This window comes from Tachyglossus aculeatus, chromosome 2, assembly GCF_015852505.1.
Source record: "Tachyglossus aculeatus isolate mTacAcu1 chromosome 2, mTacAcu1.pri, whole genome shotgun sequence".
Lineage (NCBI taxonomy): Eukaryota > Metazoa > Chordata > Mammalia > Monotremata > Tachyglossidae > Tachyglossus > Tachyglossus aculeatus.
In genome coordinates, this window is record NC_052067.1 from 47326574 (window position 1) to 47398662 (window position 72089).

At 50.2% G+C, this 72089-nt stretch overlaps 1 protein-coding gene and 2 long non-coding RNA genes across 3 annotated transcripts; all 3 read right to left on the bottom strand.

The window, feature by feature from the left end:
• Window positions 1-7795: 7795 nt before the first annotated feature.
• On the bottom strand, window positions 7796-9167 carry LOC119921667. Its single transcript, XR_005448573.1, has 3 exons — window positions 9106-9167; window positions 7977-8080; window positions 7796-7862 (listed from the first exon to the last, which is right to left on the bottom strand). It is a non-coding gene; the product is annotated as an uncharacterized LOC119921667 (long non-coding RNA).
• A 9278-nt stretch (window positions 9168-18445) lies between these two features.
• Window positions 18446-24146, bottom strand: LOC119941501. Its single transcript, XM_038761975.1, has 8 exons — window positions 24123-24146; window positions 23982-24008; window positions 22382-22405; window positions 21506-21601; window positions 21254-21446; window positions 20106-20209; window positions 19854-19991; window positions 18446-18625 (listed from the first exon to the last, which is right to left on the bottom strand). The coding sequence occupies exons 1-8, from the start codon at window positions 24144-24146 to the stop codon at window positions 18446-18448; spliced, it is 786 nt and encodes a 261-aa protein (XP_038617903.1).
• A 2385-nt stretch (window positions 24147-26531) lies between these two features.
• LOC119921021 lies at window positions 26532-28262 on the bottom strand. Its single transcript, XR_005448454.1, has 3 exons — window positions 28154-28262; window positions 26779-26873; window positions 26532-26660 (listed from the first exon to the last, which is right to left on the bottom strand). It is a non-coding gene; the product is annotated as an uncharacterized LOC119921021 (long non-coding RNA).
• Between the last annotated feature and the right edge of the window lie 43827 nt (window positions 28263-72089).

Genomic DNA, 72089 nt, shown 5'->3' on the forward strand with positions numbered 1-72089 from the left:
TAATCAATCTCCCCCCCTCCTTCAGTCTTATTGAAGGCACATCTCCTCCAAGAGGCCTTCCCTGACTAAGCCCTCTTTCCTCTTCTTCCACTCCCTTCTGGGTAAAACTGACTTGCTCCCTTTGGTTCTTCCCCCCTCCCAACCTGATAGCATTTATGTATATATCTGTAATTTGTTATTTATTTATTTATATTAATGTCTGTCTCCCCCCCCCCCGCCCGTAGGCTATAAGCTCCTTGTGGGAAGGGACTATATTTATTGTTGTACTCTCCTAAGCATTTAGTACAGTGCTGTGCACACAGTAAGAGCCCAATAAATCAATATATACAATCGAGCGAATAAGTGGCAGATCTGGGATTAGAACCCAGATCCTCTGACTCCTAGCTGCTTCCCAATGCCTTCCATTGTGCCCCTCTACCTAAAGAGGATTGGAAAGTAGAGTTGCCTAGTGAAAAGAGTCCTGGCTTGAGAGTCAGAGGATGTGGGTTCTAATCCCACATCCTCCGTGTACCTGCTATGTGACCATGGTTAAGTCACTTCACTTCTCTGGGTCTCAGTTTCTTCAACTGCAGAATGGGTATTCAGTATGTGTTCTCCCTCTTACTTGGAGTGTGAGCTTCATGAGGAACTCATGTGGGACCTGATTATCTTGTAATTACCCCAGAGTTTTATACATTGCTTGACACACAGTAAGCACTTAAATACTGCTATTATTAGTATTGTTACTATTATCATTACCACATCTCCTCCTATCCTCATAGCCTCCTTCTCCTCCTCGCCCAGGAAGGCTTTTTTGACTAATTCCCAACACCCTAAGTCATAGAATTTCCAGTAGCTCCTTTAGCATTTAAGTATGGTGCCCTAACTCCTGCATATAGGTATATACCCATTAATAGACTGGTGGTATATAATAAACTACTTCTCTTTCTCATTTTTTCACTGGCCATCTCTTGCTTCTGCTCCTCCTGTAATTGAATGAATCATTTGTGTCTCCCCTGTGACAACATGGTGCTCTTCTGTGCTGAATTGTACTTTCCAAGCACTTAGTACAGTGCCCTGCACAAAGTAAGCACTTAGTAAGTACAATTGAATGAATGAATCAAATCGTAATCAAATCACTCTGTCATTTAAATGCTTATCGTGAACCAAGCACTGTCCTGAGCAGTGGGGAAGAGACGAAATAAATAGGTCGGCCACAGTCCCTGGCTTGGCTGCTGTGTGACCTTGGACAATTAATGTAATTTCTCTGTCCCTCGGTAACATCATCTGTAAAATGGGGATGAAGATTGTGAGTCCCAGGTGGGACATGGACTGTGTACAACTTGATTACCTTGTTTCTATGTCACTTAGTACAGTCCCTAGCATGTATTAAAATGCTTAACAAATGCCATAAAAAAAGAGAACATGTACCGAATCCCCATTTTACAGTTGAAGAAACTGAGGCGCAGAGCAGCACTTCACCCAAGCTCACACAGCAAGCAAGTGGTGGAGGCAAGATTGGAACCCAGTTCATCTGACTCCCAGATCAGTGCTCTCTCCATTAGGTGAAATGGCTTTGAGCTATCTCTAACAGGAATGTCCTGTCCTCCAAAGAAACCTCGGCTTTCTGAGCCCAGGGGGACAGAACCAGGCCTCAGAGTCCTGGCTCCAGTGTTAGAATCTTAAAAAGACTTGGATTTCACAAGCTGGATCAGAGCTCACAACAGTGAGGTGCTGTGGCCAAATTTTTAGCCCTCACTCCATGGGTAACCTTTAAAATTTTGCTTTTCCTTTACTGTTAATGAGGCTAATTAACAACAGCTGAAATCAATTAAGACTGACAAGCTTAGGGCTAATTAAGAATGATGGGAAGGATGCCTCTTCTCTTTTCTTCTCTGAGAGTTGCCAGTTAAGGCTGAAAGGACCCCAAATGGCAAGTTGCTGACCTTTGAGTGCTGGGATAGATACCATTATAAAAATAATAATTATTATTATTATTAAGAGAACTAGCAGACATTCCCTGGCCACAACGAGCTTAGAGTCTAGAGGCTATCCCTTGATTTTACATTTCCTTCCTCACAGTTTCCACCCGTTATCAGAGACATCTTTTAGCGACATCTCTGAGTTATGAGAAGCTTCGTGGCATTGATTTACAATACAGGGTTAACTCTTTATTTTCCAATGTCAGGTTTACACCATGTTATAATATTCTATTTTTGACTTGGTTTTCTTTGCATTTCCAGGGTCTCTGTACCTTCCTAGAAGACACTTTCATCCAAAATTGGCCTGGTTTTTTCAGAGTTAAATCTTTAACCACTTTGACCATAACCAGTCAGCTGTCACTGCTCAGATCTTAGGTGCCTCCTGAGTGCTTTTCATTTGAAGGAACGTGGAAGATGACGTGATGACCCTGAGATGGGGTTTGGCACGTACTTCCCAAGCACTTAGTACAGAGCTCGGCACACAGTAAGCGCTCAGTAAGTATGAATGAATGAAGGCTGAACATTGCTGTTTAGACTGCTAATAATAATAACAACTGTGGTATTTATTAAGAGCTTCCTGTATGCCAAGCACTGTTCTAAGCTCTGGGGTAGGTATAAGGTAATGAGGCTGGACCCAGAGGCTGTCCCACGTGAAGCTCACAGTCTTAATCCCCATTTTACAGATGAGGTAACAGACCCAGAGAAGTGGGGTGACTTACCCTAGGTCACACAGCAGACATGTGGTACCTCAGTCCTTCCTCTGCACCCTAAAACTGGAAACCTGTTCTATGGTAAGTCCCGAGGGGCCTTGTGTGGCATGTCCCAACCCCAAGACATTCTGGGAGGGGAGGCCGGAGAACCCCAAGGCAGACCTGCCGGGTGGCCTCGGGCAAGTCACAGGCCCACAGACAAGATGGCCAGTGGAACGGCCATTTGTCCGATCTGACCCCTCACCTAATCCGATTCTCTGCCGACCCGGCCAGTGTCTTACGGGTCAGGACCGAACGCCTTCCTGTCCACCATTTTTATTTTCCGTGCACAGCCTCCCTCAGCTCCTTTACTCCAGCTACAGTTGTTCCATGGAGCAGAAGCAGCGCTCATGCTCCCAGGGACCGGAGAGGGGAATGCCACTGGAGAAATGCCCCAATATAAAGGTGGACTTCCAAGAAGCAGCGTAGCCTTGTGGAAAGAACCCTGGCCTGGGAGTCAAAGGATCTGAGTTCCAGTCCTGGCTCCGCCAAATGCCCGCTGCGTGACCTTGAGCAAGTCACTCCACTTCTCTGGGCCTCAGTTCTCCTACTTAGACTGTGAGCCCCACACGGGACAGGGACTGTGCCTGACCTAATTCACTTGTATCTATCCCAGCACTTAGAACAGTGTTGAACACATAGTAAGCACTTAACAAATAGCATAAAAAAGTGTTCCGTGAGACATGTGACACCCTGGGCAGTGGTACTTAATACAGTGCTTGGCATATAGTAAGCGCTTCAAAAATACCATTATTATTATTGGTTGTTACAAGATCTGCAAGGGCCATCAGTGGTCACCCGGGTGGCCAGCCTTTAAGCTGACTCACCCTTCCTTCCTTTCTTCTCCACCCCTTCCCTGCCTTTTCTCTACACTCTCCCAGGCTCCTGGGTGAAGAGCCCCCGCGCCCACCCCCACCCCCGAAACTTGGCCTCCTCTACCTACTTCTTACACCAACAGTCCTTCCCTGGAAGCCGAAAGGGACAGAAGCAAGGAGGAGTGAAGCAGTGTGGCCTATGGGAAAGGGCCCGTGCCTGGGAGGCAGAAGACCTGGGTTCCAAGCCTTACTCTGCCACCCACCTGCTGTGCGACCCTGGACAAGTAACTTCACTTCTCTGGGCCTCAGTAACTTCATCTGTAAAATGGGGGATCAAGAGTCCCCCCTACTCCTTCACTTTACCCCTCCTCTCCCTAGAGAAATCCTTATCACAAGTTTCTGGGCGGGTAAGGCCGCTTTCTTCAAAGCCAGGGAGATCCCCCATTTCTGTACACAAGGCGGTCCGATTCGAATGCTAGTCCTCAGCGGCCGACGCTCCCGTCACGCTACACTGTCCGTGAAACTCATTCCCTGATCCTCGGTCCGTCACTCGACACGGACACCCGTCTCATGCTCGAGTCCCCAGATTTCTTTTTCTGAAACGATGACAAAGTCAAGAGGAAACTCGGCTGCCTTTCTCCTCACCCGGAAACCTTACCCTTGTCCTCCCTGGAAGCGACTGTCAGACCCAGAAAAGTCCCTTCAAAAGAGACCGGGGATGTACAGAGGGACCCTGGAGACAGGACTGTGAGCGCCCAGAGATGAGCCCCATCTATAGAATTAAGGGCCCCGGGGCTCCTCAGACCCACAATCAAGCCAAACAGAGCCAGTTCCCTGCACAGAGCCCCAGTCCCCAGATCCAGAACCAGATTCTGACTCGGCAGTGGCTTCTTCTGCCTCAACAGTGGCCGCCTCTGTCTCCACGCTCTCTGTCTCAAACCCAACTCTACCTCACCGCCTCAAAACACTCTCTTTCTCTCTCACACACACACAAAAAAAGTTTACAAGGCCAAACACCTTCCCTTGTATTCTGCTGTTCTCTCCGTCACATGTTGATGAGACTTTTAGCCACGGAGATTCCAAACGGTCTCTGTATTTCATCCGCATCCACACAAGAGATGACCACACCGAGTAGATCGTTCCAGGTACTTCCCCCTGTGGGCACAAATGATGGTGTGATTATGATAGTCAAGGCAATAAGCGTGACACTCCAGTAGTGCCAGGAATCCTGATTTCTGAGGACAACAGCTCACTGTTATTCCTCCTCACCTGCCAGGAGATTTTGGAAGTCTTCCTAAACTCCCGATTCTTCCCGACTGTTCCGTGACATGACCGTGGGAGTGGAGTAGATGGTACACTGGTGTAGCTGAAAAGGGAATAGATTAAAAATAATAATAATAATAAACCACATTTTTTTACCCTTCAGTTTTTCTAAAGCATAGCAGATTCCTTCTCCTATCCACCCCCCGACAACAATAACCCGATTGCTGCAAATACATAAAAGGACAACCCAAGACCCCTAGCTTCTCCATTCTTCTCTCCCTCTGCCCATCCATCACCTCTCACCCAGTCCCAAGAGGGCCCACATCCCCAAAACCAGACCTCTTCAGGGCCCATGCTGACCCAACGTGGGTGGGGGTTCAAACCCAAAGCATCCCTTCCCATCCCCATTTTCTAGTCAACACACTGAAAAATCTAGGAGACCACAACAGGAATCCAGGTCCATCTGATGTGTTGACACACACAGACTCTCTGTCTCTCTCACACACATTCTCCTCATCTCCCTCGCCCTGCTTCTTTCCGTTTGTCCGTCAAACCCCTCCTACTCCCCCGGAAAGAGCCCGTTAGAGATCGGCATAGAGCCGACCTTCAGGAGCCACTCACGGTCCGGGCGATTCCCAGGAAGAGACCCTAGACTAGACTCCACCCTACTCCTTCACTTTACCCCTCTCTCCCTAGAGAAATCCTTATTGCAAGTTTCTGGGCGGGTAAGGCTGCTTTCTCCAAAGCCAGGGAGATCCCCCATTTCTGTACACAAGGTGGTCCGATTCGAATGCTAGTCCTCACCGGCCGACGCTCCCGTCACGCTACACTGTCCGTGAAACTCATTCCCTGACCCTCGGTCCGCCACTCGACACGGACACCCGTCTCACACTCGAGTCCTCAGATTTCTTTTTCTGAAATGATGACAAAGTCGACCGGGAACTCGCCCGCCTTTCTCCTCACCCGGCACCTTCCCCTTGTCCTTCCTGGAAGTGACTGTCAGACCCAGAAAAGTCCCTTCAAAAGAGACTGAGGATGTACAGAGTGACCCTGGAGACAGGACTGTGAGCACCCAGAGATGAGCCCCATCTACAGAATTAAGGGCCCTGGGGCTCCTCAGACACACAGTCCAGCCAAACAGAACCAGTTCCCTGCACAGAGCCCCAGCCCCCAGATTCAGAACCAGATCCTGAATCGACAGTGGCCTCCTCTGCCTCCATGCTCTCTGTCCCAAACCCAACTCTACCTCACCACCTCAAAACACTCTCTTTCTCTCTCTCACACACACACACACACACACACAAAAGAAGTTTACAAGGCCAAACACCTTCCCTTGTATTCTGCTGTTCTCTCCGTCACATGTTGATGAGACTTGTAGCCACGGAGATTCCAAACGGTCTCTGTATTTCATCCGCATCCGCACAAGAGATGACCACACCGAGTAGATCGTTCCAGGTACTTCCCCCTGTGGGCACAAATGATGGTGTGATTATGATAGTCAAGGCAATAAGCGTGACACTCCAGGAGTGCCGGGAATCCTGATTTCTGAGGACGACAGCTCACAGTTATTCCTCCTCACCTGCCAGGAGATTTTGGAAGTCATCCTAAACTCCTGATTCGTCCCGACTGTGTTCCGTGACATGACCGTGGGAATGGAGTAGATGGTACACTGGTGTAGCTGAAAAAGGAATAGATTTTTTTTTAAAAAAAGAAATAAACCACATTTTTTCCCTTCAGTTTTTCTACAGCATAGCTGATTCCTTCCCCTACCCACCCCCCGAAAAACAATAACCTGATTGCTGCAAATACATAAAAGGACAACCCAAGACCCCCTAGCTTCTCCATTCTTCTCTCCCCCTGCCCATCCATCACCTCACACCCAGTCCCAAGAAGGCCCGCATCCCAACAAGGAGACCTCTTCCGGGCCTGTGCCAACCTAACGTGGGTGGGGGTCAAACCCGAAGTACCCCTTCCCATCCCTGTTTTCTAGTCAACACACTGAAAAATCTGGGAGACCACAACAGGAATCCAGGTCCATCTGAGGTGTTCACACACACACACACACACACACACACACACACACTCCTCACCTCCCTTGCTCCACTTCTTTCCGTTTGTCCGTCGAACCCATCCTACTCTACCAGAAAGAGCCCCTTAGAGATCGGCATAGAGCCAACCTTCGGGAGCCGCTCACGGTCCGGGCTATTCCCGGGAAGAGACCATAGACTAGACTCCACCCTACTCCTTCACTTTACCCCTCTCTCCCTAGAGAAATCCTTATCACAAGTTTCTGGGCGGGTGAGGCTGCTTTCTCCAAAGCCAGGGAGATCCCCCATTTCCCTACAGAAGGCGGTCCAATTCGAATGCTAGTGCTCGGCAGCCGACGCTCCCGACGTCACGCCAGACTGTGAAACTCATTCCCTGACCCTTGCTCCGTCGCTCATCATGTATACCCGTCTCACGCTCGAGTTCCCAGATTTCTTTTTCCAAAACGATGACAAAGTCGACCGGGAACTCGCCCACCTTTCTCCTCACCCGGCACCTTGCCCTTGTCCTCCCTGGGAGCGACTGTCAGACCCAGAAAAGTCCCTTCAAAAGAGACCGAGGATGTACAGAGTGACCCTGAAGACAGGACTGTGAGCACCCAGAGATGAGCCCCATCTATAGAATTAAGGGCCCTGGGGCGCCTCAGACCCACAGTCAAGCCAAACAGAGCCAGTTCCCTGCACAGAGCCCCAGTCCCCAGATCCAGAACCAGATTCTGACTCGGCAGTGGCTTCTTCTGCCTCCACAGTGGCCTCCTCTGTCTTCACGCTCTCTGTCCCAAACCCAACTCTACCTCACCGTCTCAAAGCACTTTCTCTCTCACACACACACACACACACACACACACACAAAAAAAAAAAAAAACCAAACTCATCAACAAGGCCAAACACCTTCCCTTGTATTCTGTGGTTCTCCCCATCACATGTTGATGAGCCCTGTAGCCATGGAGGCTCCAAACAGTCTCTGTATTTCATCTGCATCAGCAAAAGAGGGGACCACACCAAATAGATCGTTCCAGGGACTTCCTCCTATTGGCACAAATGATGAGGTGATTAAGAGAGTCGAACCAATGAGAATGACAGTCCAACAGTTCCAGAAATCTGGGTTTCTGATGACAACAGCTCACTGCTATTCCTCCTCACCTGCCTGGGGATTTTGGAAGTCACCCTAGACTCCCAATTCTTCCCGACTGTGTTCTGTGACGGGACCATGGGAGTGGAGAAGAGCTGATGGTTCACTGGTGTAGCTGAAAAGGAAATACATAAAAAAAATTAATTTTTTGACTTCAGTTTTTCTACAGCATAGCTGATTCCGCCCCTATCCCCCCACCACACACACACACACACACACACACTCTCTCACCTGATTGCTGCAAATACATAAAAGGACAACTCAAGACCCCTGAGCTTCTCCATTCTTCTCTCCCCCTGCCCATCCATCGTCTCACACCCATTCCCAAGAAGGCCCGCATCCCAACAACGAGACATCTTCTGGGCCCATGCCGACCCAACGTGGGTGGGGGTCAAACCCGAAGCACCCCTTCCCATCCCTGTTTTCAAATTAAACACGCTGAAAAAAACCTGGGAAACCACAACAGGAAGCCAGGTCCACCTGAGGTGTACAGACACACACACACACACACACTCTCTCTCTCTCTCTCTCTCTCTCTCTCTCCCTCATTCTCCTCATCTCCCTCCCTCTGCTTCTTTGCGTTTATCCATCGACCCCCTCCGTCTCCCCTGGAAAGAACTCATTAGACATCGGCAGAGAGCTGACCTTCCGGAGCCACTCACGGCCCGGGCGATTCCAGGGAAAAGACCGGACGCTAGACGCCACCCTACTCCTTCACTTGACCCCTTTTTCCCCAGAAAATGCCTAATCGCTACATTCTGGGGTAGCCTTCTCCTCCCTGGAAGTGACTGTCAGACCCAGAAAAGTCTCTTCAAAAGAGACTGAGGATGTACAGAGTGACCCTGGAGACAGGACTGTGAGCACCCAGAGATGAGCCCCATCTATAGACCTAAGGGCCCTGGGGCTCCTCAGACCCACAGTCAGGCCAAACAGAGCCAGTTCCCTGCACAGAGCCCCAGCCCCCAGGATACAGAACCAGATTCTGAATCGACAGTGGCCTCCTCTGCCTCCTTGCTCTCTGTCCCAAACCCAACTCTTCCTCACCACCTCAAAACACTCTCTCGCTCTCTCTCTCTCTCTCTCACACACACACACACACACACACACACACACACACACAGAATGAACAAAGCCAAACACCTTCCCTTGGATTCTGTGGTTCTGCCCATCACATGTTGATGATCCTTGTAGCCATGGAGACTTCAAACGGTTTCTGTCTTGCATCCACATTGGCACAAGAGCTGACCACACTGAGTAGCTTGTTCCAGGTCCTTCCCCATGTGGGCACAAATGATGGTGTGATTATGATAGTCAAGCCAATAAGTGTGACACTCTAGGAGTGCCAGGAATCCTGACTTCTGAGGACAACAGCTCCCTGTTATTCCTCCTCACCTGCCAGATTTTGGAAGTCATCCTAAACTCCCAATTCTTCCTGACTGTGTTCCGTGACATGACCGTGGGAGTGGAGTAGATGGCACACTGGTGTAGCTGAAAAGGGAATAGACTTAAAAATAAGTAAACCACATTTTTTTACCCTTCAGTTTTTCTACAGCATAGCTGATTCCTTCCCCTACCCACCACCCCACAACAATAAACTGATTGCTACAAATACATAAAAGGACAACCCGAGACCCCCTACCTTCTCCATTCTTCTCTGCCCCTGCCCATCCATCACCTCACACCCAGTCCCATGAAGGCCCGCATCCCAACAATGAGACCTCTTCAGGGCCCATGCTGACCCAATGTGGGTGGGGGGGGTGTCAAACCCGAAGCATCCATTCCCATCCCCATTTTCTAGTCAACACACTGAAAAATCTGGGAGACCACAACAGGAATCCAGGTCCATCTGAGGTGTTGACACATATACGCACTCTCTCTCTCTCTCTCTCTCATTCTCATCTCCCTTCCCCACTTTTTTCCGTTTGTCCATCAAACCCCTCCTACTCCCCTGGAAAGAGTCCGTTAGAGATCGGCATAGAGCCGACCTTCGGGAGCCGCTCACGGTCCGGACGATTCCCAGGAAGAGACTGTGGACTTGAATCCACCCTACTCCTTCACTTTACCCCTCTCTCCCTAGAGAAATCCTTATCACACATTTCTGGGTGGGTAAGGCCACTTTCTCCAAAGCCAGGGAGATCCCCCATTTCCCTACAGAAGGCGGTCCGATTCGAATGCTAGTCTTCGGCAGCCGACGCTCCCATCACGCTAGACTGTCTGTGAAACTCATTCCCTGATGCTCGATCCATCTCTCGGCACGGATACCCATCTCACGCTCGAGTCCCCAGATTTCTTTTTCTGAAACGAAGACAAAGTCAAGTGGGAACTCGCCCGCCCTCTCCTCACCTGGCACCTTCCCCTTGTCCTCTCTGGAAGTGACTGTCAGACCCAGAAAAGTCACTTCAAAAGAGATCAAGGATGTACAGAGTGACCCTGGAGACAGGACTGTGAGCACCCAGAGATGAGCCCCATCTATAGAATTAAGGGCCCTGGGGCGCCTCAGACCCACAGTCAAGCCAAACAGAGCCGGTTCCCTGCACAGAGCCCCAGTCCCCACATCCAGAACCAGATTCTGACTCGGCAGTGGCTTCTTCTGCCTACACAGTGGCCTCCTCTGTCTCCACGCTCTCTGTCCCAAACCCAACTCTACCTCGCCACCTCAAAACTCTCTCTCTCTCTCTCTCTCTCTCTCTCTCTCTCTCTCTCTCTCACACACACACACACACACACACACAGAAAAAAAATTTACAAGGCAAAAAACTTCCCTTGTATTCTGCTGTTCTCCCCATCACATGCTGATGAGACTTGTAGTCACGGAGACTCCAAAAGGTCTCTGCATTTCATCCACATCGGCACAAGAGGTGACCACACTGAACAGATCGTTCCAGGTATTTCCCCTTATTGGCAAAAATGATGGGGTGATTAAGAGAGTCGAGCCAATAAGCATGACACTCCAGGAGTGCCAGGAACCCAGATTTCTGAGGACAACAGCTCCCTGTTATTCCTCCTCACCTGTCAGGAGATTTTGGAAGTCATCCTAGACTCCAAATTCTTCCCCACTGTGTTCTGTGACATGACTGTAGGACGTTGCGCCAGCGTAGGTGAAAAGGAAATAGATTAAAAAATTGTTTTGTTACCCTTCAGTTTTTCGACAGCATAGCCGATTCCTCCCCCTGCCCCCCAACCGCACAGACACACACACACACACACACACACCCCATCACCTGATTGCTGCAAACACGTGCAAGGACAACCCAAGACACCCTAGCTTCTCCATTCTTCTCTCCCCCTGCCCATCAATCACCTCACATCCAGTCCCAAGACGGCCTTCGGGAGCCACTCATGGTCCGGGCGATTCCCGGGAAAAGACTGGATGCTCGACGCCACCCTACTCCTTCACTCCACCCCCTCTCCGCAGAAAAAGCCTAATCGCTACATTCTAGGGTAACCTTCTCCTCCCCGGAGGTGACTGTCAGACGCAGAAAAGTCCCTTCAAAAGAGACTGAGGATGTACAGAGTGACCCTGGAGACAGGACTGTGAGCACCCAGAGATGAGCCCCATCTATAGAATTAAGGGCCCTGGGGCTCCTCAGACCCACAGTCAAGCCAAACAGAACCAGTTCCCCGCACAGAGCCCCAGCCCCCAGATCCAGATTCTGGTTCGACAGTGGCCTCCTCTGCCTCCACGCTCTCTGTCCCAAACCCAATTCTACCTCACCACCTCAAAACACACTTGCTCTCTCTCTCTCTCTCACACACACACACACACACACACACACACACACACACACACACACACGCCAAACACCTTCCCTTGAATTCTGTGGTTCTGCCCATTGCAGGTTGTTGATCCCTGTAGCCATGGAGACTCCAAACGATCTCTGTCTTTCATCCACATTGGCACAAGAAGTGATCACACCATGTAGCTTGTTCCAGGTCCTTCCCCCTGTGGGCACAAATGATGGTGTGATTATGATAGTCAAGCCATTAAGCGTGACACTCCAGGACTGCTGGGAGTCCTGATTTCTGAGGACAACAGCTCACTGTTATTCCTCCTCACCTGCCAGGAGATTTTGGAAGTCCTCCTAAACTCCCAATTCTTCCCGACTGTGTTCCGTGACATGACCGTGGGAGCGGACTAGATGGTACACTGCTGTAGCTGAAAAGGGAATAAACAACAAAAAAAATTAAGTGAACCACTTTTTTTTACCCTTCAGTTTTTCTACAGCACAGCTGATTCCTTCCCCTACCAACCCCCCAACAACAATAACCTGATTGCTGCAAATACATAAAAGGACAACCCAAGACCCCCTAGCTTCTCCATTCTTCTCTCCCCCTGCCCATCCATCACCTCACACCCAGTCCCAAGAAGGCCCACATCCCAACAGTGAGACCTCTTCTGGGCCCATGCCGACCCAACACGGGTGGGGGTCAAACCCGAAGCACCCCTTCCCATCCCTGTTTTCTAGGCAACACACTGAAAAATCTGGGAGACCAAAACAGGAATCCAGGTCCATCTGAAGTGTTGACACACATACACACACTCTCTCATTCTCCTCATCTCCCTCACCCCACTTCTTTCCTTTTGTCCGTCAAAACCCTCCTACTCCCCTGGAAAGAGCCCATTACAGATCGGCATAGAGCCGACCTTCAGGAGCCCCTACAGTCCGGGTGATTCCCGGGAAGAGACCGTAGACTAGACTCCACCCTACTCCTTCACTTTACACCTCTCTCCCTAGAGAAATCCTTATCACAAGTTTCTGGGTGGGTGAGGCCGCTTTCTCCAAAGCCAGGGAAATCACCCATTTCTGTAAAGAAGGTGGTTGGATTCGAATGCCAGTCCTCGGTGGCCGATGCTCCCGTCACGCTAGACTGTCCGTGAAACTCATTCCCTGACCCTCGGTCCATCGCTCGACACGAATACCCATCTCAGGCTCGAGTCCCCAGATTTAGTTTTCTGAAACGATGACAAAAATCGACTGGGAACTCGCCCACCTTTCTCCTCACCTTCCGGCACCTTGCCCTTGTCCTCACTGGAAGCGACTGTCAGACCCAGAAAAGTCCCTTTAAAAGAGACCGAGGATGTACAGAGTAACCCTGGAGACAGGACTGTGAGCACCCAGAGATGAGCCCCATCTATAGAATTAAGGGCCCTGGGGCTCCTCAGACCCACAGTCAAGCCGAACAGAGCCAGTTCCCTGCACAGAGCCCCAGTCCCCAGATCCAGATTCTGAATCGACAGTGGCCTCCTCTGCCTCCTTGCTCTCTGTCACAAACCCAACTCTACCTCACCACCTCACTCTCTCTCTCACACACACACACACACACACACACACACACACACACACACAGAATTAACAAAGCCAAACACCTTCCCTTGGTTTCTGTGGTTCTGCCAATCGCATGTTGATGATCCTTGTAGCCATGGAGACTCCAAACCGTCTCTGTCTTGCATACACATTGGCACAAGAGCTGACCACACCATGTAGCTTGTTCCAGGTCCTTCCCCCTGTGGGCACAAATGATGGTGTGATTATGATAGTCAAGCCAATAAGCGTGACACTCCAGGAGTGCCAGGAATCCTGATTTCTGAGGACAACAGCTCACTGTTATTCCTCCTCACCTGCCAGGAGATTTTTGAAGTCCTCCTAAACTCCCGATTCTTCCCAACTGTGTTCCGTGACATGACTGTGGGAGTGGAGTAGATGGCACACTGGCGTAGCTGAAAAGGGAATAGATTTAAAAATAAATGAATAAACCACATTTTTTTACCCTTCAGATTTTCTACAGCATAGCTGATTCCTTCCCCTACGCACCCTCCCGCAACAATAAACTGATTGCTGCAAATACATAAAAGGACAACCCAAGACCCCCTACCTTCTCCATTCTTCTCTCCCCTTGCCCATCTATCACCTCACACCCAGTCCCAAGAAGGCCCGCATTCCAACAATGAGACCTTTTCAGGGCCCATGCCGACCCAACGTGGGTGGAGGTCAAACCCGAAGCACCCCTTCCCATCCCTGATTTCTAGTCAATACACTGAAAAATCTGGGAGACCACAACAGGAACCAGGTCCATCTGAGGTGTTGACACACAGACGCACTCTCTCTCTCATTCTCCTCATCTCCCTCGCCCCGCTTTTTTCCGTTTGTCAATTGAACCCCTCCTACTCCCCCGGAAAGAGCCCATTAGAGATAGGCACAGAGCCGACCTTTGGGAGCCGCTCACGGTCTGGGCGATTCCCGGGAAGAGACCGTGGACTAGAATCCACCCTACTCCTTCACTTTACCCCTCTCTCCCTAGAGAAATCCTTATCACAAGTTTCTGGGCGGGTAAGGCCGCTTTCTTCAAAGCCAGGGAGATCCCCCATTTCTGTACACAAGGCGGTCCGATTCGAATGCTAGTCCTCAGCGGCCGTCACGCTACACTGTCCGTGAAACTCATTCCCTGACCCTCGGTCCATCACTTGACACGGACACCTGTCTCATGTTCGAGTCCCCAGATTTCTTTTTCTGAAACAATGACAAAGTCAAGCGGGAACTCGCCCGCCTTTCTCCTCACCCGGCACCTTACCCTTGTCCTCCCTGGAAGCAACTGTCAGATCCAGAAAAGTCCCTTCAAAAGAGACCAGGGATGTACAGAGGGACCCTGGAGACAGGACTGTGAGCACCCAGAGATGAGCTCCATCCCTTCTTCCCTCCACTTCCATCTTCAACCGCTCACTCTCCACTGGTTCCTTCCCCTCCACCTTCAAACATGCCCATGTCTCTCCCATCCTAAAAAAACCCTCTCTTGACCCCACCTCACCTTCTGGTTCTCGCCCCGTATCCCTCCTACCATTCCTTTCCAAACTCCTTGAACGAGTTGTCTACACGCACTGCCTAGAATTCCTCAACAACAACTCTCTTCTCGACCCCCTCCAGTCTGGCTTCCATCTCCTACATTCCACGGAAACTGCCTTCTCAAAGGTCACCAATGACCTCCTGCTTGCCAAGTCCAACGGCTCATACTCAGTCCTAATCCTCCTCGACCTCTCAGCTGCCTTCGACACTGTGGACCACCCCCTTCTCCTCAACACACTATCTGACCTTGGCTTCACAGACTCCGTCCTCTCCTGGTTCTCCTCCTACCTCTCCGGTCGTTCATTCTCAGTCTCTTTTGGAGGCTCCTCCTCCCCCTCCCATCCTCTTACTGTGGGGGTTCCCCAAGGTTCAGTGCTTGGTCCCCTTCTGTTCTCGATCTACATGCACTCCCTTGGTGACCTCATTCGCTCCCACGGCTTCAGCTATCATCTCTACGCTGATGACACCCAGATCTACATCTCTGCCCCTGCTCTCTCCCCCTCTCTCCAGGCTCGCATCTCTTCCTGCCTTCAGGACATCTCCATCTGGAAGTCTGCCCGCCACCTAAAGCTCAACATGTCGAAGACTGAACTCCTTGTCTTCCCTCCCAAACCTTGCCCTCTCCCTGACTTTCCCATCTCTGTTGACGGCACTACCATCCTTCCTGTCTCACAAGCCCGCAACCTTGGTGTCATCCTCGACTCCTCTCTCTCATTCACCCCTCACATCCAAGCCGTCACCAAAACCTGCGGGTCTCAGCTCCGCAACATTGCCAAGATCCACCCTTTCCTCTCCATCCATACCGCTACCCTGCTCATTCAAGCTCTCATCCTATCCCGTCTGGACTACTGCATCAGCCTTCTCTCTGATCTCCCATCCTCGTGTCTCTCTCCACTTCAATCCATACTTCATGCTGCTGCCCGGATTATCTTTGTCCAGAAACGCTCTGGGCATATTACTCCCCTCCTCAAAAATCTCCAGTGGCTACCAATCAATCTGCGCATCAGGTAGAAACTCCTCACCCTCGGCTTCAAGGCTGTCCATCACCTCGCCCCCTCCTACCTCACCTCCCTTCTCTCCTTCTCCAGCCCAGCCCGCACCCTCCGCTCCTCCACCGCTAATCTCCTCACCGTACCTCGTTCTCGCCTGTCCCGCCATCGACCCCCGGCCCACATCATCCCCCGGGCCTGGAATGCCCTCCCTCTGCCCATCCGCCAAGCTAGCTCTCTTCCTCCCTTCAAGGTCCTGCTGAGAGCTCACCTCCTCCAGGAGGCCTTCCCAGACTGAGCCCCTTCCTTCCTCTCCCCCTCGTCCCCCTCTCCATCCCCCCATCTTACCTCCTTCCCTTCCCCACAGCACCTGTATATGTTTGTACGTATTTATTACTCTATTCATTTTACTTGTACATATCTATTCTATTTATTTTGTTAGTATGTTTGGTTTTGTTCTCTGTCTCCCTCTTTTAGACTGTGAGCCCACTGTTGGGTAGGGACTGTCTCTATATGTTGCCAATTTGTACTTCCCAAGCACTTAGTACAGTGCTCTGCACATAGTAAGCGCTAAATACGATTGATGATGATGATGAGCCCCATCTATAGAATTAAGGGCCCTGGGGCTCCTCAGACCCACAATCGAGCCAAACAGAGCCAATTCCCTGTACAGAGCCGCAGTCCCCAGATCCAGAACCAGATTCTGACTCGGCAGTGGCTTCCTCTGCCTCAACAGTGGCCTCCTCTGTCTCCACGCTCTCTGTCCCAAACCCAACTCTACCTCACCGCCTCAAAACACACTCTTTCTCTCTCACACATACACAAAAAAAGTTTACAAGGCCAAACACCTTCCCTTGTATTCTGCTGTTCTCTCCGTCACATGTTGATGAGACTTGTAGCCACGGAGATTCCAAACGGTCTCTGTACTTCATCCGCATCCGCACAAGAGATGACCACACCGAGTAGATCGTTCCAGGTACTTCCCCCTGTGGGTGCAAATGATGGTGTGATTATGATAGTCAAGGCAATAAGCGTGACACTCCAGGAGTGCCAGGAATCCTGATTTCTGAGGAAAACAACTCACTGTTATTCCTCCTCACCTGCCGGGAGATTTTGGAAGTCTTCCTAAACTCCCGATTCTTCCCGACTGTTCCGTGACATGACCGTGGGAGTGGAGTAGATGGTACACTGGTGTAGCTGAAAAGGGAATAGATTAAAAATAATAATAATAATAAACCACATTTTTTTACCCTTCAGTTTTTCTAAAGCATAGCAGATTCCTTCTCCTATCCACCCCCCCACAACAATAACCCAATTGCTGCAAATACATAAAAGGACAACCCAAGACCCCTAGCTTCTCCATTCTTCTCTCCCTCTGCCCATCCATCACCTCTCACCCAGTCCCAAGAGGGCCCACATCCCAAAGACCAGACCTCTTCAGGGCCCACGCTGACCCAACGTGGGTGGGGGTCAAACCCAAAGCACCCCTTCCCATCCCCATTTTCTAGTCAACACAGTGAAAAATCTGGGAGACCACAACAGGAATCCAGGTCCATCTGATGTGTTGACACACACAGACTCTCTCTCTCTCTCTCTCTCTCTCTCTCTCTCACACACACACACACACACACACACACACACACACACACTCTCCTCATCTCCCTCACCCCGCTTCTTTCCGTTTGTCCGTCGAACCCCTCCTACTCCCCCGGAAAGAGCCTGTTAGAGATCGGCATAGAGCCGACCTTCAGGAGCCACTCACGGTCCGGGCGATTCCCAGGAAGAGACCCTAGACTAGACTCCACCCTACTCCTTCATTTTACCCCTCTCTCCCTAGAGAAATCCTTATCACAAGTTTCTGGGTGGGTGAGGCTGCTTTCCCCAAAGCCAGGGAGATCCCCCATTTCTGTACACAAGGCGGTCCTATTCGAATGCTAGTCCTCAGCGGCTGACGCTCCCGTCACGGTACACTGTCCGTGAAACTCATTCCCTGACCCTCGGTCCGTCACTCGACATGGACACCCATCTCACACTCGAGTCCCCAGATTTCTTTTTCTGAAATGATGACAAAGTCGACCGGGAACTCGCCCGCCTTTCTCCTCACCCGGTACCTTCGCCTTGTCCTTCCTGGAAGTGACTGTCAGACCCAGAAAAGTCCCTTCAAAAGAGACTGAGGATGTACAGAGTGACCCTGGAGACAGGACTGTGAACACCCAGAGATGAGCCCCATCTATAGAATTAAGGGCCCTGGGGCTCCTCAGACCCACAGTCCAGCCAAACAGAACCAGTTCCCTGCACAGAGCCCCAGCCCCCAGATTCAGAACCAGATCCTGAATCGACAGTGGCCTCCTCTGCCTTCATGCTCTCTGTCCCAAACCCAACTCTACCTCACCACCTCAAAAGAACTTTCTCTCTCTCTCTCTCTCACACACACACACACACACACACACACACACACAGAGAATTAACAAAGCCAAACACCTTCCCTTGGATTCTGTGGTTCTGCCAATCGCATGTTGATGATCCTTGTAGCCACAGAGACTCCAAATGGTCTCTGTCTTTCATCCACATTGGCACAAGAGGTGACCACACCAAGTAGCGTGTTCCAGGTCCTTCCCCCTGTGGGCACAAATGATGGTGTGATTATGATAGTCAAGCCAATAAGCGTGACACTCCAGGAGTGCCGGGAATTCTGATTTCTGAGGACAACAGCTCACTGTTATTCCTCCTCACCTGCCAGGAGATTTTGGAAGTCATCCTAAACCCCTGATTCATCCCGACTGTGTTCCGTGACATGACCGTGGGAATGGAGTAGATGGTACACTGGTGTAGCTGAAAAAGGAATAGATTTTTTTTTAAAAAAGAAATAAACCACATTTTTTCCCTTCAGTTTTTCTACAGCATAGCTGATTCCTTCCCCTACCCACCCCCCGAAAAACAATAACCTGATTGCTGCAAATACATAAAAGGACAACCCAAGACCCCCTAGCTTCTCCATTCTTCTCTCTCCCTGCCCATCCATCACCTCACACCCAGTCCCAAGAAGGCCCGCATCCCAACAAGGAGACCTCTTCAGGGCCTGTGCCAACCCAACGTTTGTGGGGGTCAAACCCGAAGCACCCCTTCCCATCCCTGTTTTCTAGTCAACACACTGAAAAATCTGGGAGACCACAACAGGAAGCCAGGTCCATCTGAGGTGTTGACACAAATACACACACACACTCCTCACCTCCCTTGCTCCACTTCTTTCCGTTTGTCCATCGAACCCCTCCTACTCTCCCAGAAAGAGCCCCTTAGAGATCGGCATAGAGCCGACCTTCGGGAGCCGCTCATGGTCTGGGCTATTCCCGGGAAGAGACCGTAGACTAGACTCCACCCTACTCCTTCACTTTACCCCTCTCTCCCTAGAGAAATCCTTATCACAAGTTTCTGGGCGGGTGAGGCTGCTTTCTCCAAAGCCAGGGAGATCCCCCATTTCCCTACAGAAGGCGGTCCAATTCGAATGCTAGTGCTCGGCGGCCGACGCTCCCGACGTCATGCCAGACTGTCTGTGAAACTCATTCCCTGACCCTTGCTCCGTCGCTCGACATGGATACCCATCTCACGCTCGAGTTCCCGGATTTCTTTTTCCAAAACGATGACAAAGTCGACCGGGAACTCGCCCACCTTTCTCCTCACCCGGCACCTTGCCCTTGTCCTCCTTGGGAGCGACTGTCAGACCCAGAAAAGTCCCTTCAAAAGAGACCGAGATGTACAGAGTGACCCTGAAGACAGGACTGTGAGCACCCAGAGATGAGCCCCATCTATAGAATTAAGGGCCCCGGGGCTCCTCAGACCCACAGTCAAGCCAAACAGAGCCAGTTCCCTGCACAGAGCCCCAGTCCCCAGATCCAGAACCAGATTCTGACTCGGCAGTGGCCTCCTCTGTCTCCACGCTCTCTGTCCCAAACCCAACTCTACCTCACCATCTGAAAGCACTCTCTCTCTCTCTCTCTCTCTCACACACACACACACACAAAAAAAAAAACAAACAAACAAACACATCAACGAGGCCAAACACCTTCCCTTGTATTCTGTGGTTCTCCCCATCACATGTTGATGAGCCCTGTAGCCATGGAGACTCCAAACAGTCTCTGTATTTCATCCGCATCAGCAAAAGAGGGGACCACACCAAACAGATCGTTCCAGGGACTTCCTCCTATTGGCACAAATGATGAGGTGATTAAGAGAGTCGAGCCAATGAGAATGACAGTCCAACAGTTCCAGAAATCTGGGTTTCTGATGACAACAGCTCACTGCTATTCCTCCTCACCTGCCTGGGGATTTTGGAAGTCACCCTAGACTCCCAATTCTTCCCGACTGTGTTCTGTGACGGGACCATGGGAGTGGAGAAGAGCTGATGGTTCACTGGTGTAGCTGAAAAGGAAATACATAAAAAAAATTAATTTTTTGACTTCAGTTTTTCTACAGCATAGCTGATTCCGCCCCTATCCCCCCACCACACACACACACACACACACACACACACACACTCTCTCTCTCTCTCACCTGATTGCTGCAAATACATAAAAGGACAACCCAAGACCCCCGAGCTTCTCCATTCTTCTCTCCCCCTGCCCATCCATCATGTCACACCCATTCCCAAGAAGGCCCGCATCCCAACAACGAGACATCTTCTGGGCCCATGCTGACCCAACGTGGGTGGGGGTCAAACCCGAAGCACCCCTTCCCATCCCTGTTTTCAAATCAAACACGCTGAAAAAAAACCTGGGAAACCACAACAGGAAGCCAGGTCCACCTGAGGTGTACACACACACACACACACACACACACACTCTCTCTCTCTCTCTCTCTCTCCCCCTCATTTTCCTCATCTCCCTCCCTCTGCTTCTTTGCGTTTATCCGTCGACCCCCTCCGTCTCCCCTGAAAATAACCCATTAGACATTGGCAGAGAGCTGACCTTCCGGAGCCACTCACAGTCCGGGTGATTCCAGGGAAAAGACCGGACGCTAGACCCCACCCTACTCCTTCACTCGACCCCTTTTTCCCCAGAAAATGCCTAATCGCTACATTCTGGGGTAGCCTTCTCCTGCCTGGAAGTGACTGTCAGACCCAGAAAAGTCCCTTCAAAAGAGACCGAGGATGTACAGAGTGACCCTGGAGACAGGACTGTGAGCACCCAGAGATGAGCCCCATCTATAGAATTAAGGGCCCTGGGGCTCCTCAGACCCACAGTCAGGCCAAACAGAGCCAGTTCCCTGCACAGAGCCCCAGCCCCCAGGATACAGAACCAGATTCTGAATCGACAGTGGCCTCCTCTGCCTCCTTGCTCTCTGTCCCAAACCCAACTCTACCTCACCACCTCAAAACACTCTCTCTCTCTCTCTCTCTCTCACACACACACACACACACACACACACACACACACACACACACACAATATTAACAAAGCCAAACACCTTCCCTTGGATTCTGCGGTTCTGCCCATCGCATGTTGATGATCCTTGTAGCCATGGAGACTCCAAACGGTTTCTGTCTTGCATCCACATTGGCACAAGAGCTGACCACACTGAGTAGCTTGTTCCAGGTCCTTCCCCATGTGGGCACAAATGATGGTGTGATTATGATAGTCAAGCCAATAAGTGTGACACTCTAGGAGTGCCAGGAATCCTGACTTCTGAGGACAACAGCTCCCTGTTATTCCTCCTCACCTGCCAGATTTTGGAAGTCATCCTAAACTCCCGATTCTTCCCGACTGTGTTCCGTGACATGACCGTGGGAGTGGAGTAGATGGCACACTGGCGTAGCTGAAAAGGGAATAGATTTTAAAATAAACAAACCACAATTTTTTACCCTTCAGTTTTTCTACAGCATAGCTGATTCCTTCCCCTACCCACCACCCCACAACAATAAACTGATTGCTACAAATACATAAAACGACAACCCGAGACCCCCTACCTTCTCCATTCTTCTCTGCCCCTGCCCATCTATCGCCTCACACCCAGTCCCAAGAAGGCCCACATCCCAACAATGAGACCTCTTCAGGGCCCATGTGACCCAATGTGGGTGGAGGTCAAACCCAAAGCACCCCTTCCCATCCCTGTTTTCTAGTCAACACACTGAAAAATCTGGGAGACCACAACAGGAATCCAGGTCCATCTGAGGTGTTGACACACATACGCGCACACACACTCTCTCTCTCTCGCTCTCTCATTTCCCTTGCCCCGCTTTTTTCTGTTTGTCCATCAAACCCCTCCTACTCCCCCGGAAAGAGTCCATTAGAGATCGGCATAGAGCCGACCTTCAGGAGCCGCTCACGGTCCGGGCGATTCCCGGGAAGAGACTGTGGACTTGAATCCACCCTACTCCTTCACTTTACCTCTCTCTCCCTAGAGAAATCCTTATCACACATTTCTGGGTGGGTAAGGCCACTTTCTCCAAAGCCAGGGAGATCCCCCATTTCCCTACAGAAGGCGGTCCGATTCGAAAGCTAGTCCTCAGCAGCCGACGCTTCCATCACGCTAGACTGTCTGTGAAACTCATTCCCTGAACCTCGATCCATCTCTCAACACAGATACCCATCTCACGCTCGAGTCCCTGGATTTCTTTTTCTGAAACGAAGACAAAGGCAAGCGGGAACTCGCCCACCCTTCTCCTCACCTGGCACCTGCCCCTTGTCCTCCCTGGAAGCGACTCAGACCCAGAAAAGTCCCTTCAAAAGAGATCAAGGATGTACAGAGTGACCCTGGAGACAGGACTGTGAGCACCCAGAGATGAGCCCCATCTATAGAATTAAGGGCCCTGGGGCGCCTCAGACCCACAGTCAAGCCAAACAGAGCCAGTTCCCTGCACAGAGCCCCAGTCCCCAGATCCAGAACCAGATTCTGACTCGGCAGTGGCTTCTTCTGCCTCCACAGTGGCCTCCTCTGTCTCCACGTTCTCTGTCCAAAACCCAATTCTACCTCACCACCTCAAAACTCTCTCTCTCACTCTCTCTCTCTCTCTCTCACACACACACAGACAGAGAAAAAAAATTAACAAGGCCAAAAAACTTCCCTTGTATTCTGCTGTTCTCCCCATCACATGCTGATGAGACTTGTAGCCACGGAGACTCCAAAAGGTCTCTGCATTTCATCCGCATCGGCACAAGAGGTGACCACACTGAACAGATCGTTCCAGGTACTTCCCCTTACTGGCACAAATGATGGTGTGATTATGATAGTCGAACCAATAAGCGTGACACTCCAGGAGTGCCGGGAATCCTGATTTCTGAGGACAACAGCTCACTGTTATTCCTCCTCACCTGTCAGGAGATTTTTGAAGTCATCCTAGACTCCGGATTCTTCCCCACTGTGTTCTGTGACATGACTGTAGGATGTTGCACCAGCGTAGGTGAAAAGGAAATAGATTAAAAAATTGTTTTGTTACCCTTCAGGTTTTCAACAGCATAGCCGATTCCTCCCCCTGCCCCCCAACCGCACACACACACACACACACCCACCCATCACCTGATTGCTGCAAACACGTGCAAGGACAACCCAAGACACCCTAGCTTCTCCATTCTTCTCTCCCCCGCCCATCAATCACCTCACATCCAGTCCCAAGACGGCCTTCGGGAGCCACTCACGGTCCGGGCAATTCCCGGGAAAAGACTGGATGCTCGACGTCACCCTACTCCTTCACTCCACCCCTCTCTCCGCAGAAAAAGCCTAATCGCTACATTCTAGGGTAACCTTCTCCTCCCCGGAAGTGACTGTCAGACCCAGAAAAGTCCCTTCAAAAGAGACTGAGGATGTACAGAGTGACCCTGGAGACAGGACTGTGAGCACCCAGAGATGAGCCCCATCTATAGAATTAAGGGCCCTGGGGCTCCTCAGACCCCCAGTCAAGCCAAACAGAACCAGTTCCCTGCACAGAGCCCCAGCCCCCAGATCCAGATTCGACAGTGGCCTCCTCTGCCTCCACGCTCTCTGTCCCAAACCCAACTCTACCTCACCACCTCAGAACACACTTGCTCTCTCTCTCTCACACACACACACACACACACACACACACACACACACAAAAGCCAAACACCTTCCCTTGAATTCTGTGGTTCTGCCCATTGCAGGTTGATGACCCCTGTAGCCATGGAGACTCCAAACAGTCTCTGTCTTTCATCCACATTGGCACAAGAAGTGACCACACCATGTAGCGTGTTCCAGGTCCTTCCCCCTGTGGGCACAAATGATGGTGTGATTATGATAGTCAAGCCGTTAAGCGTGACACTCCAGGAGTGCTGGGAGTCCTGATTTCTGAGGACAACAGCTCACTGTTATTCCTCCTCACCTGCCAGGAGATTTTGGAAGTCATCCTAAACTCCCAATTCTTCCCGACTGTGTTCCGTGACATGACCGTGGGAGGGGACTAGATGGTACACTGCTGTGGCTGAAAAGGGAATAGATTAAACAAAAACAAACAAATAAAAATAAGTGAACCGCTTTTTTTACCCTTCAGTTTTTCTACAGCATAGCTGATTCCTTCCCCCTACCAACCCCCACACAACAATAACCTGATTGCTGCAAATACATAAAAGGACAACCCAAGACCCCCTAGCTTCTCCATTCTTCTCTCCCCCTGCCCATCCATCACCTCACACCCAGTCCCAAGAAGGCCCACATCCCAACAATGAGACCTCTTCAGGGCCCATGCCGACCCAACGTGGGTGGGGGTCAAACCTGAAGCACCCCTTCTCATCCCTGTTTTCTAGTCACACTGAAAAATCTGGAAGACCAAAACAGGAATCCAGGTCCATCTGAGGTGTTCACACACACACACACACTCACTCTCCCCTCATCTCCCTCGCCTCGCTTCTTTCCGTTGGTCCATTGAACCCCTCCTACTCCCCCGGAAAGAGCTTGTTAGAGATCAGCATAGAGCCGACCTTTGGGAGCCGCTCGCGTTCCGGGTGATTCCCTGAGACTGTAGACTAGACTCCACCCTACTCCTTCACTGTACACCTCTCTCCCTAGAGAAATCCTTATCACATGTTTCTGGGCGGGTAAGACCGCTTTCTCCAAAGTCAGGGAGATCCCCCATTTCCCTACAGAAGGCGGTCCGACTCGAATGCTAGTCCTCGGTTGCCAACGCTCCTGACATCACGCCAGACTGTCCGTGAAAATCGTTCCATGACCCTCGATCTGTCGCTTGACACGGATACTCATCTCACGCTCGAGTCCCCAGATTTCTTTTTCTGAAATGATGACAAGGTCAAGCGAGAACTCGCCCGCCTTTCTCCTCCCCCGGCACCTTCTCCTTGTCCTCCCTGGAAGCGACTGTCAGCCCCAGAAAAGTCCCTTCAAAAGAGACCGAGGATGTACAGAGTGACCCTGGAGACAGGACTGTGAGCACCCAGAGATGAGCCCCACCTATAGAATTAAGGGCCCCGGGGCTCCTCAGACCCACAGTCAAGCCAAACAGAGCCAGTTCCCTGCACAGAGCCCCAGTCTCCAGATCCAGAACGAGATTCTGACTCGGCAGTGGCTTCCTCTGCCTCCACAGTGGCCTCCTCTGCCTCCACGCTCTCTGTCCCAAACCCAACTCTACCTCACCACCTCAAAACACTCTCTCTCTGTCTCTCACACACAATAAAAATTTACAAGGCCAAACACCTTCCCTTGTATTCTGCTGTTCTCCCCATCACATGTTGATGAGACCTGTAGCCATGGAGACTCCAAACGGCCTCTGTATTTTATCCGTGTCGGCACAAGAGGTGACCACACCAAATCGATTGTTCCAGGTACTTCCCCCTATTGGCACAAATGATGGGGTGATTAAGAGAGTCGAGCCAATAAGCATGACACTCCAGGAGTGCCAGGAATCCTAATTTCTGAGGACAACAGCTCCCTGTTATTCCTCCTCACCTGTCAGGAGATTTTGGAAGTCATCCTAGACTCCAGATTCTTCCCCACTCTGTTCTGTGACGTGACCGTGGGAGGGGAGAAGAGCTGATGGTGAGCCGGTGAAGCTGAAAAGGAAATAGGTTAAAAAATTGTTTTGTTACCCTTCAGTTTTGACAGCATAGCCGATTCTCTCCCACCCCCCACCAGACACACACACACACACACACACACACACACACACACACACTCTCTCTCTCCCCCCCCCCCCCCATTCTCATCTCCCTCCCTCTGCTTCTTTGCATTTATCAGTCGACCCACTCTGTCTCCCCTGGAGAGAACCCATTAGACATCGGCAGAGAGTGGACCTTGGGGAGCCACTCATGGTCTGGGCGATTCCCAGGAAAAGACTGGATGCTAGACTCCACCCTACTCCTTCACTCGACCCCTCTATCCCCAGAAAAAGCCTAAATTGCTACATTCTAGGCTAGCCTTCTCCTTCCTGGAAGTGACTGTCACACCCAGAATAGTCCCTTCAAAAGAGACCGAGGATGTACAGAGTGACCCTGGAGACAGGACTGTGAGCACCCAGAGATGAGCCCCATCTATAGAATTAAGGGCCCTGGGGCTCCTCAGACCCACAGTCAAGCCAAACAGAACCAGTTCCCTGCACAGAGCCCCAGCTCCCATATCCAGAACCTGAATCGACAGTGGCCTCCTCTGCCTCCATGCTCTCTGTCCCAAACCCAACTCTACCTCACCACCTCAAAACACTCTCTCTCTCTCTCTCTCTCACACACACACACACACACACACACACACACACACACAGAATTAACAAAGCCAAACACCTTCCCTTGGATTCTGTGGTTCTGCCCATCACATGTTGATGATCCTTGTAGCCATGGAGACTCCAACGGTCTCTGTCTTTCATCCACATTGGCACAAGAGTTGACCGCACTGAGTAGCGTGTTCCAGGTCCTTCCCCCTGTGGGCACAAATGATGGTGTGATTATGATAGTCAAGCCAATAAGCATGACACTCCAGGAGTGCCGGGAATCCCGAATTCTGAGGACAACAGCTCACTGTTATTCCTCCTTACCTACCAGGAAATTTTGGAAGTCATCCTAAACTCCCGATTCTTCCCGACTGTGTTCCATGACACGACCATGGGAGTGGAGTTGATGGTACACTGGTGTAGCTGAAAAAGGAATAGATTTTTTTTTTAATTAAATAAATCACATTTGTTGAACCTTCAGTTTTTCTACAGCATAGCTGATTCCTTCCCCTACCCACCCCCCGAAAAACAATAACCTGATTGCTGCAAATACATAAAAGGACAACCCAAGACCCCCTAGCTTCTCCATTCTTCTCTCCCCAGGCCCATCCATCACCTCACACCCAGTCCCAGGAAGGCCCGCATCCCAACAATGAGACGTCTTCAGGGCCCATGCCGACCCAACGTGGGTGGGGGTCAAACCTGAAGCACCCCTTCTCATCCCTGTTTTCTAGTCAACACACTGAAAAATCTGGGAGACCAAAACAGGAATCCAGGTCCATCTCAGGTGTTCACACACACACACACACACACACACACACACACACACACACACACACACACACTCTCTCTCTCTCTCTCTCTCTCCCCTCATCTCCCTTGCCCTGCTTCTTTCCGTTGGTCCGTCAAACCCCTCCTACTCCCCCGGAAAGAGCCCATTAGAGATCGGCATAGAGCCGACCTTTGGGAGCTGCTCGCATTCTGGGTGATTCCCTGAAAGAGAATGTAGACTAGACTCCACCCTACTCCTTCACTGTACCCCTCTCTCCCTAGAGAAATCCTTATCACAAGTTTCTGGGCGGGTAAGGCCGCTTTCTCCAAAGCCAGGGAGATCCCCCATTTCCCTACAGAAGGCGGTCCGATTCGAATGCTAGTCCTCGGTTGCCAACGCTCCTGACATCACGTCAAACTGTCCATGAAACTCGTTCCATGACCCTCGATCTGTCTCCTGACATGGATACCCATCTCACGCTCGAGTCCCCAGATTTCTTTTTCTGAAATGATGACAAGGTCAAGCGAGAACTTACCCGCCTTTCTCCTCCCCCGGCACCTTCTCCTTGTCCTCCCTGGAAGCGACTGTCAGACCCAGAAAAGTCCCTTCAAAAGAGACTGAGGATGTACAGAGTGACCCTGGAGACAGGACTGTGAGCACCCAGAGATGAGTCCCATCTATAGAATTAAGGGCCCCGGGGCTCCTCAGACCCACAGTCAAGCCAAACAGAGCCAGTTCCCTGCACAGAGTCCCAGCCCCCAGATCCAGATTCTGAATCGACAGTGGCCTCCTTTGCCTCCATGCTTTCTGTCCCAAACCCAACACTTCCTCACCACCTCAAAACACACTCTCTCTCTCTCTCTCTCACACACACACACACACACACACACACACACACACACACACACACAGAATGAACAAAGCCAAACACCTTCCCTTGGTTTCTGTGGTTCTGCCCATCACATGTTGATGATCCTTGTAGCCATGGAGACTCCAAACGGTCTCTGTCTTGCATCCACATTGGCACAAGAGCTGACCACACTGAGTAGCTTGTTCCAGGTCCTTCCCCCTGTGGGCACAAATGATGGTGTGATTATGATAGTCAAGCCAATAAGCGTGACACTCCAGGAGTGCTGGGAGTCCTGATTTCTGAGGACAACAGCTCACTGTTATTCCTCCTCACCTGCCAGGAGATTTTGGAAGTCCTCCTAAACTCCCGATTCTTCCCGATTGTGTTCCGTGACATGACCGTGGGAGTGGAGTAGATGGTACACTGGTGTAGCTGAAAAGGGAATAGATTTAAAAATAAACCACATTTTTTACCCTTCAGTTTTTCTACAGCATAGCTGATTCCTTCCCCTACCCACCCACCCCACAACAATGAACTGATTGCTGCAAATACATAAAAGGACAACCCAAGACCCCCTACCTTCTCCATTCTTCTCTGCCCCTGCCCATCCATCACCTCACACCCAGGCCCAAGAAGGCCCGCATTCCAACAATGAGACCTCTTCAGGGCCCATGCTGACCCAACGTGGGTGGGGGTCAAACCCAAAGCACCCCTTCCCATCCCTGATTTCTAGTCAATACACTGAAAAATCTGGGAGACCACAACAGGAATCCAGGTCCATCTGAGGTGTTGACACACATACACACACACTCTCTCATTCTCCTCATCTCCCTTGCCCCGCTTTTTTCCGTTTGTCTGTCGAACCCCTCCTACTCCCCCTGAAAGAGCCCGTTAGAGATCGGCATAGAGCCGACCTTTGGGAGCCACTCGCGTTCCGGGTGATTCCCTGAGACTAAAGACTAGACTCCACCCTACTCCTTCACTTTACCCCTCTCTCCCTAGAGAAATCCTTAACACAAGTTTCTGGGCAGGTAAGGCCACTTTCTTCAAAGCCAGGGAGATCCCCCATTTCTGTACAGAAGGCGGTCTGATTCGAATGCTAGTCCTCGGCGGCCGATGCTCCCGTCACACTAGACTGTCCGTGAAACTCATTCCCTGACCCTCCATCCGTCACTCGACACGGATACCCATCTCACGTTCGAGTCCTCGGATTTCTTTTTCTGAAACAAAGTCAAGCGGGAACTCGCCCGCCTTTCTCCTCACCTGGCACCTTCTCCTTGTCCTCCCTGGAAATGACTGTCAGACCCAGAAAAGTCCCTTCAAAAGAGACCGAGGATGTACAGAGTGACCCTGGAGACAGGACTGTGAGCACCCAGAGATGAGCCCCATCTATAGAATTAAGGGCCCTGGGGCGCCTCAGACCCACAGTCAAGCCAAACAGAGCCAGTTCCCTGCACAGAGCCCCAGTCCCCAGATCCAGAACCAGATTCTGACTCGACAGTGGCTTCCTCTGCCTCAACAGTGGCCTCCTCTGCCTCCACTCTCTCTGTTCCAAACCCAACTCTACCTCACCGCCTCAAAACACACGCTCTCACACACACACACACACACACACTCTCTCTCACACACACACACACACACACACACACAGAGAAAAAAAAATTAACAAGGCCAAAAAACTTCCCTTGTATTCTGCTGTTCTCCCCATCACATGTTGATGAGACTTGTAGCCACGGAGACTCCAAAAGGTCTCTGCATTTCATCCGCATCGGCACAGGAGGTGACCACACTGAACAGATCATTGCAGGTACTTCCCCTTATTGGCACAAATGATGGGGTGATTAAGAGAGTCGAGCCAATAAGCATGACACTCCAGGAGTGCCAGGAACCCAGATTCCTGAGGACAATGGCTCACTGTTATTCCTCCTCACCTGTCAGGAGATTTTGGAAGTCATCCTAGACTCTGGATTCTTCCCCACTGTGTTCTGTGACGTGACTGTAGGACGTTGCGCCAGTGTAGGTGAAAAGGAAATAGATTAAAAAATTGTTTTGTTACCCTTCAGTTTTTCGACAGCATAGCCGATTCCTCCCCCTGCCCCCCGACCGCACAGACACAGACACACACACACACACACACACACACCCCATCACCTGATTGCTGCAAACACGTGCAAGGACAACCCAAGACACCCTAGCTTCTCCATTCTTCTCTCGCCCTGCCCATCAATCACCTCACATCCATTCCCAAGATGGCCTTCGGGAGCCACTCACGGTCCGGGCAATTCCCGGGAAAAGACTGGATGCTCGACGCCACCCTACTCCTTCACTCCACCCCTCTCTCCGCAGAAAAAGCCTAATCGCTACATTCTAGGGTAACCTTCTCCTCCCCGGAAGTGACTGTCAGACCCAGAAAAGTCCCTACAAAAGAGACTGAGGATGTACAGAGTGACCCTGGAGACAGGACTGTGAGCACCCAGAGATGAGCCCCATCTATGGAATTAAGGGCCCTGGGGCTCCTCAGACCCACAGTCAAGCCAAACAGAACCAGTTCCCTGCACAGAGCCCGAGCCCCAGCCCCCAGATTCGACAGTGGCCTCCTCTGCCTCCACGCTCTCTGTCCCAAACCCAACTCTACCTCACCACCTCAAAACACACTTGCTCTCTCTCTCTCACACACACACACACACACACACACACACACACACACGCCAAACACCTTCCCTTGAATTCTGTGGTTCTGCCCATTGCAGGTTGATGATCCCTGTAGCCATGGAGACTCCAAACGGTCTCTGTCTTTCATCCACATTGGCACAAGAAGTAACCACACCACGTAGCTTGTTCCAGGTCCTTCCCCCTGTGGGCACAAATGATGGTGTGATTATGATAGTCAAGCCATTAAGCATGACACTCCAGGAGTGCTGGGAGTCCTGATTTCTGAGGACAACAGCTCACTGTTATTCCTCCTTACCTGTCAGGAGATTTTGGAAGTCATCCTAAACTCCCAATTCTTCCCAACTGTGTTCCATGACATGACCGTGGGAGTGGACTAGATGGTACACTGCTGTAGCTGAAAAGGGAATAGATTAAACAAAAACAAACAAATAAGTGAACCACTTTTTTTACCCTTCAGTTTTTCTACAGCATAGCTGATTCCTTCCCCCTATCAACCCCCGCCCCCCACCCCGCCCCACAACAATAACCTGATTGCTGCAAATACAGAAAAGGACAACCCAAGACCCCCTAGCTTCTCCATTCTTCTCTCCCCCTGCCCATCCATCACCTCACACCCAGTCCCAAGAAGACGCGCATCCCAACAATGAGACCTCTTCAGGGCCCATGCCGACCCAACGTGCGTGGGGGTCAAACCTGAAGCACCCCTTCTCATCCCTGTTTTCTAGTCAACACACTGAAAAATCTGGAAGATCAAAACAGGAATCCAGGTCCATCTGAGGTGTTCACACACACACACACACACATAAATACTCTCCTCATCTCCCTCGCCCCGCTTCTTTCCGTTTGTCCGTCAAACCCCTCCTACTCCCCCGGAAAGAGCCCGTTAGAGATCGGCATAGAGCCGACCTTTGGGAGCCGCTCGCGTTCCGGGTGATTCCCTGAAAGAGACTATAGACTAGACTCCACCCTACTCCTTCACTTTACCCCTCTCTCCCTAGAGAAATCCTTATCACATGTTTCTGGGCGGGTAAGACCACTTTCTCCAAAGCCAGGGAGATCCCCCATTTCCCTACAGAAGGCGGTCCGACTCGAATGCTAGTCCTTGGTTGCCAACGCTCCTGACATCACGCCAGACTGTCCGTGAAAATCGTTCCGTGACCCTCGATCTGTCGCTTGACACGGATACCCATCTCATGCTTGAGTCCCCAGATTTCTTTTTCTGAAATGGTGACAAGGTCAAGCGAGAACTCGCCCGCCTTTCTCCTCCCCCAGCACCTTCTCCTTGTCCTCCCTGGAAGCGACTGTCAGCCCCAGAAAAGTCCCTTCAAGAGAGACCGAGGATGTACAGAGTGACCCTGGAGACAGGACTGTGAGCACCCAGAGATGAGCCCCATCTATAGAATTAAGGGCCCTGGGGCTCCTCAGACCCACAGTCAGGCCAAACAGAGCCAGTTCCCTGCACAGAGCCCCAGCCCCCAGAGCCAGAACCAGATTCTGAATCGACAGTGGCCTCCTCTGCCTCCTTGCTTTCTGTCCCAAACCCAACTCTTCCTCACCACCTCAAAACACTCTCTCTCTCTCTCTCTCACACACACACACACACACACACACACACACACACACACACACACACACAGAGAATTAACAGAGCCAAACACCTTCCCTTGGTTTCTGTGGTTCTGCCCATCACATGTTGATGATCCTTGTAGCCAGGGAGACTCCAAACGGTCTCTGTCTTGCATCCACATTGGCACAAGAGCTGACCACACCGAGTAGCTTGTTCCAGATCCTTCCCCCTGTGGGCACAAATGATGGTATGATTATGATAGTCAAGCCAATAAGCGTGACACTCCAGGAGTGCCAGGAATCCTGATTTCTGAGGACAACAGCTCACTGTTATTCCTTCTCACCTGCCAGGAAATTTTTGAAGTCCTCCTAAACTCGCGATTCTTCCCGACTGTGTTCTGTGACGTGACCGTGGGAGTGGAGTAGATGGCACACTGGTGTAGCTGAAAAGGGAATAGATTTAAAAATAAATAAACCACATTTTTTACCCTTCAGTTTTTCGACAGCACATCTGATTCCTTCCCCCGCCCACCCACCCCACAACAATAAACTGATTGCTGCAAATACATAAAAGGAGAACCCAGGATGCCCTACCTTCTCCATTCTTCTCCTCCCCCTGCCCATCCATCACCTCACACCCAGGCCCAAGGCGGCCCGCATTCCAACAATGAGACCTCTTCAGGGCCCATGCTGACCCAACGTGGGTGGGGGTCAAACCCAAAGCACCCCTTCCCATCCCTGATTTCTAGTCAATACACTGAAAACTCTGGGAGACCACAACAGGAATCCAGGTCCATCTGAGGTGTTGACACACATACGCACACACTCTCTCATTCTCCTCATCTCCCTCGCCCCACTTTTTTCCGTTTGTCCACCGAACCCCTCCTACTCCCCCGGAAAGAGCCTCTTAGAGATCGGCATAGAGCCGACCTTCGGGAGCCGCTCACAGTCCGGGCGATTCCTGGGAAGAGACTGTGGACTCGAATCCACCCTACTCCTTCACTTTACCCCTCTCTCCCTAGAGAAATCCTTAACACAGGTTTCTGGGCAAGTAAGGCCACTTTCTTCAAAGCCAGGGAGATCCCCCATTTCTGTAAAGAAGGCGGTCCAATTCGAATGCTAGTCCTCGGCGGCTGACGCTCCCGTCACGCTAGACTGTCCGTGAAACTCATTCCCTGACCCTCGATCCGTCACTCTACATGGATACCCGTCTCACATTCGAGTCCCCAGATTTCTTTTTCTGAAACAAAGTCAAGCGAGAACTCGCCCGCCTTTCTCCTCACCCAGTACCATGCCCTTGTTCTCCCTGGAAGCGACTGTCAGACCCAGAAAAGTCCCTTTAAAAGAGAGCGAGGATGTACAGAGTGACCCTGGAGACAGGACTGTGAGCACCCAGAGATGAGCCCCATCTATAGAATTAAGGGCCCTGGGGCTCCTCAGACCCACAGTCAAGCCAAACAGAGCCAGTTCCCTGCACAGAGCCCCAGTCTCCAGATCCAGAACCAGATTCTGACTCGGCAGTGGCCTCCTCTGCCTCCACGCTCTCTGTCCCAAACCCAACTCTACCTCGCCACCTCAAAACACTCTCTCTCTGTCTCTCACACACAATAAAAATTTACACGGCCAAACACCTTCCCTTGTATTCTGCTGTTCTCCCCGTCACATGTTGATGAGACCTGTAGCCATGGAGACTCCAAACGGCCTCTGTATTTTATCCGTGTCGGCACAAGAGGTGACCACACCAAATCAATCGTTCCAGGTACTTCCCCCTATTGGCACAAATGATGGGGTGATTAAGAGAGTCGAGCCAATAAGCATGACACTCCAGGAGTGCCAGGAATCCTGATTTCTGAGGACAACAGCTCCCTGTTATTCCTCCTCACCTGTCAGAAGATTTTGGAAGTCATCCTAGACTCCAGATTCTTCCCCACTCTGTTCTGTGACGTGACCGTGGGAGGGGAGATGAGCTGATGGTGAGCCGGTGAAGCTGAAAAGGAAATAGGTTAAAAAATTGTTTTGTTACCCTTCAGTTTTGACAGCATAGCTGATTCTCCCCCACCCCCCCACCACACAGACACAAACACACACACACACACTCTCTCTCTCTCTCTCTCTCCCCCACCCCCCATTCTCATCTCCTTCCCTCTGCTTCTTTGCATTTATCCGTCGACCCACTCTGTCTGCCCTGGAGAGAACCCATTAGACATCGGCAGAGAGTAGACCTTTGGGATCCACTCATAGTCTGGGCGATTCCCAGGAAAAGACTGGATGCTAGACTCCACCCTACTCCTTCACTCGACCCCTCTCTCCCCAGAAAAAGCCTAATCGCTACATTCTAGGGTAACCTTCTCCTCCCCGGAAGTGACTGTCAGACCCAGAAAAGTCCCTTCAAAAGAGACTGAAGATGCACAGAGTGACCCTGGAGACAGGACTGTGAGCACCCAGAGATGAGCCCCATCTATAGAATTAAGGGCCCTGGGGCTCCTCAGACCCACAGTCCAGCCAAACAGAACCAGTTCCCTGCACAGAGCCCCAGCCCCCAGATCCAGAACCTGAATCGACAGTGGCCTCCTCTGCCTCCACACTCTGTCCCAAACCTAACTCTACCTCACCACCTCAAAACACTCTCTCTCTCTCTCACACACACACACACACACACACACACACACACACACACACACACACAGAATTAACAAAGCCAAACACCTTCCCTTGGTTTCTGTGGTTCTGCCCATCACATGTTGATGATCCTTGTAGCCATGGAGACTCCAACGGTCTCTGTCTTTCATCCACATTGGCACAAGAGCTGACCACACTGAGTAGCATGTTCCAGGTCCTTCCCCCTGTGGGCACAAATGATGGTGTGATTATGATAGTCAAGCCAATAAGCGTGACACTCCAGAAGTGCCGGGAATCCCGAATGCTGAGGACAACAGCTCACTGTTATTCCTCCTCACCTGCCAGGAAATTTTGGAAGTCATCCTAAACTCCCGATTCTTCCTGACTGTGTTCCATGACATGACCATGGGAGTGGAGTAGATGGTACATTGGTGTAGCTGAAAAAGGAATAGATTTTTAAAAAAAAAAAATTAAGTAAACCACATTTGTTGACCCTTCAGTTTTTCTACAGCATAGCTGATTCCTTCCCCTACCCACCCCCACAAAAACAATAACCTGATTGCTGCAAATACATAAAAGTACAACCCAAGACCCCTTAGCTTCTCCATTCTTCTCTCCCCAGGCCCATCCATCACCTCACACCCAGTCCCAGGAAGGCCCGCATCCCAACAATGAGACGTCTTCAGGGCCCATGCCGACCCAACGTGGGTGGGGGTCAAACCTGAAGCACCCCTTCTCATACGTGTTTTCTAGTCAACACACTGAAAAATCTGGGAGACCAAAACAGGAATCCAGGTCCATCTCAGGTGTTCTCACACACACACACACACACACACACACACACACACACACACACACACTCTCTCTCTCTCTCTCTCCTCCCCCTTGCCCCACTTCTTTCCACTGGTCCGTCGAACCCCTCCTACTCCCCCGGAAAGAGCCCATTAGAGATCGGCATAGAGACCGACCTTTGGGAGCCGCTCGCATTCCGGGCGATTCCCTGAAAGAGAATGTAGACTAGACTCCACCCTACTCCTTCACTGTACCCCTCTCTCCCTAGAGAAATCCTTATCACAAGTTTCTGGGCGTGTAAGGCCGCTTTCTCCAAAGCCAGGGAGATCCCCCATTTCCCTACAGAAGGCAGTCCGACTCGAATGCTAGTCCTCGGTGGCCAACGCTCCTGACATCACGCCAGACTGTCCGTGAAAATCTTTCCATGACCCTCGATCTGTCGCTTGACACGGATACCCATCTCATGCTCGAGTCCCCAGATTTTTTTCTGAAATGATGACAAGGTCAAGCGAGAACTCGCCCACCTTTCTCCTCCCCCGGCACCTTCTCCTTGTCCTCCCTGGAAGCGACTGTCAGCCCCAGAAAAGTACCTTCAAAAGAGACCGAGGATGTACAGAGTGACCCTGGAGACAGGACTGTGAGCACCCAGAGATGAGCCCCATCTATAGAATTAAGGGCCCTGGGGCTCCTCAGACCCACAGTCAGGCCAAACAGAGCCAGTTCCCTGCACAGAGCCCCAGACCCCAGAGCCAGAACCAGATTCTGAATCGACAGTGGCCTCCTCTGCCTCCTTGCTTTCTGTCCCAAACCCAACTCTTCCTCACCACCTCAAAACACTCTCTCTCTCTCTCACACACACACACACACACACACACACACACACACAGAATTAACAGAGCCAAACACCTTCCCTTGGTTTCTGTGGTTCTGCCCATCACATGTTGATGATCCTTGTAGCCATGGAGACTCCAAACGGTCTCTGTCTTGCATCCACATTGGCACAAGAGCTGACCACACCGAGTAGCTTGTTCCAGGTCCTTCCCCCTGTGGGCACAAATGATGGTGTGATTATGATAGTCAAGCCAATAAGCGTGACACTCCAGGAGTGCCAGGAATCCTGATTTCTGAGGACAACAGCTCACTGTTATTCCTCCTCACCTGCCAGGAGAATTTTGAAGTCCTCCTAAACTCACGATTCTTCCCGTGTTCTGTGACATGACCATGGGAATGGAGTAGATGGCACACTGGTGTAGCTGAAAAGGGAATAGATTTTAAAATAAATAAACCACATTTTTTTACCCTTCAGTTTTGACAGCACATCTGATTCCTTCCCCTGCCCACCCACCCCACAATGAACTGATTGCTGCAAATACTGCAAATACATATTTATTACTCTATTTATTTATTTATTTTACTTGTACATTTCTATCCTATTTATTTTATTTTTTTGGTATGTTTGCCTTTGTTCTCTGCCTCCCCCTTTTAGACTGTGAGCCCACTGTTGGGTAGGGACTGTCTCTATGTGTTGCCAATTTGTACTTCCCAAGAGCTTAGTACAGTGCTCTGCACATAGTAAGCGCTCAATAAATACGATTGATTGATTGAAATACATAAAAGGAGAACCCAAGACGCCCTACCTTCTCCATTCTTCTCCTCCCCCTGCCCATCCATCACCTCACACCCAGGCCCAAGAAGGCCCGCATTCCAACAATGAGACCTCTTCAGGGCCCATGCTGACCCAACGTGGGTGGGGGTCAAACCCAAAGCACCCCTTCCCATCCCTGATTTCTAGTCAATACACTGAAAAATCTGGGAGACCACAACAGGAATCCAGGTCCATCTGAGGTGTTGACACACATACATACACACACACTCTCTCATTCTCCTCATCTCCCTTGCCCCGCTTTTTTCCGTTTGTCTGTCGAACCCCTCCTACTCCCCCGGAAAGAGCCCGTTAGAGATCGGCATAGAGCCGACCTTCGGGAGCCGCTCACAGTCCGGGTGATTCCCGGGAAGAGACTGTGGACTAGAATCCACCTTACTCCTTCACTTTACCCCTCTCTCCCTAGAGAAATCCTTAACACAAGTTTCTGGGCAGGTAAGGCCACTTTCTTCAAAGCCAGGGAAGATCCCCCATTTCTGTACAGAAGGCGGTCCGATTCGAATGCTAGTCCTCGGTGGCCGACGCTCCCGTCACACTAGACTGTCCGTGAAACTCATTCCCTGACCCTCCATCTGTCATTCGACACGGATACCCGTCTCACACTCGAGTCCCCAGATTTCTTTTTCTGAAATAAAATCAAGCGGGAACTCGCCCGCCTTTCTCCTCACCCAGCACCTTCTCCTTGTCCTCCCTGGAAACGACTGTCAGACCCAGGAAAGTCCCTTCAAAAGAGACCGAGGATGTACAGAGTGACCCTGGAGACAGGACTGTGAGCACCCAGAGATGAGCCCCATCTATAGAATTAAGGGCCCTGGGGCTCCTCAGACCCACAGTCTAGCCAAACAGAGCCAGTTCCCCAGTCCCCAGATCCAGAACCAGATTCTGACTCGGCAGTGGCTTCCTCTGCCTCAACAGTGGCCTCCTCTGTCTCCACGCTCTCTATCCCAAACCCAACTCTACCTCACCGCCTCAAAACACACACTCTCTCTCTCACACACACACACACACACAAAAATTTACAAGGCCAAACACCTTCCCTTGTATTCTGCTGTTCTCCCCGTCACATGTTGATGAGACTTGTAGCCACGGAGACTCTAAACTGTCCCTGTATTTCATTCACATTGGCACAAGAGGTGACCACACCGAATAGATCGTTCCAGGTACTTCCCCCTATTGGCACAAATGATGGTGTGATTACGAGAGTCGAGCCAATAAGCATGACACTCCAGGAGTGCCAGGAATCCTGATTTCTGGGGACAACAGCTCCCTGTTATTCCTCCTCACCTGTCAGGCAATTTTGGAAGTCATCCTAGACTCCAGATTCTTCCCCACTGTGTTCTGTGACATGACCGTGGGAGGGGAGAAGAGCTGATGGTGCTCCCCCAGGTGTAGCTGAAAAGGAAATAGATTAAAAAATTGTTTTGTTACCCTTCAGTTTTTCGACAACATAGCCAATTCCTCCCCCTGCCCACCCCCCCCCCCCCCCGCCATCACCTGATTGGTGTAAGCACATGCAAGGACGACCTAAGACATCCTACCTTCTCCATTCTTCTCTTCCCCTGCCCATCAATCACCTCACACCCAGTCCCAAGATGGCCTTCAGGAGGCACTCACAGTCCAGGCGATTCCCGGGAAAAACCTGGACGCTAGACTCCACCCTACTCTTTCACTTGACCCCTCTCGCCACAAAAAGCCTATCGCTATATTCTGGGGTGGATGGCCGCTTTCCCCGAGGCCAAGGAGATCCCGCATTTCTGTATACGGTGCACTCCTGTTCCAATACTAGGCCTCTGTGGCCAAAGCTCCCAACTCGACGCTAGACTCTCTGTGAAACTCATCCCCTGCCCGTCGATCCATCCCGCACCACGGATATCGATCTCACACTCGAGTCCAAAGAGTTCATTTTCTGAAATGATGACAAAGTCAACCGGGAACTCGCCCACCTTTCTCCTCCCCCGGCCCCTTCCCATTCTCTTCCCTGGAAGCGACCGTCAGACCCAGAAAAGTCCCTTCAAAAGAGACCGAGGATGTACAGAGTGACCCTGGAGACAGGACTGTGAGCACCCAGAGATGAGCCCCATCTATAGAATTAAGGGCCCCGGGGCTCCTCAGACCCACAGTCCCAACAGAACCAGTTCCCCGCACAGAGCCCCGGCCCCCAGATCCGGAATGGGATTCTGACGTGACAGTCGCCTCCTCTACCCCCACGCTGTCTGTCCCAAACCCAAATTAACCTCACCCCCTCAAAATACTCACACACACACACACACACACACACACACACCACCTTCCCTTGGATTCTGTTTTCCCCATCTCATGTTGGTGATGCTTGTAGCCACGGAGACTCCAAGCGGGCTGTGTATCTGGTCCACATCGGCACAGGCGGGGCCAGATCGAGTGAAGCGTTCCGGGTACCACACCCTATTGGAAAAATGATGGTGTGTCAAAAAGGATGACCCAAATGACCGCTAAGGTTTTAGGAAAGGGCCCCCGATGGATAGGGGAAGGCCCCGTCTCCAAGCTAGATCGATAAAACAGACCGCACGGACGACTCGGCAGAGTCCCGTTTTTATTCCAGATCCACCAAAAGCCTCGACGTGTCTCTGATACAATTGCAGTCCCAAGATAAATTCAAGACTCGCTAACTGCAAGTGAGGGTCGACTTCAGGATCGATCGGGACAAAGGATTCCTTTGGGAAGAAGTCGGTTGGGAAAACTGTGCCAAGATCACGAATCTCTTAAGCCAGAGAATCCAAGGAACAATAGAGTGCTTGTCGCTATGGAAAAGAGATAGTGATCATTCCTTCTCACCTGCCATGAGGTTTTTGGAAGTCATCCTCATCCCCGCGTCTCCCCCAAGTGATGGCCCGCCACATGCGATGAGCAGTGGAGAAGATCTCAGGGAGGTCTGGGGGCCTGTAAAAAAAAAAAAAAAAAAAAAAAAAAAAAAAAAAAAAATCAATGAAAGAAAAGGCAAACCTATCAGTTTCTCGAAAGGAGACAAGTCTCCATCCACCACTTGGGGCAAGCACCCGAAGCACCCTTTCCAATCCCTGTTTTTGAATCAACACATTAAAAAAAATCTGGGAAACCACAGCAGGAAGCCAGGTCCATCTGAGGTGTACACACACACACACACACACACACACACACACTTTCTCTCTCTCCTCATCTCCCTCCCTTCGCTTCTTTCCGTTTATCCATCGAACCCCTCCAACTCCCCTGGAAAAAATCCGTTAGAGATCGGCAGAGAGCCGACCTTTGGGAGCCACTCATGCTCCAAGCGATTCCCAGGAAAACACTGGACGCTAGACTCCATCCACCCTACTCTTTCACACAACCCCTCTCCCCAGAAAAAGCCTAATCACTACATTCTGGGGTGGACGGCTGATTTCTCCAAGGCGATCCCCCATTTCTGTATACAGGGCACTCCTCTTCGAATACTAGACCTCAGGAAGCAAACATCCAAACTCGATGCTAGACTCTCCATGAAACTCATGCCCTCACTCCTCCCTGAAAGCGACTGTCAGACCCAGAAAAGTCCCCTCAAAGGAAACGGAGGATGTACAGAGTGACTCTGGAGATGGGACCAGGAGCACCCAGAGCTAAGACCCTTCTATAGAATTAAGGGCCCAGGGTCTCCTCAGACCCACAGTCCAGCCAAACAGAATCAGTTCCTTGCACAGAGCCCCAGTTCCCAGATCCAGAACAAATCTCTGACTTGACAGTGGCCTCCTCTGCCTCCACGCAGTCTGTCCCAAACCCAACTCTACCTCACCCCCCTCAAAATGCGCTCTCTCTCACACACCCCAAAAAAGAACAAAACAAAACCAAAACCCAAACACCTTCCCTTGGATTCTGTTGTTCTCCCCATAACAGGTTGATGATCCTTGTAGCCATGGAGATTCCAAGCGGTCTGTGGATTTGGTCCACGTCAGCACCAGGAGGGGCCACACATAGTCAATTGTTCCAGGTACCGGACCCTATTAGCACAAATGATGCTGTGTCAAAAAGGATGACCCAAACAACCGCTAAAGGCTTTAAGATGGGGCCCCCAGATGGACAGGGGAAGGCCTCGCCTCCTAAATACACGAAACAAACCGCACTAACAACTCGGCAGAGTTTTATGTTTGTTCCAGATCCACCAAAAGCCACAACATGACTCTGATACAACCATAGTCCCAAGATAAATTAAAGACTCGCTAACTGCAAATGAGGGTTGACTTCATGATCAATTGGGACAAAGGATTCCTCCAGGAAGAAGTCGGCTGGGAAAACTGTGCAAAGATCACGCATCCCATAAGCCTGAGAATCCAAGGAACAATAGAATGCTTGTCTCTTTGGAAAAGAAATAATGATCATTCCTTCTCACCTGCCATGAGGTTTTTTTGAAGTCCTCCTGATCCCTGGGTCTCCCCCAAGTGATGGCCTGCCACATGCGATGAACAGTGGAGAAGATCTGAGGGAGGTCTGGGGGCCTGTAAAAAAAAAATAAAATAAAATAAAAAAAAAAATTCAATGAAAGAAAAGGCAAACCTATCAGTTTCTTGAAAGGAGACAAGTCTCCATCCACCACTTGGGGCAAGCACCTGAAGCACCCCTTCCCATCCCTGTTTTCAAATCAACACAATGAACAAATCTGGGAAACCACAACAGGAAGCCAGGTCCATCTGAGGTTGGGACACACACACACACACACACACACACACTCTCTCTCCTCATCTCTCTCCCTCCGTTTCTTTCCATTTATCCATCGACCCCCTCTGACTCCCCTAGAAAGAACCTATTAGAGATCGGCAGAGAGCCGACCTTCGGTAGCCACTCATGGTCCAGGCGATTCCTGGGAAAAGACCGGACACTAGACTCCACACTACTCCTTCACTCGACCCCTCTCTCCCCAGAAAAAGCCTAAATCGCTACATTCTGGGGTGGATGGCCGCTTTCTCCAAGGCCAAGGAGATCCCCCATTTCTGTATACAGGGCACTCCTCTGGGAATACTAGGCCTCAGGAAGCAGACATCCAAACTTGATGCTAGACTCCATGAAACTCATTTCCTGCCCATCGATCCATCCCTCTCCATGGATATCCATCTCACACAAGTGCAAAGAGTTCATTTTCTGAAACGATGACAAAGTCAACCAGGAATTTGCCCAACCTTCCTGTTCTCCTCCCTGGAAGTGACTGTCAGACCCAGAAAAGTCCCCTCAAAGGAAACGGAGGATGTACAGAGTGACTCTGGAGACGGGACCATGAGCACCCAGAGCTGAGACCCTTCTATAGAATTAAGGGCCCAGGGTCTCCTCAGACCCACAGTCCAGCCAAACAGAATCAGTTCCCTGCACAGAGCCCCAGCCCCCAGATCCAGAACAAATCTGACTCAACAGTGGCCTCCTCTGCCTACACACTCTCTGTCTCAAGCCCAACTCCACCTCACGCCCTCAAAATGCTCTTGCTCTCTCTCTCTCTCTCTCTCTCTCTCACAAAAAACCCCCACAAAACTCACAAAGCCCAACACTTTCCCTTGGATTCTGTTGTTCTCCCCATCACAGGTTGATGATCCTTGTAGCCACGGAGACTCCAAGTGGTCTGTGGATCTGATCCACGTCAGCACAAGGCGGGGCCACATCGAGTCGAGCGTTCTGGGTACTGCACCCTATTGGCACAAAATGATGGTGTGTCAAAAAGATGACCCATATGACCACTAAGGTTTTAGGATGGGGCCCACGGATGGACAGGGGAAGGCCTACTCTCCCAGCTAGGTCGATCAAACAAACCGCACAGACAACTCAGCACAGTTTTATGTCTGTTCTGGATCCACCAAATGCCTCAACAAGGCTCCAATAGAACCGTAGTCCCATGATAAATTCAAGAGACTCGCTCACTGCAAATGGGGGTTGACTTCATGGTCCATCAGGAGAAAGGATTCCTCCGTGAAGAAGTCGGCTGGGCAAACTGTGCAAAGTCAGCGAAGCCCATAAGCATGGGAGTCCAAGGAACAATACAATGCTTGTCTCTATGGAAGAGATACCGATCATTCCTTCTCACCTGCCACGAGGTTTTTTGAAGTCCTCCTCATCCCTGGGTCTCCCCCAAGTGATGGCCTGCCACATATGATGAACAGTGGAGAAGATCTGAGGGAGGTCTGGGGGCCTGTAAAAATCAATGAAAGAAAAGGCAAACCTATCGGTTTCTCAAAAGGGGACAAGTCTCCATCCACCACTTGGGGCAAGCACCTGAAGCACCCCTTCCCATCCCTGTTTTCGAATCAACACACTGAAAAAAATCTGGGAAACCACACCAGGAAGCCAGGTCCATCTGAGGTTTGGACACACACACACACACACACACACACACACACACTCTCTCTCTCTCTCTCTCTCTCTCTCTCTCTCTCTCCTCATCTCCCTCCACTTCTTTCCATTTATCTGTCGACCCCCTCCGACTCCCCTGGAAAGAACCCGTTACAGATCAGCAGAGAGCCGACCTTCGGGAGCCACTCACGGTCCAGGCGATTCCCGGGAAAAGACCGGACGCTAGACTCCACCCTACTCCTGCACTCGACCCTTCTCTCCCCAGAAAAAGCCTAAATCGCTACATTCTGGGGTGGATGGCCGCTTTTTCCATGGCCAAGGAGATCCCCCATTTCTGTATACAGGGCACTCCTCTGGGAATACTAGGCCTCAGGAAGCAAACATCCAAACTCGATGCTAGACTCTCCGTGAAACTCCTCATTCCCTGCTCGTCGATCCATCCCTCTCCACGGATATCCCCCTTTTAGACTCTCCCCCTTTTAGACTGTGAGCCCACTGTTGGGTAGGGACTGTCTCTATGTGTTGCCAATTTGTACTTCCCAAGTGCTTAGTACAGTGCTCTGCACATAGTAAGCGCTCAATAAATATGATTGATTGATATCCATCTCACACAAGTCCAAAGAGTTCATTTTCTGAAACGATGACAAAGTCAACCGGGAATTTGCCCGACCTTCCTGTTCTCCTCCCTGGAAGCGACTGTCAGACCCAGAAAAGTCCCCTCAAAGGAAATGGAGGATGTACAGAGTGACTCTGGAGACGGGACCGTGAGCACCCAGAGCTGAGGCCCTTCTATAGAATTAAGGGCCCAGGGTCTCCTCAGACCCCCAGTCCAGCCAAACAGAACCAGTTCCCTGCACAGAGCCCCATCCCCCAGAACAAATCTGACTTGACAGTGGCCTCCTCTGCCTCCACACTCTGTCCCAAACCCAACTCCACCTCACCCCCTCAAAATGCTCTCTTTCTCTCTCTCTCTCTCTCACACACACACACACACACACACACACCCCACAAAACAAAAAAACGTTGCAAAGCCCAACACCTTTCCTTGGATTCTGTTGTTCTCCCCATCACAGGTTGATGATCCTTGTAGCCACGGAGACTCCAAGTGGTCTGTGGATCTGGTCCACGTCGACACAAGGCGGGGCCACATCGAGATGAGCGTTCCAGGTACTGCACCCTATTGGCACAAAATGATAGTATGTCAAAAAGATGACCCATATGACCGCTAAGGTTTTAGGATGGGGCCCCCAGACGGACAGGGGAAGGCCTACTCTCCCAGCTAGGTCGATCAAACAAACCGCACAGACGACTTGGCACAGTTTTATGTCTGTTCCGGATCCACCAAAAGCCTCAACGTGGCTCCCATAGAACCGTAGTCCCAAGATAAATTCAAGAGACTCGCTCACTGCAAATGAGGGTTGACTTTGTGATCCATCAGGAGAAAGGATTTCTCCGTGAAGAAGTCGGTTGGGAAAACTGTGCAAAGTCAGCGAAGCCCACAAGCATGGGAGTCCAAGGAACAATACAATGCTGGTCTCTATGGAAGAGATAATGATCATTCCTTCTCACCTGCCACGAGGTTTTTTGAAATCATCCTCATCCCCGGGTCTCCCCCAAGTGACGGCCCGCCACACACGATGAGGAGCGGAGAGGATCTCAGGGTGGTCTGGGGGCCTGTAATACCAACAAAAGACAAGGCAAACCCACCAATCTCTTGAAAGGAGATGAGTCTCCACCGGCACCCGATCCCGCCACTCAGGGCGAGCACCCGAAGCACCCCTTCCCATCCCCGTTTTTTAGTCAACCCACTGAAAAATCTGGGAAAACCATGACAGAAAGCCAGATCCATCTGAGGTGTCGACACACATATGCATAAATTCTCTCTCACTCTCCTCATCTCCCTTGCTTTGCTTCTTTCCATTTATCCGTCGACCCCCTCCGACTGCCCGATAGAATCCGTTAAGAGATCGGCACGGAGCCGACCTGCGGGATCCACTCACGGTCGAGGCGATTCCCAGGAAGAGAATGTCGACTAGACTCCACCCTACTCCTTCACTCTACCCCTCTCTCCCCAGAAAAAGCCTATCGCTACATTCTGGGGTGGATGGCCACTTTCCCCAAGGCCAATGAGATTCCCCCATTTCTGTATACGGGGCACTCCTCTTCAAATACTACGCCTCAGTGGCCAAAGCTCTAAACTTGATGCTAGACTCACAGTCTTAATCTCCATTTTACAGCTGAGGCTACTGAGGCACAGAGAAGTTAAGTGACTTGCCCAAAGTCACATAGCTGACAATTGGCGGAGCCGCGATTTCAACCCATGACCTCTGACTCCAAAGCCTGTGCTCTTTCCACTGAGCCATGCTGCTTCTCAACATGATGCTAGACTCTCCGTGAAACTCATCCCTTGCCCACCAATCAACACTGATATCCATCTCGCACTCAAGTCCTCAGAGTTCTTTTTCTGAAATGATGACAGAGAGTCAACCGGGAACCTGCCTGCCTTTCTCCTCACCCTGCCCCTTCCCATTCTCTTCCCCGGAAGTGACTGTCAGACCCAGAAAAGTCCCTTCAAAAGAAACTGAGGAGGTACAGAGTCACCCTGGAGACAGGACTGTGAGCACCCAGAGATGAGCCCCATCTATAGAATTAAGGGCCCTGGGGCTCCTCAGACCCACAGTCCAGCCAAACAGAATCTGTTCCCTGCACAGAGCCCCAGTCCCCAGATCCAGAACCAGATTCTGACTTGACAGTGGCCTCATTTGCCTCCACGCTCTCTGTCCCAAACCTAAATCAACCTCACCCCCTCAAAATGCGCACACACACACACACACACACACACAACACCTTCCCTTGGATTCTGTTGTCCTCCCCATCACATGTTGATGATCCTTGTAGCCATGGAGACTCCAAGTGGTCTGTGCATTTGGTCCACCAGGTTGGGCCACACCGAGTCGAGAGTTCCAGGTACTGCACCCTATTGGCACAAATGATGGTGTGTCAAAAACGATGACCCAAAGGACCACTAAGATTTTAGGATGAGGCCCCCAGACGGACAGGGGAAGGCCTCACCTACCAGCTAGATCGATAAAACAGACCGCACAGAAGACTCACCAGAGTCCCGTTTTTACTCCAGATCCACCAAAGGACTCAACACGGCTCCGATACAACCGTAGTCCCAAGAGAAATTTGGGACTCACTAACCTCAAATGAGGATCGACTCCATGATTGATCAGGAGGAAGGATTTCTCCATGAAGAAGTCGGTTGGGAAAACCGTGCAAAGATCGTGAATCCCATAAGCATGGGAGTCCAAGGAGCAGTAGAATGTTTGTCTCTATGGAAAAGAGAGATCATTCCTTCTCACCTGCCAAGAGGTTTTTTGAAGTCATTCTCATCCCGAAAGGTGGCCTGCCACATGTGATGAGAAGTGGAGAGGATCTCAGGGTGGTCTGGGGACCTGTAAAACCAATGAAAGAAAAGGCAAACCTATCAGTTTCTCTAAAGGAGACAAGTCTCCACCGGCACCCGATCCACCTCTTGGGGCAAGCACATCCATGGACCACCCCAGACACCCTAGTTTCCTCACTCTGACTTCCCCCCTGCCACAGACCACCACCCACCCATTCTAAAGATTGCCAGGATTCAAATAACAAGAGCTCTCTAAGGCAAGTACTGCATTAACCTTCCCTGAGTTTATGGAACCTTACTTGAAAATCAGGTACACCAATAAAGGAATCCAGATTATTTGGTAGTGTTGACACACACACACACACACACACACACACACCCCACTCTCCCTCTCATGCTCTGTTTACAAATGCCCTCCCACACCCCTAACATGGAAAGATCCATGCTTGGGGACCCACAGAGGGTCAAGGCAATTCCCAAGAGAACATTGTTCACTCCACTCCACTGCTAGACTGGAATCCTCTTTCCCCAGAGGAATCCCTACCCCAAGTTTCATTTGCTTAGGGTTGCTGTCCCCGAGGAGAAGGGCACACCACCTTTCTTTAGGGATGACAGTCCAACTCTACTCCCATTCCTCAAGGGTCCCTTTTCCTAACTCTATGTTGGACTCTCCAGGAAATCGATTACCAACCACTCATACTGTCCTTCAACACGGACAGCCACCTCCCATTAAAGTCCCCATATTTCTTTTTTTTCCAAAAATGGATCCAAGACACCAGAAACCTCCCTGTTCTTCTCTGGCCAACCCGGCGTCAGACCCAGAAGAGTCCCTTCAAAAGAGATGGAATCTGTACGGAATGACTCTGGAGACCGGACCGTGAGCACCCAGAGCCGAGACCCATCTATAGAATTAAGGGCCCTGGGCCTCCTCAGACCCACAGTCCAGCCAAACAGAATCCGTTCCCTGCACAGAGCCCAGGATCCCTTTTCCAGGAGCAGCTTCTGGATCCACAGTCCCTGACTCTGCCTATAGACCCTTGCCCCCAACCCAACCCACTCTAGTTTCTCAGATACACACACACACACACACTTCCCAAAACCCAACACCTTCCCTTGAATACAGTGTCTCTTGTTGCTGCACAGTCACCCTCCTCAGAGCCACGGGAATCCCAGGGGGTCAGGATGCCTCCTCACAGTTGGCAGGATCGGAACCAGGACCGAATCGATCTGTTTCGCTTTCTTCCCCAACGTTGTACAGAAGATGCCGGCTCCAAAAAGCGATCAGGTGAACATCACCCGAGTTACATGAGGGAACCTCCTGACGGATCAGGAAAGGAATCGCCACGCAGTTCGGCCCATCGATCCGACGACTCCGACTACTTGAGGTGGTCCCGTATCAGTTCCCGTGCCACCTCTGGCCTCGATGTGCCTCTGAAGATGGGAAACAAAAAATTGAAATAAATTATTAAAAACAATACCTTATTTTCTCCATCCCAGAGGCAAGGCCAATGTCGTTCATCGTTCCAGAAAATTCTGCCACCAGAGCGAGTACGGGACCTTCCAGTGACAACAAAATTTGACCTTTTGTTCAAGACTCGACAAAAGCCAAATGACTGTATTCAGCATGGGCAGCAATCTTCCCGATCCTCAAAGATGAAGGGGCACTGGGACTTGAAGGCGGTGGAGAAAACTTTGAAAAGATAATCAAGCCGAGAAGCATGACACTCCAAGAGTTCCAGGAATCCTTAGTTCTGATGGCAACAGCTCACTGATATTCCTTCTCACCTGCCATGAGATTTTTGAAGCCATCCTAGACTCAAGATTCTTCCCAACAGTGTTCTGGGACATGACCACAGGAGTGGAGAAAAGATGATGGTGCTCTGGGGTAGCTGAAAACAAAAGGGATTTAAAAAAAAAAAAAAAAAAAAGAGTTTTTAACCCTTCAGTTTTTCTACAGCACACCTGATTCTCCCCCACCCCCCAATTCAACTGATTGGTGCAAACACATGCAAGGACAACCCAAGACACACTAGCTTCTCCATTCTTCCCTCCCCCTGCGAATGGATCACCTCACATCCAGTCCCAAGAAGGCCCGCATCCCAACAACGAGACCTCTCCAGGTCCAATGCTGACCCAACGTGGGTGGGGGTCAAGCCTGAAGCACCCCTTCCCCTCCCTGTTTTCTGGTCAACCCACTGAAAAATCTGGGAGACCACAACAGGAATCCAGATCCATTTGAAGGGTTGATACATACACACATGCACTCTCTCTCATTCCCCTCATCTCCCTCACTCCGCTTCTTTCCGTTTCTCTGTCTGACCCCCTCCGATTCCCCTGGAAAGAACCCACTAGAGATAGGCAAAGATCCACCTTCGGGATCAACTCACCGTCAAGGCGATTCCCAGGAAGAGACTGTAGACTCAACCTTACTCCTTCACTTCACCCCTCTCTCCCTAGAGAAATCCTTATCACAGGTTTCTGGGGTGTAAGGCAGCTTTCCCCAAAGCCAAGGAGATCCCCCACTTCTGTACAGAGGGCAGTCCGATTTGAATACTAGGCCTCAGTGGGCAATGCTCCCAACGTGACACTAAACTGTCCATGAAACTCATTCCCTGACCATAGATCCATTGCTCAAACACACACACACACACACACACACACACACACACACACACACCCACCCTTACACTCAACTCCCCAGAGTTTATTTTCTGAAATGACAACAGTGGAAACCAGGAACTTGCCTGCCTTTCTCCTCAAACACCTTCCCGTTCTCCTCCCTGGAAGCGACTGTCAGACCCAGAAAAATCCCTTCAAAGGAAACGGAGGATGTACAGAGTGATTCTGGAGACAGGACTGTGAGCACCCAGAGCTGAAACCCATCTATAGAATTAAGGGCCCTGGGCCTCCTCAGACCCACAGTCAAGCCAAAACAGAACCAGTTCCCTGCACAGAGCCCCAGTCACCAGATCCGGAACCAGATTCTGACTAGACAGTGGCCTCCTCTGCCTCCATGCTCTTTCCCAAACCCAACTCAACCTCACCCCCTCAAAATGCTCTCACACACATAAAATTTTGTTTTCACAAAACCCAATGCCTTCCCTTGGATTCTCTTTTTCGCCCCATTACGTGTGATGATCCTTGTCGCCATGGAGACTCCAAGAGGTCTGTGTATTTAATCCACATCGGCACAAGATGGGCCACCCCGAAGCGATCGTTTCAGGTTCTTCCCCCTATGGGTACAGATGAGGGTGGGTCAGAAAGGAGTACCCAAAAGACCGGTAAGGTATCAGGATGGGGGTCCCGGGATGGACAGAGGAAATCCTAGCCTCCTAGACTGTTAAACAAGCTCCAAAGACTATTCGACAGTGCCGTGTGGGTTCCAGATCCACCAAAAGCCTCCACCTGGCTCTCTGGCCTTCCTTTGGAAAGGAGGAAAGGACATAAATTTTATTCCACAGGAGAAGGTGTTATTTCTCAAAACACGACCTGTTCCATCTGGGAAAAGCACAGATGCAGGACCTTCCGCGATCTACAGATGATACCACCGTGGTCCCAAGATGAATTCAAGGCTCGCTCACTGCAAATGAAGGTTGATTCCAAGATAAATCAGGAAAAAGGACCTCTCCGTGAATAAGTCCGGTGGGAAAGTTATGCAAAGATCATGAAGCTCTCAAGCACGAGAGTCCAAGGAACTATGGACGAGAGATAACGATCATTCCTCCTCACCTGCCATGAGACTTTGGGAAGTGATCCTCATCCCTGGGTTTCCCCCCTAGGGTGGCCTTCCCCGTGAGATGAGGAGTGGAGAGGATCCAAGGGTGGTCTAGGGGGCTGTAAAGCAAATGGGAGAAAAAGCAAATCCATCACTTTCTCTCAAGGAGACAGCTCTCCACCAGCACCCAATCCACCTCTTGGGACAAACACAACCTGGTCACCCCCCAGACACCCTAGTCTCCTCACTCTGGCCTCCCCCTGCCATGGACCACCACCACACACCCATTCCAAAGATTGCCTGGATTGTAATAAGAGTTCTCTAGGGCAAATGCTGAATTAACAGGGGTGGGGGAAAACCTGCACTACCCTTTACATTCCCTGGTTTTTTTGGAATCTTACTTGAAAATCTGCTACACTGATCAAGGAATCCATATACATCTAGAGTGTTTTCTCTCTCTCTCTCACACACACACACACACACACACCCACCCACCGCTCATGCTCTGTTTACAAATGTCCTCCCACACCATCACCTCACCCCCTACCTCACCTCCCTTCTCTCCTTCTACAGCCCACCCCGCACCCTCCGCTCCTCCACCGCTAATCTCCTCACCGTACCTCGTTCTCGCCTGTCCCGCCATTGACCCCCGGCCCACGTCATCCCCCGGGACTGGAATGCCCTCCCTCTGCCCATCCGCCAAGCTAGCTCTCTTCCTTCCTTCAAGGCCCTATTGAGAGCTCACCTCCTCCAGGAGGCCTTCCCAGACTGAGCCCCTTCCTTCCTCTCCCCCTCATCCCCCTCTCCATCCCCCCCTTGTTACCTCCTTCCCTTCCCCACAGCACCTGTATATATGTAAATATGTACAAACATATATATTTATTTATTTTACTTGTACATATCTATTCTATTTTATTTTGTTAGTATGTTTGGTTTTGTTCTCTGTCTCCCCCTTTTAGACGGTGAGCCCACTGTTGGGTAGGGACTGTCTCTATATGTTGCCAATTTGTATTTCCCAAGTGCTTAGTACAGTGCTCTGCACATAGTAAGCGCTCAATAAATACGATTGATGATGATGATGATGACCTCTGACAGATATGGAAAGATCCATTCTTGGGGACCCACAGAAAGAGGCAATTCCCAAGATGACATAGTTCACTCCACTCCACTGCTTGACTTGACCCCTCTTTCCCCAGAGGAATCCCTACCCCAAGTTTCAGGTGTGTAGGGTTGCTTTCCCGAAGGACAGGGGCACACCACCTTTCTTTAGATACAACAGTCCAACTCTACTCCTGTTCCTCAGGGGTCCTTTTTCCTAACTCTATGTTGGACTCTCCAGGGAACTGACTACCAACAACTCATTCTGTTCTTCAGCACAGACAGCCACCTCCCATTAAAGACCCCATATTTCTTTTTCTCCAAAGAGGATCAAGGACCCCAAGAACCTCCGTGCCTCTCTCCTCACTAAACACCTCCCTGTTCTTTTCCGGGCAAGCCACCGTCACAGCCAGAAGAGTCCCTTCGAAGGAGATGGAGTCTGTACAGATTGATTCTGGAGATGGGACTGTGAGCACCCAGAGCTGAGAGCCATCTATAGAATTAAGGGCCCTGGGCCTCCTCAGACCCACAGTCCAGCCCAATGGAATCTGTTCTCTGCACGGAGCCCTGGACCCCTTTTTCCAGGAGCAGCTTCTGGATCCACAGTCCCTGACCATAGGCCCTCGCCCCCAATTCTACCTAACCCACTCCACTCTCACAGACAGACACACACACACTTTTCCCAAAACCTTCCCTTGGATACAGTGTCTCTTGTTGCTGCACAGTCACCATCCTCATAGCCATGGGAATCCCAGGGGTTCTGGATGCTTCATCATAGTTGGCCAGAAGGAAACCAGGACCTAGTCGATCTGTTCCACTTTCTTCGCTCCGTTTGTGCAAAAGATGCCGGCTCCTAAACACAATTAAGAGAATGTCACCTGAGTTACACGAGGGGACCTCCAGACGAACCAGTTAAGGCACCGCCTCCCAGTACAGCCGACAAATCGAATCCCGTGTTAGCTCCCGTTCCACCTCTGGCCTTGACCTGACTCTCTTGTCTTCCTCTGGAGAAGGGGAACAAAATTTAAAAAAAAAAAAAACAACACACACACACTACATTATTTTGTCCATCCCAGGGGAGAAGCTGATGTTCATTAATTGCTCCAGAAAAATCTGCAACCACAGCCAAGTACTGCAACCACTGCAACTTTACAGTAACTAGAAAATTTGAATGTTTGTTCAAGATCCAATAAAAGGCAAATGGCTGTATTAAGCATGGGCAGCCATCTTCCTGATCCTGAAAGATGAAGGGGCACTAGAACTTTAAGGCAGTGGAGAACACTTTGAAGAGATAGTCAAGCCAATAAGCATGACACTCCATAAGTTCCAGGAATCCTTATTTCTGATGACAAGAGCTAACTGTTATTCCTCCTCACCTGCCCTAAGATTTTTGAAGGCATCCTCGAGTTCAGATTCTTCCCAACAGGGTTCTGTGACACGACCGGTATTGGATGTGCCTGGATGGTCTGCCTGAAGCCCAAAATACCCTTTAGTTCAGTTCCTACTATCGTACCTGCATTTTCAGCTCTCCCAACTCGACAGTTAACTCTCTGTGCCACTGACGTCATGTCCCTCATTCAGGCTCTCACCCATCACCTCCGTCTCACACTAAAATTGCCCACAACTCGTTGTTTGAGGATTAATGACCTTCCCTGCCCCCTCTCTTTCGGATAAACTGCAAAGTACCCTGCAAGCGACTGTGGTACTCAGAAGAGTCCCTTCGAAGGCAACCGAGGATGGACAGAGTGACTCTGAAGACAGGGCTGTGAGCACCCAGAGTTGAGACCCACCTACAGAATTAAGGGCCCCGGGCCCCCCTCAGACTCACAGTCGAGCCAAACGTAACCAGTTCCCTCCACAGAACCCCACCCACCTAGCCCAGAACCGACTTTTGAGTCCACAGTGGCCTCCTTTTCTTCCATACCCTCTCCCTCAAACCAGCTCACCCTAAACCCCACCTTACTCTTAGGCAGCCAGCTACTCCAAATGTGTTACTCCCTTAGGGCCCTATGATGTTAAAAAAATAAAAAGTAGTACCACTCAGAATGGAACAAGTTGACAGTACACCTGCCATCCACCTGCCCCAGCTACACCTGAACAATGGCATGACTGGGAAGCAAAAGCACACTGGGAAGTCCGAGGACACAGAGGATGAAGCACAAAGCGGAGACTCAGAACTTGCTTCGCTTCTCTCTGTATCGAGGGCCTCAGTGGGGAAATGTGGAAGAACACTGAGCCCTAGAGGGAATAATGAGTGTGTGCAAACCGATGGGATTGGATCCATCCCACGGAAGATTTCTGTTCCAGGCACATACTAAGGGCTGATCAAAACACCATTTATTACTAGGACGATGCTCCTGATGATTTTTTCATCTCATGAGGATCTGAGAACACACCATCTCATAACGTTGCTTTTGAAAGATAAATAGAATAAACCCACTCAGGGCCTTCCAGGCTAGTTTCTCTAACTAGGCTCCCAGAAACCACCACGGGCCACAGCCAGGATATCCCTGCTCGGGGACCCCAAAATATCCAGGGTCACCCTGCCCAAAGGATTTAAGGCCCACAGAGGTGACATAATAACGAGGGTGGCATTTATTAAGCACTTACTATATGCAAAGCACTGTTCTAAGCACTGGAGGGGTTACAAGGTGATCAGGTTGTCCCATGGGGGGCTCACAGTCTTAATCCCCATTTTACAGATGAGGTAACAGGCACAGATAAGTTAAGTGACTTGCCCGCAGTCACACAGCTGACAAGTGGCAGAGCCGGGATTTGAAACCATGACCTCTGACTCCAAAACCGGGCTCTTTCCACTGAACCACGCTGCTTCTTTTTAAAAGTCAGTTGTGGAGCCCAAATCCACCCCACCGGCCTTGCCCCCCTACACCGAGCCCCCGAGCCCTTTTCCAACACTTACCTGTTCCCTCCCCAGGGGAGGCCATACAATCACGGTGCTTCCCCCGTGAGCTAATCGGATGACTCACAGGGCCACACCCAGACAGAAAAAACACCTTCCCTTGGCGAAGGGCACCTGATCCTCATTGTGGAACCGAATTGACGGCAGCTGCAGGGATCGCCTGCGGCGGGGAACAGCTCCAAAGCCGAGTTCAGGCGGCGGCTGAAGCTCTGCGCCTTCGGGACCAGACCACTGAAGAAAGAACACTAATAATAATGGTATTTGTTCATTCATTCAATCGTATTTACTGAGCGCTATGTGCAAAACACTATACTAAGCGCTTGGGAAGTACAAGTTGGCAACATATAGAGACGGTCCATACCCAACAACTTGTTCACGGTCAATGCTTACTATGTGTAAAGCGTTGTTCTGAGCGCTCGGGAGGTTACAAGGTGATCACGTTGTCTCACGGGGGGCTCACAGTCTTAATCCCCCTTTTACACATGAGATAGGCACAGAGAAGTAAAGTGGCTTGCCCCAAGTCACCCAGCTGGCAGTTGGCGGAGCCGGGATTTGAACCCACGCCCTCTGACTCCCAAGCCCGGGCTCTTTCCACTGAGTCACGCTGCTTCAAGAAGGCAGAATCGACACAGCCACAAACGGCAAATCAGCGTCCTAACGAGGCTCAGGGCAAAGAGTCACCTCGCCCATTTGGCCCGGGGGGCTTCCCTGAAAAAGCCAAACAGGAAAAAGAAGAGGCCCACCCCGGGGACGCCTCTCCTCACCCATCCAAGGCCGCAGTCCCCTCTCAAAGGGGGCCCAAGATCCTGTCCCCCTCTCCGCTTATACCACAGACACTAACAAGGGGCTCCGCAGCAATGCTCCCCTTCCGAGTGGCCGGTCCATCTCATCCCCAACTTGTTTTGCAGCCCTCCAGTTCCCCCTGGTCCAGCCGCTCCGGACGGTAGTTTGGAAAACAACCAAAATACAGCCCCTGCTGACCCGCTTTATCTAGCCAAGGGAAGGGGCGGAGTCCAGAACCCGCGCCCATCCTTCATTCCCAACACCTGGGAAAACCTCCGACCCCGGGATGAGGCAGGGGTGGTGGGGGGGGACAAAGCCCCGGGGTATGGCATGGCCAGGAAAAGATGTTGGAGGGTGGGCTCCGGGCCTCAGGGAATCCCGGCCCGCAGAGGGACGGATCCTGGAGGCGGGGGACGCGAAGGCCATGCCCTGTCTCTCCTAGGCCGGACCACGATATCCCTTCGTGGGAAGGAAATGTCCCCGACCCCCGGGGGACAAGAGGAATTGGGACCAGGGCACGTCGCCAGACAAGACTGGAGCAGAAGGGAAGGGGACGTCAGGCGTGAGGGAGGGTCTCAAGCCCCTCGATGGCTTTGGCCAACCCTTCCCTCCTCTGCTCTAGCCGTATCCTTAGCTTCCAAAATGTCTCCCCCTCAACCCTCCACATCCCCAACAATGAAACCGTGTTCCCATCGGGTCTCTGTCTCCTCCATCTCACCTGCAACGTCTCAGTCCAGAGGATAAAGACTGTCATCCCGATTCCACCCAAAATTCGCTGTGGGATTTGAGGCGAGTCACTGTACGTCTCTGGGCCTCAGTGACCTCATCCGTAAAATGCACCCCCCCCCCCAAAAAAAAAGGCACGAGTGAGGTACTGAGAGATGACATTTGGCTCGATGGCCTGACGTCTATGTGAACGCTCAGTAGAGTGACAGGGACACCTTTGTGAAATGGCTCTGATCCGGATGATCTGGGAAGAGGGGCTGGAGAGGGCCATCATGGAATGAGATCGATTCGGACCCTGCTGTAAGTGGCATTTGAGGAGGCATGCGAAGGACAGATCAGGAGGAAAGGAGAAGACCGAAAGGGATCACAGATGCAAACCCTCTCTGAACTCCCCCCACCCCACCAAGCTGCCAAGGTGGAACCATGTCCCCCCAACCCGAACCCTGACACTCAACAGTGACCTCACCCTAACCCATCCGTCAACCGATGCCATCCTCCCCGTGTCTTGAAAACATCTTGCCAAGAAACTTATCCATGTTTGGGATTGATTCAGTAGTCAGGTGAGGGAGATCTGCCCAGCTGAGGTATACAATTGAAGGAGATCTGCCCAGCTGAGGTATACAATTGCAGCAGAACAGCCCAGCCCGCACACTTTGCTCCTCTGCCGCTAACCTCCTCACTATACCTCATTCTCACCCGTCCCGCCATCAACCCCTGGCCCGCATCCTACCTCAGGCCTGGAATGCCCTCCCTCCATACATCCGCCAAGCTAGCTCTCTTCCTCCCTTCAAAGCCCTACTGAGAGTTCACCTCCTCCAGGAGGCCTTCCCAGACTGAGCCCCCCCTTAGCCTCTTCTCCTCCCCATCACCCCCACTCCCTCCTTCTGCCCTACCCCCTTCCCCTCCCCACAGCACTGTGTATATATGTACATATTTATTACTCTATTTTATTAATGATGTGTATCTATCTAGAATTCTATTTATTTTGATGGTATTGAACCGATCTACTTGTTCTGTTTTGCTTCCCTCTTCCCTTCAGCACTTACTATGTGTCCAGCACCAATAATAATAATCATGATGGCATTGGTTAAGCACCTACTATGTGCCAAGCACTGTTCTAAGCACTGGGGAGGATACAAGGTGATCAGGTTGCCCTTCGTGGGGCTCACAGTCTTAATCCCCATTTTACAGATAAGGCAACTGAGGCCCAGAGAAGTAAAGTGAATTAGCCAAGGTCACACAGCAGACAAGTGGCAGACCTGGGATTAGAACCCATGACCTTCTGACTCCCAGACCTGTGGTCTATTCACACTATTCTAAGTGCTGGGGTAGATTTATTGAGTGCTTGGTGTGTGCAGAGTGCTGGACTAAGTGCTTGGGACACTGCAATGATAATTACGGTACTCGTTCAGTGCTTACTACGTGCCCAGCACCAATAATAACAATGGTGGTATTTGTTAAGCGCTTCCTATGTGCCAAGCACCGTTCTAAGCGCTGGGGTAGATACAAGGTGTTGTGGATTCCTTGCCCCGCCAACCACCACCCGATTACCTGAGGAGGGGCAGCTCAGGGGTCATAGTACCCTGGTAGGGTTAAGTGAGAACGGACTCTTGAAAGGCGAGTTGAAGAGCAGAAAAGAGTAGGAAAGTGGCTGTCCGCCCGTTCACCCCAGTGGGGTACGAGTGACGAATAGCCCGTCCCACCTCCACTGCCTGGTTTTTATTGGGTTACACAGCCAATTAGCAACACAGAGTAAGGGGGGGAATCCGCACCTAACAGCAAGCTCCTGTTTTTTGTCATCGTGGAGACGGCCGTTTTCCGTTCGTGTGAGCTAGCACAAGAGGCCAGGTCCCGTGCCCGAGGCGGATGCGTGGACTTGAACAAGATGGAGTCAGTCTTGCTGTGCACAAGATGGTGCCAGTTTTGCCCTGAACAAAGGTGATCAGATTGTCCCACGTGGGGCTCACAATCTTAATCCCCATTGTACAGATGAGGTAACTGAGGATAATTACGGTACTCCTTCAGGGCGTACTATGTGCCTAGCACTGATAATGACAATGAGGGTATTTGTTAAGCACTTACTATGTGCCAAGCACTGTTCTAAACGCTGGGGTACATACAAGGTGATCAGGTTGTCCCACATGGGGCTCATAGTCTTACTCCCCATTTTAAAGATGAGGCATCTGAGGACCAGAAAAGTAAAATGACTTGCCCAAGGTCACACAGCAGACACGTGGCACATCCAGGATTAGAACCCATTAGATTCCCAGGCCTATGCTCTATCCACTACACTATTCTAAGCGCTGGGGTAGATTCATACCTTCAATTGTATTTACTGAGCGCTTACTGTGGGCAGAGAGCTGTACTAAGCGCTTGGGAGGGTGCATTTATAACTACGGTATGTCCTAATTGCTTACTATGTGCTAAGCACTATTTGAAGTGCAGAGGTAGATTCATTCAGAGAAGCAGCATGGCTCAGTGGAAAGAGTCAGAGGTCATAGGTTCAAACCCAGGCTCTGCCAATTGTCAGCTGTGTGACTTTGGGCAAGTCACTTAACTTCTCTGTGCCTCAGTTACCTCATCTGTAAACTGGGGTTAAGACTGTGAGCCCCTCAAAGGACAACCTGATCACCTTGTAACCTCCCCAGCACTTAGAACAGTGCTTTGCACATAGTAAGCGCTTAATGCCAACATTATTATTATTATTATTATTAATGCAGAGCGTGCATTAATAACTACAGTACTTGTTAAGTACTTATTATGTGCCAAGCGGTATTCTAATAATAATGATGATGGTATTTGTTGCGCTCTTACTATGTGCCGAACACTGTTCTATGCACTGGGGTAGATGCAAGGTAATAAGGTTGTCCCACGTAGGGCTCACAGTCTTAATCCTCATTTTAATAATGATGGTATTTGTTAAGTGCTCACTATGTGCCAAGCACTGTTCTAAGCGCTGGATGAGGTCACTGAGGCCCAGAGAAGTTAAGTGGCTTATCGAAAGCCACACAGTAGACAGCTGGCAGCGCCAGGATTAGAACCCATATCCTCTGACTCCCAACCCCGTGCTCTTTCCAATAAGTCATGCCGATTCTAAACTCTGGGGCAGATTCATTCCTTGAATGTATTTATTGAGTGCTTACTGTGTGCAGAGCACTGTACTAAGCACTTGGGAGAGTGCAATCATAATTACGGTACTTGTTAAGCACTTACTATGTGCCAAGCACTATTGTAAGCGCTGGAGTAGATTCATTCATTCAATATTGAGCGCTTACTATGTGCACAGCACTGCACTAAGCACTTGGGAGAGTACAATATAGCAATAAACAAGTCACATTCCCTGCCCTCAATGGGCTTACATCTAGAGTGAGGGGACAGACATCAATACAAAGAAATAAAATTACAGATATGTACATAAGTGTTGCGTGGCTGGGACGGGGGAAGAGCAAAGGGAGCAAGTCAAGGCGATGCAGAAGAGAGTGGGAGATGAGGAAAAGTGGAGGCTTAGTCAGGGAAGGCCTCTTGGAGGAGACGGGCATTCAAAAAGGCTTTGAAGGTCGAGGGGAATCTTTGTTGGATTTGAGGAGGAGGGGTTGTTCCAGGCCAGAGGCAGGATGCAGGCCAGGGGTCGGTGGCAAAACAGGCGAGATCAAGGCACAGTGAGAAGTTTAGCGCTTAGATAGGTTGGACGCAGTCCCTGTCCCACATGGGACTCACGGTCTTAATCCTCATTTTGCAGATGAGATAACTGAGGCCCAGAGAAGTGAAGTGACTTGCCCGAGGCCACACAGCAGACAGGTAGCAGAGCCTGGATTAGAAGCTGGGTCCTTCTGACTTCCAGGCTCACGCTTTCCACTAAGCCACGTTGCTTTTCCAACACGGCAAGGTCGGTAGACACATTCCCTGCCTGCAAGGAGCTCTGTGTGTGTGTGCGTGTGTCGGTGTGCGTATGGGTGTGCAGGGGGTAAGGAGGATAGACATTAATTAAATAAATAAATTGTTTATAAGTGCTTTGGGGCTGAGAGTGTGGTGAAGAAAGGGCGACACAGGAGAGAGTAGAAGAGGAAATTGGGAGCTTAGTCAGGGAATGCCTCTGAGGAGATGCCCTTTTAATAAGCCTTAATAACGTGGAGAGAGTGACGGTCTGTTGGCTATGAAGGGGAGGGCTTTCCAGACCAGCGGCAGGACGTGGGCAGGAAGCGAGCAAGATGAGATGGAGGTAGAGTAGGATGGCATTAGGGAAGCAAAGTGTGCGGGCTGCGTTATAGAAAATCAGGGCAGTAAGGCAGGAGAGGGCAATGGGAAAGCTAATGGCAAGGAATTTGTGTTTGACACGGAGCTGGATGGGTAACCACCGGAGGTTCTTGAGGAGTGGGGAGACTCGGACTGAACGGTTTTGTAGAAAAACGATCCGGGCAGGAGTGTGAAGTATGGACTGAAGTAGGGAGAGACAGGAGGCAGAGAGGTCAGCAAGGAGGCTGGATGGGATGGGATAAATGCTTGGATTAACATGATGGCATTTGGGATACAGAGGGAAAGGCAGATTTTAGTGATGTATTGAAGGTTGATTTGACAAGATTTGGTGACAGGTTGAATAGGTGGGTTGAATGAGAGAGATGAGTCGAGGATAACACCAAAGTTACGGGTTTATTCATCCATTTATTCATTCGATCGTATTTATTGAGCACCTACTGTGTGCAGAGCACTGTACTAAGCGCTTGGGAAGTACAAATCGGCAACATAGAGACAGTCCCTACCCAACAACGTGGACATCTTAAATTTGAGGTGTGATTGGGATATCCAAGTAGAGATGTCCTAAAGGCAGGAGGACAAGACTGCAAGACTGCAGAGGAGGAGAGAGATCACGGCTGGAGATGGAGGTTTGGGAATCATCCACACAGAGCTGGTCATTGAAATCATAAAAGCGAATGAGTTCTCCGGGGGAGTGGTTGGAGATAGAGACCCAGAACCGAGCCATGAATGACTCCCACACTTAGGGGGTGAGAGGCAGAGAAGGAGCTCGTGAAAGAGACTGAGAATGAAGCAGCCAGAGAGATGGAAGGAGAACCAGGAGAGGTCAGTGTCAGTGAAGCCAAGATTGGATAAGTTTTCCAGGAGAAAGGGATGGTGACGAAGGCAGCTGAGGGGTCGAGGAGGATTCGGATGGAGTAGAGGCCTTTGGATTTGGGAAAAAGGACATCATTGGTGACCTTTGAGAGGGCGGTTTCTGTGGAGTGAAGGATGGGGAGAAGCCAGATTGGAAGGTGTCAAGAAGAGAATTGGAATAGAGGAAGTGGAGGCAGCAGGTGTAGACAACCCGCTCCAGGAGTTTGAAGAGGAATGGTAGGAGAGAGATGGAGCAATAACTGGAGAGAGTAGTGGGGGTCAAAGGAGGTTTTTTCTTTAGGATGGGGATACTTGAGCATGTTTGAAAGCAGCGGGGAAGAAGCCACTGGAGCGTGAGCAGTTGAAGATGGAGGTTGGGGAGAGGAGAAGAGGGGTCAAGTGTTCTTAATGAGGTGCAAAGGGATTTTAAGAGGAGGCCGGAGATCTCCTTTTGAGAGGAGATTTGACTTCTGCGAAAACATTGAAAAGAATGTCCTGATGCTCTAGGGTGGAAAGCCGTTGGCGAGGGGAGGGTAGAATCTCAAGGGAGGACACAAATTTGCGTGGCACGATTAGGGACCGACGATCTAGAAGAGGAAATTCAGATGCGACATACGGAATAGAAAAATTGTGGGGGAAAGGACTAGGTATTTGGGAAAGGATCTAGAAGAACCTGATAGCCCTCTAGGACTAGAACAATGAGCTGCTGTGTTCTTCCTTAAAGTTTTACCTTCCCTTTCCCCTGAATTTCCATCCTAAAACATTAGAACTGTCCCCCCATTCTCCAACCTCTTGGGTTATGACTTGGCTGTAGTAGTTATTAATTCATTAGCCCGTTGTTGGGTAGGGATCGTCTGTATCTGTTGCTGAGTTGTACTTTCCAAGCGCTTAGCGCAGTGCTCTGCACACAGTAGGCGTGCAATAAATATGATTGAATGAATGAGCGGTGTCCTTCATACAGTTCTGATTTCCTGGGAGGTGCTGCCTTACTTATACTTATGTATTTCTGTTCTAAAGCACCAGAAGAGTCTTCTGAGACCTTTCCCCAGGTTCCATCACCTTCCCAGACAGTTTTGCTCTTCTCGTGTTCATCACGGGCAGGAGTTGAAACCTGGGATAACAATGTCAATAAATATCCTGACATTCTGGCAGGAAAATCCACCTGAAAGATGGAGGGTAGAACTTCTAGGGAGAACATAAGGTACCATGACACTAATGGGACCTAGAAAGGGAAACATAGAAGCTACACTTACAACAGCACAATCTTGGGGGAACATGCTGAAGCCTGGTGGAATTCATTCACTTATTCATTCAATCGTATTTATTGAGCGCTTACTGTGTGCAAAGCACTATACTAAGCACTTGGAAAGTACAATTGAGCAGCAGATAGAGACAATCCTTGCCCAACAACAGGCTCACAGTCTAGAAGGGGGGAGACAGACATCAAAACATGTAAACGGGCATCAATAGCATCAATACGAATAAATAGAATTACATATATACATTATTAATAAAATAAATAGAATAATAAATATGTATATATAATGATGATATTTGTTAAGCACTTACTATGTGCCAAGCACTGTTCTAAGTGCTGAATATATGTTCTAAGTGCTATGGGGTGGGGAGGGGGTAGAGCAGAGGGAATGAGTTGGGGAAATGGGGAGAGGAGGAGGAGCAGAGGCAAAAGGGTGCTTAGTTTGGGAAGGCCTCCTGGAGGAGGTGAGTTTTCAGTAGGGCTTCTAAGGGGGAAGTGTGTTAGTTTGGCGGATTTGAGGAGAGAGGGCATTCCAGGCCAGAGGTAGGATGTGGGCCAGGGGTCGACGGCGGGACAGACGAGAACGAGGCACAGCGAGAAGATTAGCGGCATCAGAGGAGCGGAGTGTGCGGGTTGGGCTGTAGAAGGTGGGAAGGGAGGTGTGGTGTGAAGGGGCAAGGTGACGGAGAGCTCTGAAGCCAAAAGGGAGGAGTTTTTGCCTGATACGAAGGTTGATAGGCAACCACTGGAGATTCTTGAGGAGGGGGGTGAGATGCCCAGAACACTTGGAAGACTCTGTTAGCGCTCTAAGACTGAAATATACAGATATCCGTAAGGCAGGATGGCCAAAGATATCAGCAGTATAATCAAAACTTGGACCCTCTCCATATTGGAAATGGAATATAATTATTACTCAGAACAGCAAACAGAACAGCACTTCGAGCCCCATGCGGGACAGGGCCTGTGTCCAGCCTAATTAAGCTGAACCTACCCCAGCTGTTAGAAAAGTGTTTGACACATAGCACTTAGCAAATACCATAAAAAATAAGAAGGGCCTTGAAACATGAGAAAACATAGAAAAGAACATCCTGATGTTCTAGGATGGAAATCCCCGGAAAAGGAGAAGAGATCTGCAACCGCTCCCTTGGAGAACTCATTCACTCCCATGGCTTCAAGTACCACCTCTATGCAGATGATCCCCACATCTACATCTCCGGCCCTGATCTCTCTCCCTCTCTCCAGTCTCACATCTCCTCCTGCCTTCAAGGCATCTGTATTTGGAGGTCCTCCCGTCACTTCAAACTTACTATGTACAAAATAGGGCTCCTTATCTTTCCGCACAATCCCTGTCTTCCCCGTTACTTTCCCATCACTGTAGATGGCACTGCCATCCATTCCATCTCGCAAGCCCATAATTCTCGGCCTTAGCCTTGACTCCTCTGTCTCATTTAACCCACACATTCAATCCATCACCAAATCCTGTCAGTCCCACCTTCACAACATCGCTAAAATCCGCCCTTTCCTCTCCATCCAAACTGCTACCACGTCAATACAATCCCTCATCTTATCCGACCTGGATTACTGCATCAGCCTCCTTGCTGACCTTCTAGCCTTCTGTCTCTCCCCACTATAATCCAAACTTCACTCTGCTGCTTAGATCATTTTTATTCAAAAACATTCAGGACAATTACTTTCTCCTCCCTTCAAAGCTTTATTGAAGGCACATCTCCTCCACAAGGCCTTTCCAGACTAAGCCCCACTTTTCCTCATCTCCCACTCCCTTCTGTGTTGCCCAGACTTGCTCCCTCTGTTCTTCCCCTCTCCCAGCCCCACAGCACTTATGTACATATCTGTCATTTTATTTATCTGTATCAACGTCTGTCTTCGTCCTCCCCTAGACTGTAAGCTCACTGTGGGCAGGGAATGTGATCGTTTATTGTTGTGTTGGACTTTCTCAAACGCTTAGTACACTGCCCTGCACACAGTAAGTGCTCAATAAATACTATTGAATGAATGAATGAATAATTTCCCGGGAGAACACAAGGTGGCATGGCAGTATTAGAAAACTCAGACCTAGAACATGAAACCAAGACACAATAACTGGAACAGCAAATTGTGAATGACCGAAATATATGTGTATATGGTAGGTTCCCAGGATATCTGAAGTGTGTGAACAACATCATTAACCAAAACTTATAACTGCCCAATACAGCAGATAAATTAGAATTAACACATAGCTCGCCAAGGAACACTAAAGCTCATTACAGAAGGGTCTTGAGACCCAAGAAAGAATAAAAACGTCTCGATGCTGTAGAACGGAAATCCATGGGAAAGGGGTATGTATTAAACTGCCAGGGAGGACACACAAGTTCCACAGAACTGTTCAGAACCCCTAAGAACAGGAAACATAGAAGCAACACATAGAACAAAGAAGCAGTGTGGCTCTGTGGAAAGAGCATGTGCTTGGGAGTTAGAGGTCATGGGTTCTATTCCCGACTCTGCCGCTTGTCAGCTGTGTGACTTTGGGCAAGTCACTTCATTTCTCTGTGCCTCAGTTACCTCATCTGTAAAATGGGGATTAAGATTGTGAGCCCCATGGCCAACACAAGTCTATATTAAATATAGTGGGTTGAGCAGCATATTTTTCCTGTACCCCTTAATGTCTGTAATAAGAATAATAATAATAATTATAATGGTGGTATTTGTTAAGCGCTATGTGCCAAGCACTGTTCTAAGCGCTGGGGGGGGATACAAGGTGATCAAGGTTGTCCCAAGTGGGGCTCACAGTCTTCATCCCCATTTTACAGATGAGGGAACTGAAGCCCAGAGAAGTTAAGTGACTTGCCCAAGGTCACACAGCTGACAAGTGGAGGAGCCGGGATTCATTCAAAGCAAGTTCTCTCACAAATCCTGTGCAGGCTTGCGTGTGCTGAGGTTATTATCATCTACCTTTGGCATGAAGAAATGCTTGAGTCTCATCACCAGGATCATCTCTTCCTAGCAAAACACCAATGGTTTACATCAGTGTCAGGTTCTGTCGTGAATTTGCCTATTCCCTTTAGTGAGAAGTTCCACTTGAAGTGACTATGTAATGCAGCAAGATTCTGAACTGGAGACTTGTCAATTCGTGAGCTAATTGAAAACAAACTTGAGCCGAACACCTTTCGCGTGGGCCATTTACAGTCTAGGCCGATCGCAAAGTGAGATCTGACTAGACCTTCAACTCTGTTTATTCCTTAAGTGGGGCAATTGGTCAAAGCCTTCACTAGCTTGTTCAATTTCAAATGAAGATCATTTTACAGTTTATGCCAGGAGATTTCAGATCTCAGTAGGTTCAAGTGCCCAAGAACTAGTATCGGAGAGCTTTTTGAGATCGGTTTACTAACCACCTACCTGATTCTGGCAAGTCAGACAGAGTTCAACTCTGGTTACGCTTCAGAGTGAATGCGCAAATTCCCTTTTTATAAAAGGAGCCAAATGGAAGGTGCTATGCAATAGAGCCGAGCGGTCCGTGGAGACTGGTATACCGATAATTAAGAATAGTCCAGGGTAGGGCACTTGGGCCATTAGCATTAAAACTGAATTGCAACAGACAGATAGGTCGGAAACAAAATTTGACGAGCCGTTCTTATTCAGCCCCTAGTGCTGGGGTAAGCGAACTCTCAAACCACATTTCGGGGAAGCAGCATGGTATAGTGGCTAGAGCCCGGGCCTGTGAGTCAGAAGGTCATGGGTTCTAATCTCGGCTCTGCCACTTGTCAGCTGTGTGACGTCGGACAAGTCACTTGGATTCGCTGGGACTCAGTTACTTCATCTATAAAATGGGGATTGAGACTGTGAGCCCCACGTGGGACAGGGACTGGATCCAACCCGATTTGCTTGTATCCACCCCAGTGCTTAGTGCAGTACCAGGCAATTAGTAAGCACTTAACAAATGCCGTTACTTTTTTATTTGAAAGCTAGTTAGACTCCCAGGGAAAAGCTTGTAGGAGTTTGCTCAGGTTTGATCGTGGCCAGATCCCATCTTTCAGGCACGTCTTTGCATCTGCTCCAGAAGTGAATAAATGGGAGTACTTGCTTTGGACAAAAGTTCCAATTAAAGCGTCAGCATAATACAGCAAGACAGTGAATTGGCACTTGCCCCTAAAGAAGTCACCTACTTTAGGATGGACGTGAGTCAGCAACCCGGCAGGATCTGGGTATGCCCATATGGGCTGGCTCAGCATCCCAGAGCCAATGGATGCTGGTACCTAGAAGGGTGATTTAGGGACATGGACCATTATGCTATTTCAGCACTCCAACGCCTGTGGGCTGGAACTCTGGACCTTTGTAAGCATCCCAGCACCTTTGGGAAGGGTCCTGGGACAATAATAATAATAAGCAGAAGAAGAATTGTGCTATTTTTAAGTACTTTCTATGTGCCAAGCATTATACTAAGCGCTGGGGTGGATTGGGTTGAACACAATCCCTGTCCCACATGGGGCTCACAGTCTCAATCCCTGTTTTACAGATGAGGTAACTGAGACCCAGAGAAGTGAAGTGACTTACCCAAGGTCACACAGCAGACAAGTAGCGGAGCCGGGATTAGGACCCCACGACCTTCTAACTCCCAGGCCCGTGTTTTATCCACTAAGCCATGATGCTTCTCTTACGCCACGCTGCAGATGTGTTTCAGCACCCTGACGAGTGGGAGGAGTTCCCCGGACCAGTGGCAACACCACAGCATCTGAAATACTTGGGCCTCAAGACTCAGGAAAGCTGTCTGGATGAGTGAGGGAAAACTCCAGAATCTGGGCGGGCACTCTGGCATTTGTCGAGAGAGGCCTAGTGCCAGTTTCAGCTTTGCAGCACCTGTTGGGAGAATACCACAACAGGGTTCACCACCCTGGTACTTTGGGAAGAAATCCCTGGAATCTGAGCCTCCCCGGCACCTACAGTGAGGGCCTTGGAATTGCATCAGTTCCCCTTTCTAGGGGAGACTGGTGCGGGGGTCGGGGGCGGTGGTCCTGGTTTGGGGTAGATTAGCAGCAGCGAGCAAAGGCCCGGAATCTGGGTGATAATATTGATAACTTTGGGTTGCCTCTTGGGTCACCACTTCAGAAACTTGGGGAGAGCCCTGTTGACCGGATCGGCACGTGACAACCGTAGGAAGGGCTGTGGGCCTGGTCACGGACCCCACACTTGTAGAGAATTAGTTCAGCGCACTGCCACTTACAGAGAGGATTCTGGGATGTGATACAACCCCCTGAAGAGTCACGAGTGCTGGATCAGCGCCCCAGAATCCAGCGGGTGAGTTGTAGAACATCATTTAGTACCTCAGCATCTGTGGTGAGAGTCCTGGGGCAAGGGTTAGTTAGCATCTTTGCACCTGGAGGGTTCTATTTCAGTACAACAGCACCGGTAAGGCACATGAGTCAATCAAACGATCCAGCCTTGAGGGATCTCAGCTACAGGTACTTGTTAAGGATGTCTAGAATTTATGGTTTCTTTTTACAGTTGGATTCTTATTACATCTCTACTACGAGTGCCCTGTTAAAAAGGAGTTTATTCTAGGAGTGTCCTAATGCATGCAGATTTGTCTCCATCCACCCTCTGGCTTTTTTACATGGCAATTTCAATTGGATCTCTGGGCCGAAGTAAATGTGCAAATTCGCTCTGGAAGAAGCAACAACGTCAAAATCAGAGAAACGTGCTACACGATTATCCAGGTGAAATTCCTCAAAGGACTCTTACAAGGATAAGTGAGATAATTCAGAATATGCAGGGCAACACAAACCTACTAACATGAAATGTTAGTTTAAAAATCAAAGGAATATGTTCCGAGAGTCCCACCACAAAAGACCACTTTCTGGCAAATCACATCAATTAAAACATCTGAAGTGAAATCCCACTCGCACTCTAGATGAAGTTTCCAAATTAAAGTACCACATAATATAGAAACATAGGGACAAGAGATGCGTGCACCTATCAGCAAGAATTACATTGTACACCTCCTTGGGCGATCGGTAGTACCCCAAGCTATTTGCTTTCTAGCCTGTTGAGGAGGCAAGTCGTGAGAGAGATTTACAGAGTTTTTTTTTTGACCTACATTTACTGCCTTCAGCTGCAGAACCGTTCAAAGCCGTAATAGTTCTTTTGAATCCAAGCAAAAGATTTTCTTATTTTATTCTAGCTTGATACATTGCCTGCATACGTAGCTTGAAGAAAACGTGATGAGGAGCTTTGAGCATATGCCACTACGGTTCATGCCCAGGTGTTTTCTCAGAAACTTTGTGTTGCTTTCATTTATTCAATTGTATTTATTGAAAGCTTACTGTGTGCAGAGCACTGTACTAAGTGCTTGGGAAGTACAAGTTGGCAACATATAGAGACGGTCCCTACCCAACAACTCTATATACTTTCCTTGTTGTGTGGAGAAGTCTTTAAGTCCAATTACCATAGACTGCTTTCTGAAAAGCCACATAGAATCATATCTTCTGATTCAGATGTAAAGAACGTGCTCTCTGGCTGAAGGTTTCAACTGTAAGTGCCATAGAATACAGAAACAGTGACAGATATATTATCCCGATCAACGAATTGGACTGTTACACCTCCTTGGGGGAATCTGTTGCTCACGGTCACAGACTGTTCAAAAACTTGGGCTTTTCTCATTGTATTCTAGGTTGATATATTGTCAGCATACCTATCTAGAAGACAATGCGATGAGGAGCAAGGCACCATCTCTAAACATCTACATTTCATAACCAAGTAGGTCCTCTCTGTAACTTCGTGTCGCATTACGTATTCTGCATACTTCCCTTGTGTGGTGAAGTGCTCCGGTCCCTGATGATCCAGAGACAACTTCCTGGGAACTCACGACAATTGAAATTCATCTCCTGATTCAGATGTGAAGTCCCACGTTGATTCTGCGTGAAGGTTCCAATTTTGTTAGTTATAATACAGGAACAAAATGACAGGAGATAGGTACACTGATCAGGGATTTGCACTGTGGATGTCCTTGCGGGATCAGTTGTCCCCTGGAGCTTTAGCCTTTTATCTTCCTTAGGAGACCAGTTGTAAGGAAGAAGTGAAGAGATGTTCGCCTTTTATGATTATTGCCTTGGGCTGGAGGATGGGACAAAGCCGTAGAATGAATATCAATGTCAAGCAAAAGCAATTCACATTCTATTCTTTACTGAAACATTGTCAGAAAGCCTACCTGTAAGAATAATGTGATGAACAGCTTTGTCCACTGTCTGGGAATAACTACATTATAGTCCCAGAAGCATTTCCCATTAATGTTGCTTAAACGTATGCAATCTATTTACTTTCCTTTCTGTGTTCAGAAGTGCTTAAGTTGCCATCACCAGAGACGGCTTTCTGGGAAGTCACATCTATTGAAACTGATTTCTCCGTTGTGAAGTGAAATCCCTGATTCATTTACTCATATGGCTTCAACTACCACCTCCATGCGGTTGATACCCAAATCTACATCTCCAGCCCTGATCTCTCTCCAGCTCTGCAGTCTCGCAATTTCTCCTGCCTTCAAGACATCTCTACTTTGATGTCCTGCCATCACCTCAGACTTACGTGTCTAAAACAGAACTCCGTATCTTCCCACCCAAACCCTGTCCTCCCCCTGACTTTCCCATCCCTGTAGATGCCACCACCACCCTTCCCGTCTCACAAGCCCATACCTTTGGCGTCATCCTCACTCTCATTCAACCCACATATTCAATCCATCACTAAATCCTGTTGGTTCCACCTTCACAACATCACCAAAATCTGCCCTTTCCTCTCCATCCAAACTGCTGCCAGGTCGATCCACTCACTTAGCCTCTTTTGCCTTTATTACTGCATCAGCCTCCTTGCTGACCTCACAGCAGTCCTGTCTCTCCCCACTCCAGTTCATACATCATTCTGCTGCCCAGATCATTTTTCTACAAAAACATTCAGAACACGCTTCCCTTCTCCTCAAGAAACTCCAGGAGTTGCCCATCCACCTCCTCATCAAACAGAAACTCCTCATTATGGCTTTAAAACACTCAATCACCTTGCCCTACCTCACTTCATTACTTTCTCACTACAACCCAGCCCGCACACTTCACTCCTCTAGTGCTCACCTTCTCACTGTACCTCAGTCTCATCTATCTTGCCATCAACCACTTGCACACATCCTGCCTCTGGACTGAAACGCTCTCCCTCCTCAAATCTGACTGACAATTACTCTCCCCATCTCAAAGCTTTATCATAGGCCCATCTCCTCTAACAGGCCTTCCCTGACTAAGCCCTCCTTTCCTCTTCGCCCACTCCCTTCTGCGTCACCCTGACTTGCTCTCTTTATTCATCTAGCCACATAGCGGTGGCTCAGTCTAAAGAGCACGGGCTTTGGAGTCAGAGGTCATGGGTTCAAATCTAGGCTCCGCCACTTGTCAGCTGTGTGACTTTGGGCAAGCCACTCAACTTCTCTGTGCCCCAGTTACCTCATCTGTAAAATGGGGATTAAGACTGTGAGCCCCACGTGGGACAACCTGATCACCTTGTACCCTCTCCAGCGCTTAGAACAGTGCTTTGCACATAGTAAGCGCTTAATAAATGCCATCATTATTATTATTATTATAGCACTTATGTTCCTATGTGTACAAGAGTCAGGGGTACTGGATGGAGAGAACTGGAATCCGGTACGCTGTGGGGAGATGGCCAGGCACAGGGGTGCTTGGTCCGGAGGGCCGTGGCCAGGGCCTGTGCTGTCAGGTGGAGAGGGCCTTGGCCAGGGATGCCGGGGAGAGAGGGCCAGGCCAGGGCTTGCTGAGCCAAGAAAGTCAAGGCCAGGCCTGTGGGGCTGGATGGATTGGGCCGGGGCCAGGAATGCTGGGGAGAGAGGGCCAGGGCTGGGGATGCTGGGCGAGAGGGCCGGGGCCAGGAATGCTGGGGAGAGAAGGCCAGGGCTGGGGATGCTGGGCCCAGAGGGCAGGGACGAGAGCCTGGGGTGCCAGGTAGAAGCCCCGGGGATGCTGGGGAGAGAGGATAATAATAATAATGATGATGATGGCATTTATTAAGCACTTACTATGTGCAAAGCACTGCTCTAAGCGCTGGGGAGCTTACAAAGTGATCAAGTTGTCCCACGGGGGTTCACAGTCTTAATCCCCATTTTACAGATGAGGTAACTGAGGCCCAGAGAAGGGAAGTGACTTGCCCAAAGTCACACAGCTGACAATTGGCGGAGCTGGGATTTGAGCCCCTGACCTCTGACTCCAAAGCCCGTGCTCTTTCCACTGAGCCATGCTGCTGGGGGCATTCAATCATTCATTCATCGTATTTCTTAAGTGCTTACTGTGTGCAGAGCACTGTACTAAGCGCTTGGGAAAGTACAACAATAAAGAGTGACAATCCCA

Excerpts from the sequence above, each read along its gene's own strand:
- LOC119941501 (XM_038761975.1), bottom strand. The coding sequence starts at position 24,146 with ATGACTTCCAAAATCTCCTGGCAG. Across the intron at positions 19,992-20,105 it reads CTTCCAAAATCCCCAGGCAG|GAGGAAGTCCCTGGAACGAT; the intron begins GTGAGGAGGAAT and ends TTGTGCCAATAG. Across the intron at positions 18,626-19,853 it reads ACCACAGAATACAAGGGAAG|CTACACCAGTGTACCATCTA; the intron begins GTGTTTGGCCTC and ends TTCCTTTTTCAG.